The following is a 72,089-nucleotide window of genomic DNA, read 5'->3' as shown; positions in this document are numbered from 1 at the left end:
TGTGTTGGGTGTAGCTTGTGTGATGTGTTAAGTGTAGCCTGGGTGATGTGTTGGATGTAGCTTGTGTGATGTGTTGGGTGTAGCTTGTGTGATGTGTTGGGTGTAGCTTGTGTGATGTGTTAAGTGTAGCCTGGGTGATGTGTTGGATGTAGCTTGTGTGATGTGTTAAGTGTAGCCTGGGTGATGTGTTGGGTGTAGCTTGTGTGATGGATGTAGCTTGTGTGATGTGTTGGGTGTAGCTTGTGTGATGTGTTAAGTGTAGCCTGGGTGATGTGTTGGGTGTAGCTTGTGTGTTGGATGTAGCTTGTGTGATGTGTTGGGTGTAGCTTGTGTGATGTGTTGGGTGTAGCTTGTGTGATGTGTTAAGTGTAGCCTGGGTGATGTGTTGGGTGTAGCTTGTGTGATGGATGTAGCTTGTGTGATGTGTTGGGTGTAGCTTGTGTGATGTGTTGGGTGTAGCTTGTGTGATGTGTTGGATGTAGCTTGTGTGATGTGTTGGGTGTAGCTTGTGTGATGTGTTAAGTGTAGCCTGGGTGATGTGTTGGGTGTAGCTTGTGTGATGTGTTGGGTGTAGCTGTAATGTGTTGGGTGTAGCCTGTGTGATGTGTTGAGTGTAGCTTAGGTACTTATTTTAAATCTATGCAAGTCTATCAGTTGCACAAGGGTAATAATGCAGACAACCACCATGAGTTTAAAACCTGAGAAAGCGAGAAAAGGATGTTCTGCTGCCCTCACTTTCCTTGTAAGGTGACAGAGAGAGAGAGAGAGAGGGGGGGGGGTTATGGAAGGTGGGACAGGAAAAGAGATGGAGGGAAGAAGCACAGTTCTGAGTGTTTGTAAGGTCGCGTCCACACGTGTGCTCAAACAAGTGCTGACGACATGTAAGCAACACAGTAACGAACACCCTGCAGACATGCTAGGAGCAGCAGCGTCCAGATCATGTTGGCAACATCATGATCAAGTTTCGGCTGCCTGGTATGGACAAACTTATCCCATCACCTCTGCTGCCATTATTCGAAACTGCACTGAAACATGTTTGCATACATCTGTCCAAATACTGCTGCAAACATATACCCGAACATGTTGCCAGCTGTGTTGCCAACATGTTTGAGTACACGTGTGGACCGCGACCCAATAGAAATTCACTTTTGCCTCATTTCAAGGTTGCTGTTATTTTGCACACCTCATTTTACTGACAGGAGTTCCGGACACTAACTGAAAACATCAAGTGGACAGTCGGTTTATAACTGAATACCGTAATGGCTTGTTTTCAGCTGATGGAACTGGGCCACTCCTGTACCTCAAGTAGTAGTTGCATGAAATTCGGCGAGCTCTTGTTATGAAGTACGAATGCGTCTCCTTGGTTACTAGATAAATCAACCTTCTTGGCCATTCCTGTACCTTGAATACTTTTGTCCTGGTTGCATGAAATTCGATGAACTCTTATTAAAAAGTTTGAGTCTCCATGGTTACTAGACAAATCGATCTTCTTATCTGGCTATCAAGCGAGATCTAAGGGATTAGGATTCATGACTCATTCATCGAAAAAAAAAATAATGTTAATTGTAAAGGGATTCTAGGATGCTGACCATGTGAGTGTTAATGGTAAATTTTAACACTCCCACGGCTCGCTCAGCAAAAAATAAATAAATATATAAATAAATAAAATAAAAATAAAAATAAAAAGTCCGACGTTGAGTGCAATAGATTAGAAGCGCTGTCACGACCTCATATTTCCCCTCTGTATTACGGTTCAGCATCACCGCCCTCAGCCAGGCAGCCCTTGTGCGCTGGGTTAGACTAGGTTCGACAGTAAGCAGAGGGTCATTTTGCCTAGGAAACACATCTAGCATATTTACGAGAAAAACCTATTGTTAGTTTTGAAACGACGGGGCGAGCGTCGTTCCGGGTGGCGATCTATCTATCTATCTATTGCCAGACGCCTCCATCCCGTACGGGGTGACCACAATCAAATCGCCTCCACGTCGCCCTGTCCCGCGCAATTTCACTGCCCTGCTCCCAACTCACACCCCCCTCTCATATACCTCTCCACACCATCCCTCCATCTCATCCTCGGCCTCTCCCTCTCTCTCCCTCCCTCCACCTCACTCACATACACTCCTCGTCAGTCTCTCATTTTCCATCCTCTCCACATAGCCAAACCACCTCAGTGTGTTTCTCCTATTACATCCTATCACATCCACATCCACACCATAACGCTTCTTCACTTCCTCATTTGTCAGCATGTATCTCCATGTGACTCCACAGGGTGGCGATGCTGAACCATAATAATAATACAGAAGGGAAATATGCGGCCCTACCATCCCGGCCATATGAGATTTAAGAAAGGCTATATATAACCCTTCCACTTCGAAAAGTCTTTTCTAAGCATCTTATAGAGTGAATTAACATGTGAAAGCGATAAGCCTTTGTGTGTGTGTGTGTGTGCGTGTGTGTGTTCTTACCTAATTGTATCTTTACAGGAATGAGTCAAGCTCGTATTGTCCCGTGTCTTAGACCATATTTATCGTACATATCCTTAAATTTGTGAATTGTTTTGGCACACACTATTTCATTCGGTAGTGCATTCCATTGATCAATTGCTCTGTTTGGGAAACTGAATTTCCTTACGTCTTTATCACCTCTCTTCTTATGCAGTTTTTTGCAGTGTCCTCTTGCTGATGCTTCTCCATATGTTAAGTAATCATTTATGTCTATTTTCTCCTTTCCTGATATGCACTTATATAGCATTATCATGTCACCTCTTTTCCTTCTCTCGTGTAGTGTTGGTAGATTCAGTTTATTTAGTCTTTCTTCATAGCTTAGGTCCCTTAAGCTTGGTATCCATCTTGTAGCGGCCCTTTGAACTTTTTCAATCTTGTCTATATGCTTTTTGAGATGAGGACTCCAGACTACTGATGCATATTCCAGGGTTGTTCTGATGAATGATGTTATTATCCTTTTTAGCATGTCTTCATTTATGTATGTGAATGCTATTCTCATATTTGCAAGCAGTGTATACATGTTCCGTACCTTCTCGCTGATGTGGTCAGCCGGAGATAGTCTGTTATTGATAATCACACCTAGGTCTTTCTCTCTTTCTGATGTGTATAGGGTTTTATTTCCTAACTTATAATCCCAATCAGGTCTTTTTCCACTTTTACCAAACTTGATTACATGACACTTGTCCACATTGAATTCCATTTGCCATGTACTACTCCATTCATGAAGTTTAATTAATTCTTCTTGTAGCTCCCTACAAGAGTCTGTGCTAGTAATTCTCCTTTGTATTTTTGCATCATCTGCAAACATATTCAGATAGCTCTCATTTCCAGTGTTACTGTTTATATCATTTATGTACACTAAAAACATGATTGGTGCCAGCACTGAACCCTGTGGTACCACTAGTCACTTCTTTCCATGATGAGTAGTTTCCTCTTAGTACTGTCCTCATTTCTCTTTTTATGAGAAAGTCTTGCATCCAACAAAACAGTTTGCCTCGAATTCCTCCTTGATGGTACAGCTTCCATAAAAGTCTTTGGTGTGGTACTGTGTCAAAAGCTTTCTTGAAATCTAAATAGATACTGTCCACCCATCCTTCCCTTTCCTGTATTGTGTTTGTTACTCTGTCATAGTAGCTCAACAGATTAGTAACACATGATTTTCCTTTTCTGAAACCAAACTGTCTTTCTGTTATCATACTGTGTTTTTCTAGATGATTTACCCAAGCTTTTCTTATAAGTTTTTCTAATACCTTGCTTACAACACTAGTCAGTGATACTGGTCGGTAGTTGAGAGGATTTTGTCTATTTCCTTTCTTGAATAAGGGGACTATATTTGCTTTTTTCCAAATATCAGGTAGTTTCCCTTGACTCAAAGATTTCTTGAAAATTAAAAATAATGGTTTACTTAACTCATTTGCACATTCTCGTAACACCCAACATGAAATTTCATCAGGACCACTTGCTTTTCCTCTGTCTAATCTACTTAACTCCTCTTGTATTACTTTTTCTGCTATTTGTATATCTGGTAGTATGTGTGGACATGCGTGTTCCACATAGTCTCTCTCAAAATTTTTTTCTTCTGTAAAAACTAATTGGAAATTCTTATTTAGTGCTTCACAAATATCTTTCTCTTGTGTATAAGTGATTCCCTCGTCCGTGATGGATTGTATTATATCTTTTACTTTGGTTTTGCTTCTGATATAGCTGTAAAACAGCTTTGGTTGATCACTACTTTTATTTATTATATATGTGTGTGGGTGGGTGTGAATTCTTGCGGCGTCAATGCTTCCAGACGATTTTGTTCAACTCTTTGGAAGGCCCTCAAACAGTTAAAAGGTTAATGAAAGCTGCCCCTGACTCTTATTGTTGAAAAGACCTCCTCTTATTGGCAGAAAATCTTGTGGAGATAGCAAGAACTGCATATAATTATCATCGGAGTGAATCCCCATTACTCTCATGACGTTTTCCTTACATTATGCTTGCCCATTTCAGAGGATTTTTTGTTTTTAGGTTCTTTATTTACCATTCAGTACAAGCCCCAACACTCTGTGGAACATTGTCTCTGAACGCCAAGCAGGGAGGGGTGCATGAGAGCTGGGGGGGGGGGGAGAATCGGTATCTTAGGGCGTAGAAGGTATAGAAGTAACTATCATTACAAACACAAAAATGAACAAAGACATACAATGGCACATACATGGTACAAAGTTGTTACAGTAATTATCATTACATGTTTTGAGATGAGTAAAGTGGTACATAGATACACACATATGTACATACGTATGCAGAATCACATATGCTCACATACATATACGTGTACAGTATATTTATACATCTAGCCTATCTATCTATCTATTGCCAGACGCCATAATCCCGTAAGGGGTGGCCATTTGACTTTGAGTTATTTGTTTTACAGGGAGGGGCACTAACCCTTCACCAACCCACTTGTTGACACTTAGGGAGCACGTATGGTTTGGTTATATGGTTACCACCCAGCGTTGTAAATGGTTTCTTGGCTTACAGCAAACCATTTGACTTGTCACTCAATGTAAAGCCACCTATAAAGGAAAGTAAAGCTATAAGAAGAGACAGGAAAGATGAGAGAAATAGGAAGAGAGGAGGGCAGGCACAGAAAAAGAATGATAAAGCCTAAGGAAGAAGTAGGCAGCACTACATCAAGTGAGTGGGTGATGGTGGCCACCACCTACCACTAATATCTATACGCACATGTAGCCATCGACATACTGCATGTACAGGGCAAGGGCCTTGGTACAGGGTAGGTACACTTGGTAAAAAAAGTATCGGTGCATAGAGGGTTCGATGTCTTCCGAAAAACGTGCTGGCTGTGTGGGAGGGTTGGTAACTTGTTATGCCTGGCTGTAGCAGGTTCAGAATGTTTATTTATATTTTAGCGAGGGGATACCTCAGATGACGTTATATGACACTTCCCAACACCTCCCAACACGTCGGACACAAATATTTCAGAGACCTTCGTACCGTGATCCAAAATGTTTCTTCAGTGTTGTGCACCGATACTTTTTTACCAAGTGTACGCATGTATAAAGATATATGGGTATGTGTACAGGCGTTCATACATATACATATGTTACAGGCACATACAGTGGCGTACCCAGCACACACACCACAAAGCCAGCCAGGAGACAGGACGTGTGTGCTGGGCAATCCCCAGGTCCTGTTCTCCCCCCTTACTATTTTTCGACCAGCCGATACCCCACTGACCGGGCTAATGTATGGCCCGGTCTGCACTATATGTGCAGGAAATCTTTTAAACGAACGAACGAAAGGCGTACCCAGAAAGTTGAAAAGAGGGGGGGGGCCTTTTTTTTTATTTTATTTTTAAATTTTTTTTATCTTTTAACTGTGCAGCCCATGATTTTGGCGAGAGCAGCGAGACCGTACAGCTGGGGGGTTCGGGGGAGGACTTCAGCCCCCCCCCCTCCCCGGGAGAAAATTTTGCATTTTGGCCAATTTTATAATCATTTTCAGGTCATATGGAATGGGTATATGACATAAATATAGCATATTCTAAAGTCATGTTTAAGTACTCTGTGCCACTGAGTTATGATTCAGTCTCTCCAGTAACCATACTGTGTACTACTAAAATTCAAACGATCACATTTTTTTTTATTTTAAATAAAACTAAAATGCCCGCCGTGCCCGCCGCCGGACCTCCCACCTCACCACCCCCCACCCCACCACCGGGCCGCCACCGCACCACCACCCCAGGAGGACACAACGGTGGGGTTAGTGACCCCGATCAAGAGGGTCACCAGGACATCACGATCCTGGGCCCTTGTTCCCCGCAATTGCCCCAACCCCAGGTGACCAGGGAAAGGCAACTACATTGCGGGCGGAGCAATGGTCGTCAGAATAGGGGTGGGAACACCGTATTGACAGCTTTGTTACACCCTCTAGGGCAGGAGGCCCAAGGACAGGAGGCCCAAGGCTACGGCCTAACAAAGTGTACAAAGGGTAAGGCGACCCCAGGCTCCGGCCTTAGTACACCAGAGAGAGGGAGGGTTGCCCCAGTGCATCCGTCTCTTGCTGTTCTCCCCTTCAGGAGCAACACCGCGCCGACGGTCTATATACGTGGCGGGGAAGGAGCGGCCTAGTACGCCCTTCAGTTGTTCCTGATTGGACAGATCAGCTTCCGGCTACGGCCAGTGGCCAGAGTACGGACCAGGGTAAAGAGCCCCTGCTACCGTACGTGTAGCCCTTCCCTATTATGGGAGCAACACCACGCCGACGGTCTATATACGTGGCGGGGAAGGAGCGGCCTAGTACGCCCTTCAGTTGCTCTCAGTAAAACAGGTAGGCACTCGGCTCCGGCCGGGGCACGTACCAGGGTAGAGAAGCCCCTGAAAGTAGTTTCAGTTCGTACTGGAGAGAGTGTGGCCTCTGTGCCCCTCACTCCGGCTTGTCCCCTACTACGGGAGCAACACCGCGCCGACCAGGGTTGCCAGGTGCGTGCGTTTCGCGCCAGATTGGGCGACTTTGGAAGATGATTTGCGCTTAAATTTGAACGGCTGCGCGTTGCGCTTTTTGGGCGCTTTTTGAAATGACTGAGAGAGTATTGGGCGATTTTGTGTTATGGATACGATGTTCATCAAAATAAGAAAAAAAGTAAGAAGACACAACGTATGACTGATGTACTAATACTTGTATGACTCAGGACTCCTTGCCCTGCCTCTCCCCAAACGCATTGTGAAGCCCCAGCCAATTAGCATCTCTACCTGACCTGCCTCTCCATGACCCCAAGTGTGTGTGTGTGTGTGTGTGTGTGTGTGTGTGCGAGTTAGCCTTTTGTTTTAATCCTGAATCCTCAAGACTCAAGGCTACGCCTTTCTAGTGAGTGTAAATTTAGTCTTCTTAGTCTCTCTTCATATGAAAAGTTCTGAATATCAATGTATAATTTTTGTCATTCTTCACTGTGTATTTTCGAACGAATATAAGTCCATCCCTATACGTTGCTACTACAGCGCTAATGTCCATCACTTATGTGTTGTACAATTAGCACTAGAGTCATAATGACCACCCTGTTCCTCCCCTACATCTACCTCTTTGTCTGAACGCCTCACACCCTTTACCAAGCCTGTCCATCCAACCCTGATCCCATAATTACTGACGACGCAGAGCTCTCCCTCTGCCCCTCCATGCCTTCTGTATTATCCTTCTCTCTCTCTCTCTCTCTCTCTCTCTCTCTCTCTCTCTCTCTCTCTCTCTCTCTCTCTCTCTCTCTCTCTCTCTCTCTCTCTCTCTCTCATCCAGATTAAAGTCCACTGTCTCCACTCATCCTGTTATCCCCCTACCCCTCCCCGGAAAGCAATTACCACCTCCTTGTAAATGTTTCACAGGCGCAGCCGTCTGACCCTCTCTCACCTGACCCCACTCCTCTGGTCTGACTTTTCGACTACTACTACAACTACCAACACACACACACACACACACACACACACACACAATACGGGTTAATAATAGAGAAGAATGACAATAACTGGCTCTCACCACTCCCAAGACTGATGAAGGTGTGTTCTTACCTACCTAATTGTTCTTACCTAATTGTATCTTTACAGGAATGAGTCAAGCTCGTATTGTCCCGTGTCTTAGACCATATTTATCGTACATATCCTTAAATTTGTGAATTGTTTTGGCACACACTATTTCATTCGGTAGTGCATTCCATTGATCAATTGCTCTGTTTGGGAAACTGAATTTCCTTACGTCTTTATCACCTCTCTTCTTATGCAGTTTTTTGCAGTGTCCTCTTGCTGATGCTTCTCCATACGTTAAGTAATCATTTATGTCTATTTTCTCCTTTCCTGATATGCAATTATATAGCATAATCATGTCACCTCTTTTCCTTCTCTCCTGTAGTGTTGGTAGATTCAGTTTATTTAGTCTTTCTTCATAGCTTAGGTCCCTTAAGCTTGGTATCCATCTTGTAGCGGCCCTTTGAACTTTTTCAATCTTGTCTATATGCTTTTTGAGATGAGGACTCCAGACTACTGATGCATATTCCAGGGTTGGTCTAATGAATGATGTTATTATCCTTTTTAGCATGTCTTCATTTATGTATGTGAATGCTATTCTCATATTTGCAAGCAGTGTATACATGTTCCGTACCTTCTCGCTGATGTGGTCAGCCGGAGATAGTCTGTTATTGATAATCACACCTAGGTCTTTCTCTCTTTCTGCTGTGTATAGGGTTTTATTTCCTAACTTATAATCCCAATCAGGTCTTTTTCCACTTTTACCAAACTTGATTACATGACACTTGTCCACATTGAATTCCATTTGCCATGTACTACTCCATTCATGAAGTTTATTTAATTCTTCTTGTAGCTCCCTACAAGAGTCTGTGCTAGTAATTCTCCTTTGTATTTTTGCATCATCTGCAAACATATTCAGATAGCTCTCATTTCCAGTGTTAATGTTTATATCATTTATGTACACTAGAAACATGATTGGTGCCAGCACCGAACCCTGTGGTACTCCACTAGTCACTTCTTTCCATGATGAGTAGTTTCCTCTTAGTACTGTCCTCATTTCTCTTTTTATGAGAAAGTCTTGCATCCAACAAAACAGTTTGCCTCGAATTCCTCCTTGATGGTACAGCTTCCATAAAAGTCTTTGGTGTGGTACTGTGTCAAAAGCTTTCTTGAAATCTAAATAGATACTGTCCACCCATCCTTCCCTTTCCTGTATTGTGTTTGTTACTCTGTCATAGTAGCTCAACAGATTAGTAACACATGATTTTCCTTTTCTGAAACCAAACTGTCTTTCTGTTATCATACTGTGTTTTTCTAGATGATTTACCCAAGCTTTTCTTATAAGTTTTTCTAATACCTTGCTTACAACACTAGTCAGTGATACTGGTCGGTAGTTGAGAGGATTTTGTCTATTTCCTTTCTTGAATAAGGGGACTATATTTGCTTTTTTCCAAATATCAGGTAGTTTCCCTTGACTCAAAGATTTCTTGAAAATTAAAAATAATGGTTTACTTAACTCCTTTGCACATTCTTGTAACACCCAACATGAAATTTCATCAGGACCACTTGCTTTTCCTCTGTCTAATCTACTTAACTCCTCTTGTATTACTTTTTCTGCTATTTGTATATCTGGTAGTATGTGTGGACATGCGTGTTCCACATAGTCCCTCTCAAAATTTTTTTCTTCTGTAAAAACTAATTGGAAATTCTTATTTAGTGCTTCACAAATATCTTTCTCTTGTGTATAAGTGATTCCCTCGTCCGTGATGGATTGTATTATATCTTTTACTTTGGTTTTGCTTCTGATATAGCTGTAAAACAGCTTTGGTTGATCACTACTTTTATTTATTATATCCTCCTCAAACTGTTTTTGGGCTTCCCTCCTTATTCTTGTATAGTCGTTTCTTGCCTGTTTGTAATTATTATACGCCCTTTCACTATTGTGTCTTCTGTATCTATTCCACAACAAATCTCTTCTTTCTTTTGATTTTTTACATTCTGTATTGAACCATTTCTGTATTTTCTTATCTGCTTCTTTGTGCTGTGGGATGTAATTCTGGACTCCTATTTCATAAAATTCACAAAATTTTTTATATACAGCATTTAAATCTTGTCCTCTAAGCTCATTTTCCCAATCAACTTCTAAGAAATACTTCTTTAGGTCTTGATAATTTCCCTTTTTATAGTTTAGGCTCTTTTTGTAACTGTCAGTGCTGTTTACTATGTCATATGCTATCCTGAAGTGTGTGTGTGTGTGTGTGTGTGTGTGTGTGTGTGTGTGTGTGTGTCATTTGCTGTCTGCGCTTTTTGGGCGCGTTTTCGAGATGGATTGGGCGCCAACAGCACCCACCGACCTGGCAACACTGGCGCCGACGGTCTATATACGAGGCGGGGAAGGAGCGGCCTAGTACGCCCTTCAGTTGTTCCTCGTACGCCGGGCAAGTCCATGGCTACAGCCAGAGTATGTACCAGGGTAAGGCGACCCAAGGCTCCGGCCTCAGGACGTACTAGAGAGGACACGAGTGACGTGAGTCCTTCTCCAGCCTCTTTCCCTTGTGGAAGCCCTTCGTCACCACCCGGGAATATAACCCCGGAGGAGACGCTAGAGTGGTGGCAAGGCCCGATATCGGACTTACCGCCCACGCCCGGGAGTTCCTTGTTCCTGCCCGAGCCCCGAAGGAGACCCTGCCGCAGACCAGTCCTGACGGCGCCTCTCCCCCTTGGTGCCCGCAGTCCCAGGACACCCAGGCCAGACTCTCCAGCTCCTGACGAAGGCGATCCAGGCTCCCTCACTCCACGGAGCCAAAGACGACAGGCCCGACTACTCCGGCTGTTTGGTCCCAGTCCCGAGGGCCACCTATCAGGTCGAGGCCCCCAGACCAGAGGGCCTCCCTGCACCACACCGACGCGGCCCCAGCACGAGGGCCGCCTATCAGGTCGAGGCCCCAGACGGGAGAGCCTCCCTGCACCCCACCTACGAGTGTGACCCAGAGTGAACGTTACCCAGGAGATATAGGAAAATAGTGACTCTCCTCCCCTGTGTCAAGAACAAGTCAAAAAGAACAGTGAACAGGGACTAAGTGAAGAACAGTGTAGTTGATAGTAGCCCACAAGAACTCAGTGTTGGCAGGGCAGAGAATGAACTTTATTGTAATTATCCCAGTCCCCCCATATAAGACAACTTTCTGTGAACACCCGAGGTAAGCGTGCGCGGGCCCGTCAAAGGCCTGAGTATGGGTGTCGCCGTGACAAGGTGACGATGTCAAGTGTCGCTATCCGCATCCTACCTCATTTATAGTAATATTTCCCATACAGACTCCCAATCTTGTTTATTCCCTTTGTGAACCATTCTAAATATATCCTGCCTAAAAGTGACACATAAACAATACCATCGATAATTCAAGATCTCCCTGTATGAACATTGTAGTGTAACTCTATTTTGTGGTGCTGAATATTAACTCTGTGTCTCTGTTCCCCTGTATCAGATATCACTCTACGTGTATTGTTATGGTTAGAATTAAGGTAATAGATGTGTTAAGGTATACTGCCTGGTTTTTATGTCCTGTTCCTTTGTTGGTGCTTTACTTCCGGTCTAGAAAGAGGACCCCGCTTCAGTAGCTAGTGTTTTTACGACGAGAAGTCGCCATAAAAACACCAGCATAACAAAAACTTCAGCAGAATAGACAGGAATACTGGACAGTAGGACAAAATATACATTATATATATATATATATATATATATATATATATATATATATATATATATATATGCAATAAGTGGGGGGGGGGGCCATGGCCGCATGCCCCCCTCCCCTCGGTACGCCACTGGGCACATATATATGACATAATACACATATGCACCCTAAGCAGATACATATACATAGTCACATACACGGGTAGATGAATAGACGAAAACGTTTCTGTTCATTTTAGTGACTAATATGACATCGGGCTAGACCCAGACAATTTTATTCGGAGTCTCCCGATGGCAGGTAAAGTTAATGGGAAATAGCACAGCCCAATTTAAGTGTTCCCCAGGCTTATAAACAATTTCTGACAGCTAGATTGCACTGAGTTACGAAAACCAGTGACGAGAGCGTTATTTGCAATTTAGATTTCAATGCCGATTGAATACATATCCTGGATTTATCTGTCAACAGTTTACAATCGAGAACTGAACTGAAATATTAATTGTTGTAAAAGGTACAGATAACATTATGGATTTACTTTATCAGCTTGAGGCTCAGTGTAGGAATATTCATGTAATTACATCTTGGATATTAACATCTACCACTGAGTTCTAGAGTACATCTACTAAGAAGCAGTAATAGTGCCAGAGGAGTGTCATGTGTGAACGAATTACGAGCGAGATTAATATTCTGTCCTTAGAACTTGGCTTAACCAATCCCCTTGCTGCTTCCAGGAGTTGTGGGTGTTTAGCCAATCACCTTCCAGTGGTGGACTGTGAGGAGGGTTGCTCACTGTTTATTTACAGACGTCATATTTTCTTCCTTGACATTTAGCCTATAAGGTGTGTATGCTGCTTTTTTCACCCAGAAATTAAGTCCTGTAGCCCTGGTATTTCATATGTAAGCTGGAGTGTATAAGATTTGGTAGCTCCAGGCTTCGTAGGAAAGGTGAGGGAAAATTAACCAACTCTGAAAGGCTCTTAGGTTGGTCGTAAGACACCTGGTACTTTCACATATTTTATTGGCATAGATATCATTATCATCCATTCCTATATCTTCTCACGACCATTTTAAGATATATTCTGAAACGTGAGTAAAACGTATGGGCCAAGGATCGACCTGTAAAGGAGTTCCGAGCAGAATATTGAATGATTCTCAGTGGGGGGTTGGTAACTTGTAAGCTGCTCTGCTTATATATTCAGGACCATCATCCAGGCAGTGATGTTGGAAGTGATAGGACCTCACAGCTGCCGAATAGGACAGTAGGTAAAGGACAAGTGGAGTGAAAGTCATTATGTTGAGCACACTCTGGTTTGGACATACATTGAGGACGGCCTTTCTTTAGTACTGTATGTAAGTCTTTGTATTGTTTTGTCTATAACTCCATCAAGATGTGAGAATTTTTAACCCTTTCAGTTATTCTATTTACTGAATATTATTTAACTTTATTCATGCTTCCAAGAGCCAGCTTCTTTCAAGTTAGGACAAACCTCTGGTAGTGAAAGGGTTAATGAAGGTCATGTGTAACTCCTGCAGTTTCAAAAGTCTTTTCTAAAAATGCATAACATAAATTTATCTGTCAGTAGCAAGTATAAAATAAATATATGTTAGTGGATTTAAGAGGTTAACTCATTTCGGATGTGAAAAGACAAATCTTTTATTCTTGTAACCACCAATTATTTTTGTCATCTCAGGTTAGGCTTTGGAAGGACACAAGTCAAGAGTGAGAGCAGTGAAAATGAGTTATTTAAAAGGAGCCTGTGGAGTCACATGGAGAGGCAGGCTGACAAATGAGGATATAAAGGAGTGTTGTGGTGTGGATGTGGATGTGATAGGAAGCTTTAGGAGGAACACACTGAGGTGGGTTGGCCATGTAGAGAGGATGGAGGGTGAGAGACTGATGAGGAGAGTATATGTGAGTGAGGTGGAGGGGGGGAGGGGGAGGCCAAGAATGAGATGGAGGGATGGAGTGGAGAGATATATGAGAGAGGGGGGTGTGAGTTGGGAGCAGGGCAGTGAAAGGGAACAGGGCAATGTGGAGGCGATTTGTTTGTGGCCACCCCGTACGGGATTGAGGCGTCTGGCAATAGGTAGATAGGTTAGGCTTTCCACCCTCTAACCTAATGGTAAACTAGAAGAAAAGTCAAATAATCCATCCAAGGTGTGAAAAATTTAAACTGTTGTATTATTTCTTAAATGTGGCTTCTCATCATACAAGGGGTAAATGTTTCACCAAATTTTACTTACTTTGTCAGGTACCAGTATTCAGAATATTGATGGATGATTGACAACTTTATTCTAGCGACTTTTTTTTATTTTTTATTCTCTTCTTGCTACTTTGAGATTATTTCATGTAGTGTACTCACAAGTATTCACAGATGGTGTCTGGTAGTAGGCCTGTGGCACCAGTTCTTCAGTACTCAGACTGGGTTCTTGGTGGTGGTCAGGTTGGCTGTGTATTTTTGCCATAGAATTGACTCATTGCTCTTCATTCACCCAGGCTTGGTCCAGTTTCTTTTCAAACTTTGCCACTGATGTCAAATCAACCACGCTTTCATGGAGATTGTTTCAAGCCTTCATCACTCTGTCACAAAATTAATACAGTAATCCCTCGATTGTACGATGTAGTAGAGCCAAAGACATGTCCGGGTAATGGCTTCGTCTGGATAGTGGACTTCTCCCATGGCCCCCATGTGTACATAACTTTGAAAGCTAGTGTAAAAGGCCACTACAGTACATCATGCAACATTTGTTCGTTTTGTTTAACACTACTCTATGTGGTCAAGCATGCCAAAAAATACAGTGCGCACACAAAACATAATGGTAAAATGGAATAAAATCATGGTATAATATAGTAAGCTAGAATAAAATCAATGTCAGCATTCACAATTCAACCATCCCTCATCATCCTTACCCAGGATCTTCTGCTTCTAAAGAATCAGCACTACTCTCTTCCTTTTCCCTGGTGCAGGAGCCATTATAACATACCCTAGGAAGAGTCATTCAAGGACTAGCAAGGCCAGAAGCAGGTAGGGAACAACCACAAAAACCACCACATGTGCCACTATAACAACTATTTGCGTTGCCGCACAGGAACTTGGAGCGAGCAAAGGGGGGGTCTCTGGTGGATGTTGGGTAAATTAACCAGCCAGACGCATCAGTGCCACTGGGCTATTAGGAAATTTTTTTGCGCCACCATAATTTCTAAACAGACACAAGATTTTGTCTGGATAGTGGTAAAAAATATATGAATAATGGTTTGGAACAGCCAGATCACAGTATTCGGGTATTGGTTGTCCAGATAATTTAGAGATTATTGTACATATTTCTGTATGTTCAGTTACTCCTGTTTTGTAAATTTTCTTGCCATGCCCCCTTGGTGTTGCCTCTTCTTGGTTCACAGATACCGTATATACTCATACGCTTCAGTATTGTAGATTTCGCACAAAGTCTTAACCCTTTCCATGCCGGAGCCTTTGTCGGCTTTTTTAGCCCCCAGTGCCAAGAGTTTTGGAGGCTGTATGACCCCCACAGTGAGAAATTATCACAAATGGGAAAACTACCAGTACAGGTACTATGTACAGTAGCCTGTTTTAACAAACCCACTTAGGTGTTCAATACAAACTGTATCATTTTGTTTCGATTTGTTTTTTTAAAGGCTTCAACATGCATGCATGCATCAGCCTTGATCACCTAATGGGAGCTCTCCATACTGCTCGATCTGTGGCAGCTTCCCTGAGATCACACTCAATAACCTCATCCCAGGTCTTTTTCGGCCTACCTCTCGCAACCCTACCCCTAACGTTAACAGTACCGTTACTAGTATTTTGAATGAAAGTAATGCATATTGAGTATTGTAGCCGGAGTAATGAAGAGCTTGAATGTGCAGTATATAGGTTACTGGACATGGAATTCTTCAATTAATTTATTATGTACTGTACTGTGCAATCAGGGAGAAATATTGCCTCTTAATTCTGCTGCATCAGCTTTACACTAAGGCATGTCTGCATCACCGGCATATCATATCATAGAGAGAATCATGAATGTCCATAAAAATATACCAAGCTTCTTCCAGTTTCAGAATATTAGCCAGCAGAAGAAAGTGAGAAATGGAGGTGAAATATTAGGCAAACAACAGTACAGGTATTTTTCACATACTGTACACTGATATTGAAATTTATAAAAGCTTGCAGACAAGATGGATCTCACTGAGAGACCTTTTTATGAGAGAATGCAGTGAAGAAGGTGAAGATGGACCGTGTTCACCTGCACATCCTCAGTCTGCGGGATGAGGTAGTGGAGAACTGGTATTTCCTACGGGACTCGCTCCTCACCCTCTTCCCAAAGTGAGTTTTGAACATCATTTTTGGTGTTTTGCAAATAGGCCATAGCCATTCTGAATTTCGTAACCCATAGAAAGATAAATAATTTAAGCTGTATTGTTAAGTTGTTTTGTTTTATTACCTGTTACACAAGCTACGATACTTCATGATTATTGTCACTTGCTGTAACACTGGTGTAACATTTTTTTTTTTTTCTCTCTCTCTCTCTTCAGTATTGGAAGTTTACTTTTTCTCTGTTAAGCCTGGAGACAGTATAAGGAAAGAAGGACAGGCAGTTTACCATTCTGTCACACAGGTGCAGGGGGAGTAAGAGATTTTGTGTGACAGCCTGAAAAGAAAGAGGCTGTATCTTCATGGTACATGTAAACCTTATATTGAAACTCCATAAATTTTCAGTAATATCAGTTCAGAGTTACAGTACTATGATCAGTGCACTGAGATCAAGATTGTAATTATGCCTGATTTGCTTCAGTTCATAGGTGACCTTACATTAATCTAACATAAAACTCTTAAGTGAACTCATTTCACTTGAGTGAGTGAGAGAGGAAGAATGGCTTATGGCCACTTAGATGGAAGTTTTGGTGAAATGACTGCACAACCCTTAAATGAAGAAAAAAATTAATTCATACTGGGTACGAAAGCAATATTTTCACTCCTTAACACTGTTGTCCGGGTGAAGATGATGATGAATGTTGTTGTCGATACCTTCAGCAGAGTACCAAAGTCACAGGGAAATTGAGCACTTCATGTTTTTCTCTGTCATTTCCTTCAGACTCATATCCTTTACATCCAGTTAGGCATATTACTTTGGCAGTACTGCTCAAATATTGACTTGTGTGGCTGTATGAGAGGAAAACCTCTTCCACCTTTATCCCCAGCAAAAGTCTCTCCCTTCATCCTGTTATACTCTTTTTCTCCTTCATTCTTCTGTGTCAGTAGTACCACCTACAACCATAGCACAGTACTTCATACTTAGAGAGGTACTTGAAATTGATGGTTGGCTCAATTGAAATAACCAAGTGGTATTTCATAAAATGGGATAAGGAAAATAATACATGCTTTCATTCAGTACCGGTACATAATATAGGGTGGATCTGGGTAATCATGATCACTTACAGGCAGTTTTAGGAATTGTATTGTACAGCAGTACAGGGAGTTTCCAAACTCTGCCCTCTCTTATTAGGGTCACTCCAACACCTGCTGCCCTACCTTGTACTTCATTTATAACCCCATCTATGTACAGATTGAACAACCATGGGGACATGGTACATCTCTGTTTCAATCCAACATTCATATAGAAAAGTTCACTCTGTTCACTATCCGCATGCACAGCAGCCTTTGCCCCCTCATACATACCCTTCACAGCATTATACATCCCATCTACTCCAAATATTCATAATACATTCTACATTCCACGTCTATCCACCCAGTCATATGCGCTCTCCAAATTCATGAAGTTTTATGTTGCGTTCATGATTTAGGAGAAAGCATATGACAGGGTGGATAGACAAGAAGTGTGGAAAGTATTACGAATATTTGGAGTAAATGGAATTTGTTGAATGCCATGAAGAGTTTGTATGAAGGGACCAAGGCTGCAGTGCGTGTGGATAGTGAACTGAGTGAATTTTTCTATTTGAATGTTGGATTGAAACAGGGATGTGTCATGTCCCCATTCTTGTTCAATTTATATGGATTGGGTTACAAAAGAGGTACAAGGTAGGGCAGTGGATGTTGGGGTGACCCCAATGAAAGGACAGTGTTTGGAAACTCCCTGTACTGTTGTTTGCTGATGATACTGTGCTGTTAAGTGAAGACAGGAACTGCAAGGCTTAGTGAATGAGTATGGGATTGTGTTTAAGAAACAGAATCTAAAGGTGAATGTAGGGAAGAGTAAAGTTATGGTCTTCAAGAGAAATGAAGCCATGAATGTACAGTGAGGCCAGATGAGAAGGAAATGGAAAATGTGAGTGCATTTAAGTACTTGGGTAGTGTGATGAGTAAGGATGGAAGTTTAGAGGGTGAAGTGCTTGAAATGGTACAACAGGGAAGAAAAGTTGCTGGTTCTTTGAAAGCAGTGATAAGGAAGTGAGCATGGAAGTAAAAAAAAGTCACTGCATGACAGTATTGTGATACCAACCCTAACATATGGAAGTGAAGCTTGGACCTTGTTGGAAGGACACAAGTCAAAAGTGAGAGCAGTGGAAATTAGTTATTTGAGAGAAACGTGGGTGGTAATGTGGAGAGACAGACTGACAAATGAGGAAGTGAAAGAGTATTGTGTTGTGAGTGTGGATATGATAGAAAGCATTAGGAGAAATACACTGAGGTGGTTTAGCCATTTGGAGAGGATGGAGAGCAAGAGACTACTGAGGAGAGTGTATACAAGCAAGGTGGAGGGTGGGAGAGGGAAAGGGAGGCCAAGGATGAGATGGAGGGATGGATTGGAGTGGTATGTGATAGAGTGGGATGTGAGCTGGGAACAGTGCAGTGAAATGGCATTGCACAGGGTGACATGGAGGCGATTTTTTTGTGGCAACCCCTTACGGGATTGAGGTGTCTTGCAGTAAATACATAGATATATTTAGGAATTGGTACATCAGTTGTAACTTCATGTCCACACTGGGCATATATGTTACAGTACATGGAATGATCCCCATAGGATGGTGCAGTCAGTGTTGTGAGGCATGACACAGCAGAATATCATTCACTCGCTGGAGAGACTGATATTGGAACTGTACAATCCATCATGAAGAACTTGTTTACATTTTTCTGGACTCTTGCCCTGATAGTTCTTTCCATGTTATTGGGTGCTGTTATGCTTGTATAGTACCAGGTATCATGAGTGTACAGTGTTGTGTTGGGGTCTGCATCATTCACCAGTTAAGCCAAAGACTGTTCCCAACATCTTGGTGGCTCTTTCTGGAAACAAGAATAGTGGGCCTTTTCTGGGGCTATATGTGAATTTAAGGTACTGTACAGTGTACTGCAGATGTCAATGCTACATTCGTGATAGTAGGAGAGTGCAGAAACAAAATGTGCCAATAAAACTCTCCATTCATTGTTGATGAAGCAATTGCAGGACATGACAAGATGTCAAGTGTTTCAGTGCCTATGAAAGCAATAGGATAGTATAGATCTATTCATTACAAATTGCACACCAGTTTCTCAAATACGGTATTACAAATGTCTGTATGAATTATACAAGGCAGTTTTTTCACATATAGGCTTAGTGGTTATGTGTTATTAAAATTTTTGAGACTGAGAAACTTCAGTCTTTATTACTGTACTTTGGTGCTGTATGATGTTATAAACCTTTCAGAGTACAAGAATTACATGATAGAGTACTTCAGTTATAATTCATAAATACTGCACCATGTATTTTTGCTGTACAGTGGTTTGAATTGTCAGCTAAGCATCCAAGTGCAGTATTCCAAGGAAAGAATCATGATTTAATACAGTGTCACATCCTACACGGAAAACATAGCACTAACTTGCTGAATATCAGGTAGTGTATTTTTTAACATCATGTAGGAAGAATATTATTGTGTAACTATCTAGCATCCTGTATAAGGTATACTAAGGGCAGTGAGCATGGATATAAAAAGTAATTTCATGACAGTAGTGTGTGTATGGGAGTGAAGCTCAGATTCTGTTCGGACACGAGTGATGGGATCAGAAATGAATTGTTTGAGAGGAGCATGTGGCTACAAGGAGAGGCAGAGAGACAAATGAAGGAGTTGCAGAGTGTTATGGTGTTGATGCAGATATACTGGAAAGTCGTAGGAGAAGTACTTGAGATGGGTTGGCTATATTAGAGAATGAGAGATTGACTAGGAAAATGTGTGTGAATGAAGTTGAGAGGGAGAAGTGAAACGAAGGATGGGGTGGAGAGATGTGTGCATTAAAGTGATGTGAGTTGAAGAGAGGGTAGCATGTTGGTGGAAAGACAATAAGTTTGTGGCCACCTCCTCCGAGATTAAGGCTTCTGGCTACATCATACAAGTTCTTTGTCATTGAACACTAGATTGAAGATACAGTCAGTGCTTTTGATAAATCAGTGAAGTGTTCTAAAATATCACAACCTTCTCCTTTCAGTTGGGGCTGTAAGTTGAGGGAAACTGGAAAATCACCTTCATAGTTAGCCATGGAAATTTAACCCCTTGAATCTATTCATGCAGTCTTTAGTGTATTCTTGGTATCTCATAAACGGTGTAGGGGAGATTTTAACAAATTTGGAGTGGATAGATACAGTGTATATAAATAACATCATTACTGCAGATTCGTCCTGAGTTTAATAAAATCATCAGGAGAATTCTTTAAAATACATCCCTGGGTTGCAGGGGTTTCTGGTTATTGCTGTGAACTTGATAAAAGTTAACAGTGCCAAAAAAAAGGAATGACAGTACTGTAGTGTGTGCCAATCTCGGTGGCTTACAAAGGGAAGTGTTCCAAGTGTCAGCATTTTCCAGACACTTGATACTGTAAAGTGGAGAAACTGACAAATGAACTTTGTTGATAGCACTGGAACTTTAGTATTTTTCCATACACATGATGGGGGAAACATGTGTCATGATCTTGAGCCATTTCCCAACTCAGTCCTGTAACCCAGAGGTCTCCAGACAGGACATCATCCCATGTCTTTCTTGGTCTTGCTGTAGACATTATTCCCTCCATATTCATACCTGCAGCTCTTTTCAACTTTCAACATGTCCAGACCATCTTAAACTTACTGGTTTACATCACTTCCAGTGCTCCATTGGTCTGACAAACCGGAGTTAAGCAGCAGTACCCACGGCTTCTATTGCCACCAACTTTTTTGCTAAACAAGCAGAGTAGATAGCAAGGAAACTCCAATATATTTCCATACAACTGGTCCTGTAAGTTGGGGAAAACTAGCAAATGTGCTTTCTAGGCAGCAGTGGATCTTTAATAGGTGCTCATTTTGAAGGTCATTTGGAACTTAATAACAAGAAAACCTAGTAATAAAAATTAAAAAAGAAAAGCAAGAAAGAAAACATGACATAAAGTAAAACAGACAAGAAAGAAAGAAAACATGACTTACAGTATAAAGCAGCTAATCATGTATGACTTTTTCACACACAAAAATTGTCTGTGAACCTTTGGTTGATCTTTGTGCAGGTGGAGATTGGCAGGTCAAACCTTCGGTAGTTGTAAGGCTGATTTGTGGACTTAAATGCATTAGAAAAAAAAAAATGCCGGTCACTTTCAGGACTTACTGTCTGTCACTTTTTTCAGACGAAAAAATAAAGTTGGTGTAGCTTCAGGTGATCTAGGGCAGGACTCAGATGGACGAGTGTGGGTGGAAGTGGGCCCATCAAACCTTCGGCTGCGTGTGATGCACCTTCACCCTGCCAACCCTGCTATTGCTGATGCCCTGGCAACGAGGCTTGGAGCAGCACGGGACACTAACCAAGATGCTGATGGATTAATTACCCTGCCTGCTGAAGATGAGGTAGTATAACTCAGTCTTAACTCTTTCATTGGGATTACATGTTTGTCATTTTAAGCTTCTCATTCCAGTGACATATTTTTCATTGTATGCTTGCTGCCACTGAGTTAGGACTTCCAAGCAGTACTGTTGTAAATTACAGAGAACTTTAACCCTCTCTTGGTCAAACAACTTTAGTATTCTGTTAAACGTAATGTCAGAGTGTTATAAAACTGAGTTAGTCATAGGAGGCTGAGAAAGTGGATACTGTTGGAGCAAAGTATGCTATTGCAGCTAACACCAAACTATTGTATTTAGCTGAGAGTGTTAAATAAAGTAGCCATGTTAATTCATCAACAGTTTAATGAATACAACTTTAGGCAATACAGTATAACTTTAATGAGGATTTACTGCCTTTATAATGCAAATGGGATGTAATTTCCATGCTTCTCCACAGATATCATTAGCATCACTGGAGGACTACTGGTTCAATCACTGGCAGGGTCCTTATGTTGCTGCTGACTCAAACCAGAACACAGTTAACTTCAGAAGGTCCAGACGAAGCCTAAGGAAGTCCAAAAGAAAGTTTCGCTGTTCTGTTTGTAATAAAAAGGCAAGTTAATAGAAGATATATATATATATATATATTTTTTTTTTTTTTTTTTTTTTTTGAGTATTGTTAAAATTCTTTCTAGTGATGTATTTTATATTATATTATTGCTACCACCAGATGATATATATTAACCGTGAAGAAACTTTTTAAATTGAAGGAGTTAGATATAGCTTTCATTATTGCTTTCAGTGCTAAAGGTCTGTTTTAAATTAAATATGGTTGTCTGGTAACAGTGAGTATAATTGGATTAAAGGGTTTAAGGCAGTTGTATGTAAGATAAGGTATCTTAGTATCACATGTACAGTGTTTCTCATTTCAGCCAGAAATTGAGTAATAACAACTCTGATATGTGAAGTGAATATGAACACTAATTTGCTGTTGTTTGACAAATCACTGCACTGGGAATCATGATAGTATTAGTCATTAGTATCATTGTCAGCCTGACTATTTTTCTTTCTGAGGATGGGGTATAGAAAAAACATACTGTATATTGCTGACATCATCCATCACTTTTCTTCCACAAATATAATACTAAATGAACAGTGACACTCACCATTGGGTTTAAAAGAAGAGCATATACATTACTTGTAAGTAGGTATGATGTGGCAAGAGCAGTTAAGTTTGAATTTAATATGTTCACTACATTGACATTTATTTACAGTGGTAATTTATTTCATTCTGGCTGTTTTCATATAATCTAATTCAGCTTAGAAGAACCCACTGGTAGCAAAGGTGTGAATAAGTTTGTATAACCTCACCAGTTTGAAAAATATGTCCTAAAACTAAATAAAATCACCTGAAGGTAGCAGTTATAAAATTAACAATGCATGGTTGAAGTTACTTTTTTTACTGTACTCGACTCATTCCCAGAATCCTCTCCGGTCATGACCAGTGCATTCAAACATTGCTGTGTCCCTTACATTTTGCAGGTATCATGTAGATCATTTTCACTGAAGTCCATAATTATCACTAAACATAAATATCATCAGTACGAGTAGTAGCTATAAATGTTGTAACTCTTCAGTCATTGCACCATCTCAAGTTCTCAGAGGCAGGATTAAAAAATAACCTGATGATCAAGTCCCTCTTGTCTCTCAGATATGCAGGAAGGAATTATTCTGAACTCTCTTTCCATTTCTATTACAAGATTAAAAATAACCTATGGTAATGCTACTTCTGTATATACAGTTTGAAAGAACAGGACATGTAGAGATTCTGTGTGATTCTTGTCCTTCCTACAAAAACAAATGGATTTGCAGGAGAGAATAGAGCGTAATTATTTTTGAATATCCTGTTGTAGATTGTTGGGGCTGCAGGGCATCATGTGGAACCCCAGGACTCCCCATGCTGTGAGGGTGAGAATGTCTTGGCACACGTCCCCTCTGTGAAACTAGAGACCAGGAGTCCTAAGGTGGATGATGCTACAGCTGCTGGCAGCTCTGATGATGAAGGCATCAAGCCAGCCATCAGTGAAGAGGCCTTGTCCAGGTGAACTTACAGTTATCTTCTTAACATCCCTAGTCTCCTATGACAAACTCTCACCAGATTACAATATTCTGATGTCAGTTGGAAAAGAATTCTAGAATTGCCAACTATGAGTGAGTGAGTGATTGTGTTGTTATCATTATTGTTGTTGTTGTGGCCCCAAGCTCATCTGAACATGAACCTGGTAGAATGCAGGCTGAAGTTATCCTTCAATTCATCATCCTCTTTTGAGGAATTGGAAAGAAGTTGAGGGATGCTTTTGTAACTATTTCAGATGAGCCCCAAGCTCATCTGAACATGAACCTGGTAGAATGCAGGCTGAAGTTATCCTTCAAATCATCATCCTCTTTTGAGGAATTGGGAAGAAGCTGAGGGATGCTTTTGTAACTAGCACGTGACATCTCAAAGACTTTCAGTCGAGTTTGGCATAAATCTTTAATTTCCAAACTGCCCTCACGGTTTCTGTCCTTCTATCTGTGCCTTCATCTATAGCTTTCCTTTTGGTCGTTCTATAGCTGCTGTTGTAGACGGCCATCGTTCTTCTCCTAGGTCTATCAACAGTGGTGTTCCTCAGGGCTCTGTCCTATCACCAACTCTCTTCCTTTCATTCATCAATAATCTAAACTGTACATCTAATCCTATCCACTCGTACGCTGATGATTCCACCCTTCACCTTTCCATTCAGTTCCCACAACGTCCATCTCAGTAGTTACTTCAAGAAACAAGGGATGAGGCTATGGCATACCTAATGTCTGACTTGGCTCGTATCTCTGACTGGGGTAAAAATGATCTTATTGTTTTTAATGCATCATAAGACTCAGTTTTTACACCTATTAACCCATCATAGTCTTCCACTGGAGTACATGTACCCACTAATATTTAATAATATCCAGCTCAATCCTGCATCATCCTTGAACATGTTTGGGGTTTCATTCACACTGGACTTATCTTGGAAAGATGATATTGCATCTCTTGTAAAATCTGCTTCCAAGAGATTAGGTGTGCTAAGCCGACTCCGTGCCTTCTTTACCCCTGCACAGTTGTTGACTTTATACATGGGTTTTATTCGCCCCTGTTAAGAGTACAACTCTCATGTGTGGGGAGGCTTCCCACATACAGCTCATCTCAATAGGGTGGAGTCAAAGGCTATTTGTCTCATCAGCTCTCCTCCTCTTACTGGCTCCCTTCAACCTCTGTCTCTTCGCCGCACTGTTGCCTCTTTATCTCTTTTGTATCACTGCATCAATGGTCATTGCTCCTCTGAACTGTCTGCTTGCATCCCTCCACCTCTACAATGAGCACGTAGCACCTGTCTAGCAACAAACTCTCATCCCTTTTCTGTCCGCTATCTAATGTAAGAGTTAACCATTACTCCCAGTCCTTCATTTATGCAACAGGTCAGCTCTGGAACTGACTCCCTCTGTCTGTATTTCCTACTTCCTATGATCTCCAGTCTTTCAAATGCAGTGTGTCTAGGCATCTCAAAATGAATGGATCTTGAATTTGGCTCTCTTTTGTATTGTTTTTGTTTTCTCTTGGAAGGAACATTTTGTGGACTCAGCCTTTGGTGAGGTGGTTTGGCCATGTGGAGAGGATGGAGGGTGAGAGACTGATGAAGAGAGTGTATGTGAGTGAGGTGGAGGGGGGAAAAGGGAGGGGGAGGCCGAGGATGAGATGGAGAGATGGAGTGGAGAGGTATATGAGAGAGGGGGGTGTGAGTTGGGAGCAGGGCAGTGAAATGGCGGGAGACAGGGCGACGTGGAGGCGATTTGTTTGTGGCCACCCCAAATGGGATTGAGGCGTTTGGCAATAGATAGATAGCCTTTGGTTCCTTGTTCCTTGCATAATATATATATATATATATATATATAGGTACCACTGCATGAAATTGTCCCTCTCAAGTGTCAAGTGATGCAATACTGCTAGAAATGTAAGAGATGTATAGTATGTCATCTTTGAACCAGGGATAGCATCAGTGTGTGGCAGAGGACCGGCAGTTGGTACACCCAGTGACCTTCACGTATTCATGTATGTGTTGGTTGCAGCTGCAAGAACAAACAAGGTTGCCAATTATTATCTGGGATGACCAGGTAACTGTTGTGCATCAGTGTTGGAAAATGTAGCAAAACCACCACTTAACACTGACACTGTCCCAGATTTAAATATGAAATACTATCTGTCAAAGAAAAAAGCTTAACACAGTGTAGATAGAAAAACAGTGGTGGAATTTTAATGATGCATGAAATAGGCATGTAAGGTGAAACTTTATTCACATAGTAGTACTGTGACAGTGTTGTGAACAAAGGTGTGGGCTGAAATAGTGGGATAGATTTACAGTTCATGGTATTAATGTACTAATAATACTAGTACATTTTTTATCCTTATACTTGTTAGCATAATTCCCTAAGGGCCAGCAGTCCTGTGTGACACATTCATTCATGTCATCACATCAGCATGAGTACTCATTGTCATTACTGAATAATGCTAGGGCTGCCTCATTCAGGACTGCTATGATGGTATCAACAGGGATGTTTGTATGACAAGTTGTTGGATAATGTGGAAGATGAGTAAACTGTTTTTAATGATATTTTGATCATCAGACTCCTCCCTACCACAGCCTAGGATTAAACTCACTCTCAGACAGAAGGCCATGTCTTTAGTCACTTGGAATTGATTGTGATGATATACATAATGTTTGGACGTCATTCACTGAAAAGTGTATGCATCGTGGACAGTACTGTACAGTATAGCACAAACCCCCAAACCCCCTCAGCCAGGTGTTATTATTATTTTTATTTTTATTTATTTATTTTTATTTATTTATTTTTTTTTTTTGCTACCTACAGGTGATATTTTACAGTTTAAGATGGATTATTATAGTGCATTTACACTCATATGACAAAGATCCTCAACTCCTTTCAGTTCACTTAATGGCCAGGTGTAATCATTTTGAAAGGAAAACCTGACTACTCTCCAAGGAGACTCGTTCCTACCTCATAACATAGCATCATCGAATTTCACGTAACTATGACCTAGTTCCCTCAGGTGAAAGTAAACCGACTATACCGTAGTGATGAAGGAGTTAATGAAATGTGTATCAGATCTTTTAGCCTTGAAAAGTTTTTCCTAAGTTGGCTGAGATTGTTATGAGGTAGCAAGAGTAGAATAAAAATTGCATTATGGGAATGATGGGGTCAGATAGAACTGATTTAATCTGTACCAAAAAGACATAAAATCATTCCACCATCAGGGATCTCTCCAAAGCTGAATAAGATTGTTTAATGATGAGAATAGGATTTAAGTGACACCACGGTACTGAAAAGATTTGAAATTGTACAGTAGCCGCAACCCCTGGCTCATCTGGATGTGAACCCACTGAACTGCAGGTTGAAATTAGCTTTCTCCTGCCATCCTCTTTTGGGGGGGGATAGGGAGGGAACTCAGGGATATGTACAACCAAGCAGTGGAACCACCCTGTCAAATCAGTGCCACCACATGAAGGCATTCCTCTCCACCACAGAGAGAATGAATACAGTACCATACTGTTTCTGAGTCATTCATTATGAGGGGTTTCCTCTAGGCATGATGATTTTGTCTGATAGTAGTGGATTAAAGATTTAAAAAAAGGTCATAATTCTCTACTGAAAGGGTTAATAGAGGCATTCTCATTCACTACGAGGGCTTTCTTAGTAAAGCCATTAGGTAGTTTAGCAAGTATAGTAATTCCTTGCTATATATTATTTATTTTTATTTTTTATATATAGCTGTTCAGTCATTCATTTATTTAGTTATATATTTAGTGTTATGTCCACAGTAGGTCATAGGAAGAATTACCTAAATGTTTCCTCATGCCTCTAAAGTTGATTTGCCAGTTTTCTGCAATTTTTACAGGACCAGTTGCTTAGAAAAAGTTGTGAAGTTTTGCAACACATACATTTCTTATACTAAAAATAGCATGGGTAATGTAGGAACAGATGTCATGAGATTTTACTGAAGGAGTTAAGTTCCACTCATGTGACAGGAAGACAAAGAGAAATGTGTGTGAATCCCTGTACTGTGACAGTGTTTTATTTTATTTTATTCTTATTACCTCTGGATGATTATATTCAACTTAGGAAAGACTTTGCCTGGTGAAGAGTTTTATGAAGACTGTGTCAAACCTCTTCAGTTCAGTAAGACTTTCCCAAGCTGAATAAATTCATCAAGAGATACCATGATTATATTAAAAGGATGTCACTATATTGAAACATTTGATATTTAACCCTATAGGATCTTCTTGATTTCACTTTGCCTCAAATTGTTCAAATGGAAGGAACCATATGCACATTTTGGAAGTTGTGTTTATTTTCAAAATGCAATAGTGCTTGAAGAGGGTCTAAGTCAGGCTGAAACAGTCATATCCTCACAATAAACACAGCTTCAGTATGTGGGTGTTTTTTTATAGTCTTTGAAGTATTATTAACCTTCTGATTAATATTTGTGACAGGTACAGTGCAAGTGATGAGCAGTTGGCCAGAGCTTACCGTGTGATGGACAATGAACTACGCACCAGCTTCTCTTTGTTTGCAGAGGAAGCAGTGACACAGGATGTGATCGATGGGGTTAGCATGGACATAAACGATGGCAGTAGTTCTCCCGATGCCAGTATGAGATTAGCGCCTCCCATGTACAGTCCAAGGCAATCTAGATCGTGTCCCTGTAGCCCAAAACTGTCAAGTAGAAATAACAGTCCAAAATCCAACAACGGGAGCCCCAAACCACAATCTCGTTCTGGAAGCAGTAAGTTCTCACTCAGCAGCTCCTTAATGGCGATTCACAGGCAAGCCTCCAACTCCCTCAGGCCAGACTTTCTTCGTTTTGACTCGAGTAAGGGTGACTTTGGTGGGAATAGTTCCAAAAATGGTTCCCAGCAGAACAGTCTCAGAAATGAATTGAGACATTCAAAATCAAATGGAGAAGCACAGCAGAACAGTCTGAGTGAGTCTTACACAGACCCTGGTAACAATGGCTCCCTGAGAGGAGAATCAAGCAAAAATGAAACTGTAAAAAATATGCTTCATGAAAGCCATTCTCTCCCTACACTCAAGCTTTCTAAAATGTCTATGACTTACAGAGGAGGAATTATAGTGACCCAAGATAAGGACACTTCACTCATAGGGGAAGGTGCCTGTGCACTGCCATCAACCCCAGAGCATGAAGGGGACACATTACCTGAGGAAATTAGTAGTGAAATGAATAATCCTTCACTGCAGCTGCCAGATGTTGTGCCAAGACATAACCCTATCAGTTCCCCACTCTGTCAGATATCCGAGACTCAGACAGCCAGATGTTCAACCCCAACAACCCCCACAGAACACAGTGTTGGTTATCACTATGACCAAAAAGAGGGAATCATCAACCTTGGATTTGATGGCCATGAGGAAAGTTCAGATTTTACTGATTTTGATAATTCATCTGGGGCAAAAGCAGCGGATGAAACAGTAAATCCTGGAAACTGTGGTTCATCCCACTTGAAGAGGAGGGGATCAACAGACAGTGAGATAGACATAGGGAAGAACAATGTACAAATGGACATATCAGCCGTGCATGCCATATCCATTGGCCATGTTCCCCAAGGCCAGGATGTTGCACTGTCACTTGAGGTGCCTCAGGTGCTGCCGCAAGACCAGCTGGAACAAGGTGGGTATCATGTGTGTGTCGTATAATTTGATTTATTACATATGCTTTATAGTTGGTAAAACTGTCTGTGTATTGTATTAAATGATATACAGTTGGGTCTCCCATTGTGCGGGATCTCAGTATGCAAAACGCTTAATATGCAACTCAACTCAGGAAATAAATTTTTTAATATGCGAAATGTGATTATAAAATGCGAATCCGTCCTCTGAAAAACAGCATTTCCTCTCAAAATGGTAGTATCCGAAGCCACCACCAGATGGCTGATCGGTTTCCCAGCCTTTCCCTCCCTCATGCCGTTTCTCAGGTCAAGTCTCGATTCTCAGTCTGCATCTGTCCGCGCTGCATTCACATATTGTGGTGTTTTTAGCATTGCACAAGACCTGCTCTTGCACACCTGTTATGGCCCCAGTGCTTCATTACAGGAATAAGAGGATCACTTTGGAGATGAAAATGAAGGTCGTAGAGTTGATTAAGCAAGGTTAAGGGAACACATGGGACAAGAGCTTGGCTTAGGTGAATCGACAATGAGGAACATTCTCAAGAACAGGGAGCAGATTTTATGAACCATCAAGACTTATGGAGGCCAGCAAGTGGATGGGCACAATAAGGTTGCCAGTCTCACAGTTATACAAATGGAGTGCTACCCAGCACACAACATTCACAATTCTGTTATCTTTCTTTGAGCAAAAGTCTTTCTTAAAAGGATAGTCAGTAATGGGAAGTACTGTAAATGACAAAGATAAGGTGAGGTGTTGACTATATACATTTATATCCATTGATTCAGTGGTTTCTGATATGCAAAATTTCCAACATGCGGCACATTTTGTTGACCATATTCTCGCAGATGGGGAGACCCCACTGTAATGTACTGTATATATTATGGTACAAGATACTGTTCATTGTGGCAACCAGTGTTTTAAGTCTTGCTGTATACAATATACGTAATTTACACTAATAGCTTCAGTGCCATAGCCTGTATCAGACTTAATGCTCTGACAGCACTCAGAAACACCATTTATGGCACACAGCAAAACTATGAATAGCTATCAGTTATGAACAGATTATTTACATAATCTAAAATTATGCTAACCCAAGTTGCATTCCTGATACTGTACATCAGACACAAACATGAAAACACTCCAAAGGTCTATCTATCTATCTATAGCCCGACGCCCTAATCCCACAAAGGGTGGCCGCAACAAAACGCCTCCAAGTCGTTCTGTCACCCACCATTTGACTATCCTCCCCCCAACTCACTCCCCCCTCCCTCATATACCTCTCAACTCCATCCCTCCACCTCATCCTCAGTCTACCCCTCCCTCTCCCTCCCTCCATCTCACCTACATACACCCTCTTAGTCAGTCGTTCATTCTCCATTCTCTCCATATGCCCAAACCACCTCAGTGTATTTCTCCTAATCTTCTCAACCACATCCACATCCACCCCACAACATTCCTTCACTTCTTCATTCATCAACCTGTCCTTCCATGTCACTCCACATGCTCCTCTCAAGTAACTCATTTCCACTGCTCGCACTCTTGACATGTTCCCCTCTTGCAAGGTCCATTCCTTGCTTCCATATGTCAGGGTAGGGATCACAATACTATCATGCAGTGACTTCTTAACTTCCATACTCACCTCCCTATTTCTCATCACTGCTTTCAGTGAACCAACAACCTTCCTTCCCTGCTGTACCCTTTCACGCACTTCATCCCCCAAAGTTCCATCCTTACTCATCACACTACCCAAGTACTTGAATGCACTCACATTCTCCATATCTTCACCATTCAGCCTCACTGTACATTCTGTGACTTCATTCCTCTCAAACACCATAACTTTACTTTTGTTTACATTAACTTTCAGCTTCCTCCTCCTACACACTGTCCCAAATTCATTCACCAAACCCTGCAACTCCCATTCATCTTCACTCAACTATACTGTATCATCAGCAAACAACAACACCAGAATCTTCCAAATCTCACCCTCATTCATTAGAGCCACCCCCACATCCACTGCCCTACGTTGCACCTCCTTTACAACCCCATCCATGTATATATTAAACGGCCATGGAGGTGCTTTAAAAAAAAATAAAAAATAGGAACAGGATTAACTTAGGCAAAAAAGTAAGATTTATAAGCACTAGAATATGAATATGTATTACTCCCTCATAAAGGTGAATTGAATATTAAAGATACCATACAGTGTTCACATCTTCAGCAAAAAAAATCTGCCCTTTCATGCAACTATGCGGTACACTACAAAATGATGAATGGTTTCTAACAGTGCCTTGAAAACATGTCCTTCCTTTACCCTCTGCTATCTATCTATCTATCTATATACCTAGGCTGCTTCCCCCAAGGAAAGGGAGGTACCTGTGGGAAATATTTTTAGTTGAAAATGAAATTATGCATCAATTTACATGAGATTTTACTGGATAATAGCTATATTTGGCAAAACTAATCCCTGAGATTTATTTGTAAATGATTAATTTAATCACTGATATTTTTGAAATGATTTATGTTTACTCACTTAGGAGCAGTAGTCAGTAAAAGTTATTTTAAATAAATTAAGATTTTACTTAATATTTTTTTATTTTTTTTCATTTATCGTCCTGAAACTTTCTACACACTTAAGTAGGTATCATAGCTATTGTCCAGTAAAGTTTCATGTAGATTAATGCATAATTTCATTTTCAACCAAAACTCTGAACTGATGCCCCTTAACACAGATACATACTGTAATTGTTACTCTTATTCTGAATTTGTGGCCAGAGAGTAATTTTTTCACAGTACCCCAGAAGTGTAGTCAGATTTTTTTAATACTGTAATCCACTGCATCCACATCACACTTGTCAGGACTTTTTTTTTTCTCATAGATGCATCATATAAAAAGAAAGTTGTCTGTGGACTAAGTCTCTCTCAGCTTTAGAGTGTTAGCCACCAGAGGGCAGTGAGAGTGTAGAAATGGTAAACTTATATCGCTGAGTGTGCATCTCACATATTACACCATGCCAGAAAACAGTATGTCCATTACCAATACGATATGTCCATCACCCTTCTCCACACCAGTATCAATGCCAAATTCAAATAACAGCACAGGACACACTCCCCATGTTATACCACAGTGTACTTAGCCCCATGCAACTCAGTCACAGAACGTAGACAGTCCTTCATTGTAATACAGGATATCTACAAGATATCTTTTGGAACACCTGTTTGAAGTTTAAATGGCTGAATATTTACAACCTCTTGGGTTCTTGACTGTATGAGCTATGGGACATATATGGAGACAGTTGGCCAGCAGATTAGGTACCCCACTAATGAATATAAGGAAATTGGGTTTAATTGTAGAATATGAACAGCAAGTGCAATGATATGTGATCCATTTCACTGCACACTCTTTAATAGTTCTTCCTCATACTTGATTTCCTTTTTTTTTTAGCTTCTGAATCTTCTTGTACTCTCATAAAAAGCAGGGATAGGATAACAGTGATAAATTTGCAACATTAACTGGATTTACCACCAAAGAGGGTAGCTGGCTATAACATGTAGGTTTTGTAGGGGCTGTGATGACCCCACCATCCATCATATATGGTATAGGTTTCTTTGTAACATTGTAACTGAGTGCAAAGGATGAGAGGTGTGAATGCAGAGGGTAGAGTTGTGAGAGGCAGACCAAAAAAGACTTGGAACAAGGTCATACTGTGATCTCAGGGATAAGGAACTGAATATGGAGGTTGCTTGGGATCAAGCATCATGGAGAGCCACCATTAGGTGACCAAGGCTGACACATGCAAGTACATGAGAGCCTTTCTTAATGAATGATTGAACAATGCAGAAGGGAAGAAATTGGAAGTGGGAAGTCCATCTCTACTGATTCGTGTCCTGTATGAGAAAGACCCTTGATCCTGATATGCACATCTCATGATCCTGACTTCCCTTTTGTCACCCAAGCATTGGGCAATTTAGTACCTGTAATCAGAAATCAATGAATGAGAATGTATGAAAGTGGGACAGGTATCAGCAGCATAACCAGTACCCTTGAAACAAATAAAAGGAGGGGGAATAGCCATAGGTGACGAAGGCCAGTGCATACCAGTACTGTACTGTATTTTGGAGCCTCTGTGAATAAAATTATAACAGGATGAGGTGTTAACCTAAAGTATAGAGGTCAGGGAACTGTCAACAGCAAGTCCAGTACCCTGTATTTAAAGAGAAAAAAGGTTGTTGAGTGGTATACCTAAATTCCATACTTTTCACCTGTGCAGAAAACAAGAACAACAGTAATGGTGATAGTGCAAATGAGTCTGCAAGCCCCCGATTCCCTAGGGAGTCAGCCCCTCAAGACCCGTGCCCCACTCCATTCCCTGGTGCTGATGGCCCAGGTGACATTACCCCTGGCATGCTGCGTCGCCTGGTGGAGCGGGAGTTGGAAGAGGAGGAGGAGCCCCCCTATGATCACATGCAGGAAGCAAGGCAGCTGGTGTTCTGGTGGCAGCGACACACGTCACACGATGATTCAGAGTTCTGTCATAACACTGCTGAGTGTAAAGTTAAGGTACTAGTACTTTTCATAAATCTTGATATATCTTTTCGCTTTTAATTCCTTTGTGACCATATCAGGAGCATAGGGGTCTGGCAGTTGGTTGTTTTGTCCAGATATTTAAGGCTGAAGTGCCAGTTATCCTTCCCTGAGTAACATCTTGAGCAATAAACCTCAACTAACCCTCAAATGTAAATCTTTATGGGTCACATCTGTTTGGAGCACCATAATCCACTAGACCACCAGCAGTTATTATAAACTTTTTAACTGCCTTAGTTCTGAAGTGTACATGATAATATATTTTTTTATGTACAGAACTGTCTAAGTTTTCCTGTGATGTGAAGCACAACATTTTTTTTTTTTTTTTTTTTTTTTTTTTTTTTTTTTAGGGGCTTCAGTTCAGATTTTTGATTGAAAATGAAATTATGCATTAATCTACATGAAACTGTACTGGATAATGGCTATGATACCCACTTAAGTGTGTAGAAAGTTTCAGGACGATACATGAAAAAAATAAAAAAATATTCCGTAAAATCTTACTATAATTAACCCTAACTTTCACTGGCTACTACACATTAGTGAGTAAACATATAATCATTTTAAAAATATCAGTGATTAAATTAATCATTTACAAATAAAGCTCAGGGATTAGCTTTGCCAAATATAGCTATTATCCAGTAAAATTTCTGTAAATTGATGCTTTATTTCATTTTCAACCAAAAAAATGAACTGAATCCCCTTAATATAATTTACCTGCATTGTGGATTCCCCCACTCCATTCTTAGGTGGGAGGAAAAGTCAGGATGTATAATGATGATTAAGGGATGCCTCCAGGGCTGAATAGGTTAAGCATTAAAGTAAATTATGCCTTGGAACCCATACTCAGTATGATAGTACAGTACACGTGTTTTTATGTCCAGTATATTGTGTGTAGTTTATAAGATGTTTAATGATTTTGAATAGGGAAACATAACCTGGTCCCTGAAAAGAGAAATGCTTAAAATTACCCTGCTCTCCATCAGATATCTAGTTTTGGCTGGAAATGTACATACATGTCATTCTTAGTTTACTCCTCATCTTTCTGTCGACTAGAAGATTTGATATTTATTCTAGTGGTAAAATTCGAGGAAGCATATCTCCCATGTGCAGTAAATCTATTATGTCACTTTTTATTATTATTATTGTTATTGTGGTAGGTGGGGATGCTCACCATGCACTCACTCATTGTAGTGCTGCTCTCAGATGCCTGCCCTTTTCTCTTCTCCTTCCTTCTTTCCTTCCTTCCTCTTCAGTCTATCTTTTTTAATTCTTTCCTCTTCCTTCTGTCTATAGGTGACTTTACATTGAGTGACAAATCAAGTGGCTTTCTGTACACCAGAAAACCATTTACTTTGCTGGGTGGTAACCATATAACCAAATTATGGTGCCTGGTGTCTTTGTGGGTAATTACGGTGCTCCAGACAGATTGAGCCGGTGCAGGTTCATATCCAAGGGTTGGTTGGGGTTTATTGCTCACATAATGCCAGTCAGAGATGAGTATGGCTGGTCACTCTCATTTTACATGTCAGGACTAACTTGCCTAGCCCCGGGCTCCTATGCTTCTCATGGGGCAACACTGGATTAGATAATGAATGAATGAATGAAATAATTATTGTTATTGTTATTATTGTATGCGATAGACAGACCAAAGAAGATCTGGAACAAGGTCATCAAGAGTGACCTCAGGGTAAGGGACTGACTAGGGAGGCAGCCAGAGATCGAGCAGAATGGAAAGCCACCATTAGGTAACCAAGGCCAGTGCATGCAAGTGTGTTGGAACCCTTTAAATGATACAAATTGTTATTACTGTATAGTTGTTGTTGTTGTTGTTGTTATGGTATTATATTTTTAAAAGTAAGTTAATCCTTTGTGCCTGAGTATATCATCTTCCATTGTATTTTTTATAGTACCATACAGTTCCATTCAGCTTATGAGGGTAGTTTCATAATGGATGAGTGAATGAAGATTAATCTAACCTTCCTAACACAATACAAAAATTGTGGCTTAAGCAGAAGAAAAATATCTGGTGGCAACAGTAAAGCTTATGTACTCAGCCAGGAGGGCTTCCAGTTTTATTGTTCTTTGTAAAGAAAACTTGCCCTGTGTCAAAAGTGTACCTTCAGTCCAGTGATTAATTCTTGCATTCTTTCAGTCTTACCCTTTTTAATATAGCAGGTGTTTGTGAATGAAATGTATAATTTATAAGTTGTATCAAGTTCATTCTTAATGGTGTATTACTGAAAGTAGCAAGGATACACATTCAGTTAAAGTTCCTGGAGAATATTTTCAAACTTTTCATTCTTGTTTCAAAATGTAAAAATGGAAAATTTTCAGATACTTTTTGTGTAGCTGTACATATTATCTACGATTTCTTACAGCAAAAGCCACTGTTGCTGTTCCTGCATGGTATGGGTGGCAGCAGTGACAGTTGGAGGCAGCAGCTGTGGTATTTTGTCAGTTGTGGATATGAGGTATGAGGAATTGTGTTATTATCCAGTCTTGTGAATAGGAAAGTTTTAAGGTGCATTAACTGAAATTCTGTGGTTCATGTAACACTTTGGTGCAGCAGAGTTTTAAGTACACTTGACCCTTGATTTCTCATACCCCTATTTCCCGGTTTTCGTATTTCCCGGACACAGGCTGAGGCCGGACAATATTATCAAATGCCGGACAGATGCCCGTACAGGTCCGGGATTCTCACACAAGTCCAGCCATTATTCTCTCATATAAAACTATAAGCAGTCTGCTGCACAACACAGTATAATTTTAGCAAGGTTTTCACTCAATAGAGGCCATTCGTAACACACACAAGAAGATATTTTCATACATGAAATGCATCTTGGCCACCAACCTGCTTCTCCCCACCAGGTCGTAACTTGTGGCAATATCCCACGTGCTTGTTACCTTTCCCAATTGCCACAAAAATAGTTTATTGCATAACACAGTAAAATTTAAGGAAGGCTTGGGCACAATATAGTTCATAAGTAATAAAAAATATATATATTTTTTCTCTTATAGACTGAGTCAGTGAGATCCATTCCTACTCCCTTAGCTCACCCAACTCGGTGTGACTAAATACCGAATTGGCACTTTTCCCTGGAAAATATTTTAATTTTTTTCACCACAGTGGCTCATACACACCTAATTATCTGAAATCTGCCTTAAAAAAATGTACTTAATAGAACTTAATTTAAAAATTAGGTTCAGAGCTAAAATGTGCCAATGTTAGCAGATATTTCCTCTTCAGATCATCAGGTTTTTTTTTTTTTTTTTTTTTTTTTTTTTTTTTTTACAGAACAGAGGAAGGAAAGACAAATGAATAAAAATTAATAATCCATTCACCAGATTACTGGTGTCCTCTGTTCATAAAATATCTGTAACAGTTAGACTTGAACAACTGTAGGTTGAAGTTTGGAGGGAAACAACTCTGGGGAAGCGTGTTCCAAAGAGATGCAGTACAGGGAATGAAAGAATTCTGATAGGCAGAAGTTCTGCAGTATGACTGAGTGGCATTCCAGTCATGAGCACTGCCAGATGCCTGTGTAGCACGAGGGAAGGCATGGAGAGGTGGCACCACAGGCACAACTTTGTCTGAGCATTTGCCATAAAAATATCTGTAAAATAATGCAAGGGAAGCAACATTCCTTTTTACTTGTAGGGGAGGTGGTTTCTTTCTAATGGCAGGGTTGTTAAATAATTCTAACAGCTTTGTTCTGCATTTTGTCTAGTTGTTTTAATGCAACCTCTCCACATCCATTCCACAAGGATGAGCAATATTCACGCTGAGAGCGCACATGACATAAATTACAGCTAACTGCTCGTCAGTGAAGAAGTTACAGACTCTGTACATTAGTCCAAGTTTCTTTGAGGCGGTTTTAACAAGTGATCTAACATGAGAGATCCAGCTGAGGGCATTGGTGAGACACCGAGAATTTCAATCCTTTTGGAGATGGGAATATCAGTAGCACTGAAGGTAATATACAAATCTGGCAATATCTGTATATTAGTAAATTGTATATATGTAGTTTTACTAGCATTAAATGAGACAAGGTTGTTTTGTTCCCATTCACTGATTGTAGATAGGTCTTGATTTACGGAGATGGCTGTACTGAGTTAAGAGGTAGAGATATTAGACTTTGTAAATGGGTGTCTGAGTGTGAGTGGACTATGTAGTGTTGAGTCATCTGCATTTGAGTGGATGGGATTGTGGGTGACAGATAAGAGATCATTAATATGAACCAGGAATAGGGTTGGCACCGGAACTGATCCCTGTGGAATGCCGGCGTTAATTGAGTGGAAATTGGAATATACATCATCTACTTTTACTCTTATTTTCCTGTCACTGAGATATGAGGAAATCAAAGGAACAAAAGATGTTAGTCCATAGCAAGGGAGTTTGGACAGCAGGGAACGGTGCCCTACCCTATCGAAAGCTTTAGAAATATCAAGAGCTACTGCATGAGTTTCTCCATGTAGGTCAGTTGATTGATGGATGGTATGAGTTAGGAGATTGAGTATGTCAATGGTGGATCTTTCTTGGCAAAAACCATATTGTCTATCACCAATTAAGTTGTTGGATTCAAGATGTTTAAATGTGCTTATTAATTAAAGTTTCAAATACCTTACCAAGAGAAGATGTGACAGCTATTGGTCTGTAGTCAGAGGGGTCAGAGGAACTTCCATTCAGAATTGGGTGGATATTGGCTTCATTCCATGAATTTGGGAATGAAGAAGTACGTATGCATAGTCTTAATAATTTAACTAGAACAGAGGCAAGTTCAGGGGAACACTTTTTCAAAACAGCCTTGACAGACTTCTGTTTTTCATAAATATTTTTATACAAAAAAAATGTATCTGCTTTGTAAATCGATATTTATACAAGACAAAAGTCCGTCAAGGCAAGTTATAGGCTAGAGGCAAAACACTTCTGCTAACTTTAAGAAATTTTCTCTCTGAATTCTGATTTTCTATTAATAATTAAATTAAGCACAAATTTTTTACTGAATTTCAAATACTTGGGTGTGCAAACCTACATGATGATAAATATTAAAATATTTTCCAGTTAAAATTGCCGGTTCGGTCCAAGATCGAGATCACATTTGATTGCGTGTTTGTAACTCGGTCAACTGATGAGTGGTTGGCTCACCTTGTGGTGTTCCATTCCTTGTTCATTTTCCTCCTTTTCCTCGGCTTTCTGATCTTCTGTCATATCCTTCACATTCTCAGCAACAACTATCTAACCAACCATTCTTAGGGTTGTAGCCAGCAAAATACCACTATTGTGTCAGTTATTATTATTGTTACTGTGTCATTGTTAATATTTTATGTACTGTGTATTTTAGTTATGTTGGTATAGGTAGTCTACATTCCAGAATGCTCTGGAATATCAGAATAATTGCCAGACAGTATTGGAGAATTCAGACAAAGTATGGTAATGGTCCGGGGAATGGTATGTGGGACCGGACTTGTGAGATTCCCGGACTTCGGGGGTTCCCAGGCTGGTCTCCCTCCCTTTTAGTCCTGGAAATCGAGAGTCAGGTGTACAGTATTAACATCTTTAGTGTGGTGATGTTATGTTTAGTTAGTTGTTGCTGCTACCAGATGATTGTATTAAGCTTAAAAGAGCACCTTGGTAGTGAAGGGGTTGATAAGGGCTGTATCTAACCCTTGCAGTTCAGAAAGTCTCAACCAGGCTGAATAATATGATCAGGAGATAACATGAATGAATTTTAAAATGACACTAGATTGAAGGGATTAACCTTTCCATGGCCACTTTTATCTCTTGTAATACTCAACTTTTATAACCTGTTTGTACCCCAGTGTGTTGTTTAGAGTTTTGATTTGTTCATTATTGTAAAAAGATATCCTGTCCATGGCAAAATGTGATGATACTATGCAAGAACAGGGTATCATGAGTAATACTGCAACAAACTTATCCAACTTGGCATAACGTGATGCCAAATGCGGACGTGTGAAGTACTTTATGCACCCATGGTGGTGAACCCCTTCATACTGCATTTGGAAAGTAGCAAGCAGTGGATTCTACAACCACCACCACAACCATACCTTGTCCTAGTACAGTCGACATCAAGGTCATGTCACCTCTCTTGCCATAATGTGACTAGAAGCATCCAGAATGTGTCCAGCCTTTTTTTTTTTTTTTTTTTTTTTTTTTTTTTAATAATAGGAAATCAGGTCCTCAGTCCTAGGAAGCACACACTTGACCCTTCATGACTGCTGAGACCATACTGAAACGAAGTACAGTAGTAAGAGAGCTGGGTTGAATATTACTTTACATTACTACACTTTACTCCTGTTTCTCTCTCATATGTGCAGTACACAGTACATTATGTTAAAATGATAACATGTTGCTGTATATGGTTTTATTAAATCACGTAAGGTTATGTGAAACTATCAGATATACATCTTATCCATATTAACTGCAACTGCCATGTTTGTTGTCAGTGTGTTCTTAATGTGGTATTTGCTGTTTTGAGTGTTTGACATACTGCATGTGTGAAAAGTAGCTATTAAGAAAATTTTCCAGGAAAAAAATATGTACAGCTAGATAGGCCATTAAGTTGCAGCCCCAGGACTGGGCACATGAGTAGTGCATGAATGCCTAGTCTCTCTAACTGGCCATGTAGGTTCAACCATTTTTTTTACTTTCCATGTTTTCATGATCATAGCTTTCCCCATCCATGAGTGAAAAAAAAGGGTTATGATGGCGATGATTATAGAGTGGGAAGCAAACATCAATAGACCTGTTGGTCTTGTTAAGGCTGTTGGTTTTTGGGAAAGTTATACCTAACAAAACTGTGAGTTAAAGATAGGATAGAAAAGTAGGGTGATGATGATGATGATCTGAATGATTTGGCAATAGTCAAAATAATTTTTTTTCAATTGCATAAGGTAATGTAAAACTGCATGAAATACTACACATTCGTAATACGTACCTTGGTGTTTGGTACAGGTGGTGGCGCCTGACATGATGGGTCATGGGTTAAGCTCAGCACCCAAGGACCCAAGTCAGTACACATTCTCCCAGATGCTGGATCAGGTCACCCTTGTGTTTGACCTGTTTGTGCCACAGGGACGCAAGTGTGTTGTCATTGGTCACGGATATGGGTGAGTTATGACTTTTTTAAAAGATCCCTAACCCCATTCAGCTAAGGTAATGACAAAGGATTGTATTTTAAACAATGTAAGAGGCTTCATAGCACTTCATCTTCTCCCAGGGTAAAAAAAAGCTTAGGTATATAGATAGATAGATCTTAATATTCTCTCATATGCTAACTAATGCAAACTATGTCAACATTAAAATGACATGAATAACATAAAAGAGAATATTATGTGCCAAATGGTATATAAATCACTAAGGAATAGGTGCAATGAAGCCACATATACCACGTAGAACACAATGCCAAGTGGAGTTAGGCCAGAGACATTAATCCCTTATTTCTCTCATCTCAGTTGATGGCCAAGAGGAGTCAGACTGGGGAGTTTATGTGATTAGTAACTAAGGAGACTTATTGTTGTCTCCAGCTAAGACACTTCAAATTTCATGCGCCTAAGTGTGTGTGTGGTCCTGATTATGGGTGACTTCATCAACATTTGGTTTTGCCATCATGTAGGGAAGTTTACCTGAATGTGTTGCATTGCAGAACCTTTGACCCCATTAACCTCTTTTGTCTGGTGACATATTTTGTATGTATTAATGTTACCACCACACTGTTTTATTGAACCTGGGAGATGATTTTAGCTCTAGAGGAATTTAATGTACCTTAGCCTTCACTAGCCCCTTCACTAGAAGACATCCAGTAACTTAAATCGTTTGCATATGGCAAGAGTAAGTTGGAGGAGGGTGGCAGAGGACTCGGTGACATGGAGGCTATCCATTTTGTGGCAACCTCTTATATGATTAAGACATCTGGCGATAGATAGATTGATAGAAGAATAAAATAAAAAATATATCTCTGGCATATTGAGTGACTGTAATGAATAAAGGTTTTGGACTAGAAATGGAACACTGTACTGAATTACCATCCATCCAGCCATCATCCAATCCTACGTTGCCCCATGAGGAGTGTAGGATACTATCTATCTATCTATTGCCAGACGCCTCAGTCCCGTACGGGGTGGCCACAAACAAATCGCCTCCAAGTCGCCCTGTCCCCCGCCATTTCACTGCCCTGCTCCCAACTCACACCCCCCTCTCTCATATACCTCTCCACCCCATCCCTCCATCTCATCCTCGGCCTCCCCCTCCCTCTTTCCCCCTCCACCTCACTCACATACACTCTCTTCGTCAGTCTTTCACCCTCCATCCTCTCCACATGGCCAAACCACCTCAGTGTGTTCCTCATAACGCTTCCTATCACATCCACATCCACACCACAACGCTCCTTTATATCCTCATTCGTCAGCCTGTCTCTCCATGTGACTCCACAGGCTCCTCATAAATAACTCATTTCCACTGCTCTCACTCTTGACTTGTGTCCTTCCAACAACGTCCAAGCTTCACTTCCATACGTTAGAGTTGGTATCACATTACTGTCATGTAGTAACTTTTTCACTTCCATGCTCACTTCCCTGTTTCTTATCACTGCTTTCAAAGAACCAGCAACCTTTCTTCCCTGCTGTACCCTTTCAAGCACTTCACCCTCCAAACCTCCATCCTTACTCATCACACTACCCAAGTACTTAAACGTACTCACATTTTCCAATTCCTCACCATCCAACCTCACTGTACATTCACTGACTTCACCTCTCTCAAAAACCATCACTTTACTCTTCCCTACATTCACCTTTAGATTCCGTTTCTTACACACTCTCCCAAACTCATCCACCAAGCCTTGCAGCTCCCCTTTGTCTTCACTCAACAACACAGTATCATCTGCAAACAACAGTACAGGGAGTTTCCAAACACTATCCTCTCTCACCAGGGCCACTCCAACATCCACTACCCTACCTTGTACCTCTTTTATTACCCCATCCATGTACAGATTGAACGACCATGGAGACATGACACATCCCTGTTTCAACCCAACTTTCAAAGAGAAAAATTCACTTAGTTCACCATCCACACGCACTGCAGCCTTCGCACCATCGTACATACTCTTCACAGCATTCAACAACTTCCCATCTACTCCATATATTCTTAACACTTTCCACAATCCTTGTCTATCCACCCTGTCATATGCTTTCTCCAAATTCATGAAAGCTGCATACAACTTCTTTTCCTTCTCTAGAAACTTTTCCACTAAAGATCTAAGAATGAATATCTGATCTACACAACCTCTTCCCTTCCTAAAGCCTCCCTGTTCTTCTCCAACTAATTTCTCTGTTCTTTCTCTAATTCTGTCAATAAGTATCCTACCATACACTTTTCCTATTATACTAAGAAGACAAATGTCCCTATGATTACCACACACTTCTTTTTCCCCTTTTCCTTTGTACCAGGGAATAATTATACCTGACTTCCAATCCTCCGGGACGCTACCTTCCTCCCAGGCCAATCTGCATATCTTCCACATCCATTCTACTACTATCTCTCCCCCATGCTTCAGCATTTCACCACACACTCCATCAATTCCTGGGGCTTTCCCCAATTTAACTTTCTTCATTGCTTCCACAACTTCTATCCTACTGATTTCTTCCTGTCTTCTCACCTCCCTCCTTCTCCCAGCCATTCCCCAGCCACTTATACTCGCATTACTTCCATCCTCTATGTTCAACAATTCCTTAAAGTGTTCTCTCCATCTGCTCACTTTTTCTCCCTTCTCCACTAGTAATCTACCATTTTTATCTTTCACTCCCCTGCTAACTCACATTCACTTCCATCCTGTCTTACTCTTTTCACCTCTTTCCAGAACATTTTCTTACAGTCCCTCCACTTTACACTTACATTCCTTCCAAATTCCTCATCCACTCTCTTCTTACTCTCACTTACTAATCTTTTCACCTCTCTCTTTCTTTCAACATATAACTCTCTCTTCTGCCTCTCAACTTCTTCCACACCCCTATTTCTCATCCATTCATTGTATGCTTTCATCTTTTGTGCCACAGCCTGTCTCACCTCTTCAGTCCAGCACGCTGTTCCTTGCACCCCCCTTGCACTTCATTAAGAAGTACCTCTGAGCGAGGCATAACGTTTCTTGCTGCTTTACTGTTAAACTATATTTAACTTTCATTATTGTATCATAGATACCTATGATTTTTAAAAAAATTATTTTCCCTTGACTTTACCAGATGGAGCATCTTACTGATTGAGATTTTGTACTAACAGACTTTGTTGCCCATTTCAACACAGCTGATCATGGAGGCTTGTCAGCATAAGAAGTTCAGTAAATACCAATAAAAATTGTCTTAAATTGATGGTATATTTTAAATACACGATGACCAATTGCTTGAATAGTCAGACTGCAGATACTTGTGATTATTTATTGCTTTTGAATGATAACATCCAGTTAGTGTTTACGTGAAGTCAAGGATGTGTGCAGGCAAAATGCTGCTTAGTGTGAAGCATCTGTTATTGAGAGTCATGCTTCTGGTTCATGTGAAAGGCTTAAAGCATAAAGATTACACATTTAACACTTCACAGTTTATTTATAATACACTGTGAACAACAGTAAGTGAAAAATAGATGTAAATTCATCAGCAGCTAAATAATGTAACAACTTCATGTGAAACAATTATAAAGGAGGACTAACGGTATAAGAGCCTTGTGGTCTTGTGGTAGGGCTGTTAGGTAAGAATGCACTATAGCCTTTATACCACAGAGTCCCAGAGGTTACTAAAGGCTTTTCTGTTGTGTAAAGTACTACCGTGGGTGTAGGTTGGTCTCCTGCATGTAAATGTTGTGGACTACAGTAGTCTAGCCTCACACCATTAGGCACCAAATGGGGTAAGGTGGGGCTGGCAGTTACCATCTTACTAACTGTATATGAACACCTACAGATGCTCATTGGCAGCAGCATTGGCACGTGGCAGAGCATCATCAGTGCGTCTGGTGGTGCTGGCCAGCTGTGGGGGCCCAAGTCCTCTGGTAGCCAACCCTCCACACAAGTCTATACTACACTCTCCTCTCATATCGTGTCTGGCACCATTCCTTGATTGTGGATGTTGTAGGTGAGTCACTCCATACAAAGTCCATACCCTACTCTCCTCTGATATATATCATGCCATGCTTCGTTCTTTCATTGTGGGTGTTGCAGGTGATTCCTTAGCTATCAGTCTATACTAAGTTTTGATTGCTAAATGATAGAGCAGTGAAGTAAATTTTATATACTAGTGTGTGTATATATATATATATATATATATATATACAGTAACCCCTCCAATATCCTGATCAATAGAGCCATCGGTAGGTTCGGATATTGGTTTTGTCCGGATATTGGGCCCCAGCTTATGGACTTGTACTTACGGACCCTAACACAGAGAAACACCTATACAACTCCCTCCGGACATGCATAGCACCTATTTAACACCCAAATCACACCAATAAGGCACATAAATGACTGAAATAAATGCAATAGACACATAAAATGTGGGTTTAGAAGTATGTTCATACATTAATAAACATTCTGGTACTTATGGACTCTAACCGAACCTAACCTAACCGAACCTAACTGAACTCTGAAAAACACATTCCTACTGCACATGCATGAGGTAAGTTTAGTATGGAAAGAAGTACAGTATGACACTTTCTGGTAAGTATAGTATGGGAAAAAATACAGTATGAAACATTCTGGTAAATATAGTATGGGAAATAGTACAACATGAAACATTTTGGCTACTTACAGCAAGTCCCTGGCCACCTCGATGAATAACCGCCTCCTCTCGGACTCTGACAGTAAGAACGATTTCCTGAAGCACTTGCACTACACTCTTCCTGAAGTCTTGCACTGAACTTAGTCACTAACACACAGAAGTCCGTTCTTTTCACAGTGTTCACTTTAGTCCAAATAATGTTCCATTAAATTTAAGTGTTGCACATAAACTTTTCCCAAGTTTTTTTAAGTTTCCAAAGCCAAAACAAAGAAGGTTAGTTACGTTAAATTTCTTTTCTACTTAGTCTTTTCTCCCAACTTGAAAACCTTAACACAACACACCGTTTTTTTCACTGCACAACACTCAAAATTCCCGTGTGGTCTAGTGGAGAAGTTCTTGCTGTTTATTCACTGTCAGAGCCCGAGAGTATCACTGGCAGGCGTCCAAGGGGTGCATCGGTGGGTAGTGGTGATGGCGTACCGACTACAGAAGACTCTGAAGACAGCCGCAAACTCACGTCGAGCGGTGACTCTTGTCGCGGTGAGAGACAGGCGGGAAGTGGGGAGGATGCAGCGGCGCTCTATCGGACGTCGGAGGAATGACGAACCAAAACAATGCTCTCACGCGGCGCGCGCAGCAAGTTCAAATTACGGACGGCAAAAAATCGATTTTTTTTCCAATTTTTTTGGATTTTCGGACCATTTTGGGAATGTTTGATCCCAGGACGATAAGGTTCGGTTAGTGGGGATGTTCGGTTATTGGGCGTCCGGATATTAGAGTGATTACTGTGTATATATACAGTAATCCCTCCAATATCCGACGTAATAGAGCCAAAGGCATGTCCGGATAGTGATCCTGTCCAGATATTGGGCCCCAGCCTCCTGGACTTGTACTTATGGACCCTAACTCAGAAAAACACCTATACAACTCCCTCTGGACATGCATTGCACCTATTTGAGACCCAAATCACACCAATAAGGAACATAAAAAACTGAAATAAATGCAAAAGAACCATAAAATTAGGTTTTAGAGGTGAGTTTATACAATATTAAACATTCTGGGTACTTACAAGTCCCTGGCTTCTGGACTGGTTTGAACCACCAGTTTGCAGTCCACAGTTAAGCCTCTGAACTCTGAATTCTAATTTCTTAACACTGCACAACACTGTAAATTCCCGTGTGTTCTAGTGCCGAGGTATTGCAGTTTGTTCACTGTTTATGCACAAAAACAAGCACCTGTGGCTTGCACTGCTATAAGCATCTGCTCTCGATCGGAGTTTGGCGTGACTGTTGATGATGGCGGGGTAACAAGAGTTGCCAGATCGCAACGGCCACATTACCAATCTCCTCAACTTTCATTACCAAATTTAACTTTTCATTACCAAATTCATAAAGCTAGCATTTATTCTTCACTAATTATATATACAAGTGGAAATACATGTAATCACTGTCCTTATAATTAACACCATGTTGATTATTTTCACGCTATGTAGGGTAGCAGATTAATCAGAGAGAGCAAACAATCCACCATCTCCATCCTGTGTATCCTCATACATGTGAAAAATCCATTTGGTAATGCATTATTCTGATTCATTACCAAATGAATTTTTCATTACCAAATTGGCCCACACTTGGTAATGAAAAATACAAAATGGCAACCCTGACAGGGGAGGGGGGAGGGGGAGGAAGGAAGGGGTGAAGGGACCATGGTGTAACAGCTGTTTGGCGCCACGCAGCAATTTCAAATTACGGGAGGGAAAAAAGTCAGATTTTTTTCTAATTTTTTGTGGTTTTTGGCCCATTTTGGGAATACTGGATCCCGGGACGATTATGTCCGGTTGGTGGGGATGTTCGGATATTGGGCGTTCGGATATTAGAGGGATTACTTATATATATATATTATATATGTATATATAATATATATATACAGTATGTATATATAATTTTTGTAGGTTATTTATTACGTATTTGGTATGCAAGATTTTGTATGGCCAAGAAAGCAAAGGATGTTGGTGTTGTAATAAATCTAGTAACACCTCAAAGAAAAATGATGAACTGTCCATGCAGCAAAGAGTAATATGTTTCAGCATAAATAGTGTATAGTCTTTTCTGCAAAACTTGTGCAGCATAGTATTTATGATCAAGTTACAGAGGGGAAAAAATCATATCAATAGTTTTCATTGTTTTTTTAAGTACTGATTAGATTCTTCACCTTCAGCATAGGAGTGGACTGGTCTTAAGGAGGTGCCTAAGTCTATCATTTTCAACCTGCCTGTTAAAATACTATTGATTTCCTGTTATAGTGCAGAATTTTAGGTACCGTACTAATTTCTTTTTCTTTGTTTAATGCCAGCTCTTTTTTAGGACACTTTTAAGGTAAGTATGCAGAAAGATAACAGCTATGACTGGGTTTGATTTGCCGAGGAAGAAGTAGTCCAACTTTTTTTTTTTTTTTTTCCGATGGACCACAGGTATTTTTCTGCTTCATCTTGATGCTTCATGAGATCTTCAGTTATGTTTACTTCTGTAAGGTGTAAATGATATGCAGGAAGTTGAATGCATAATGGTGTGAGGAGTTTGGAATGAGTTGGCTGTGTGTTGTACAGTATTTTGTGGTATTGCAGGTGTAGAGAATGACCGTGGTCTGTTTTTTGTTTAGATGATTGCTCTTTTGTTTCAGTGTACTGACATTGTTACACTTATCATATGGGAAAAGTGCATGATCTCTCCCACACCATCTCTTCCATGATCATGTCCATCATATTGAAAGCTTGCATAATGTGTACAGGGTACTGGGTTTATGGTAGTGTGATCCAGTTCATTAGACAGGCATTTTAATAGCTCTCCTTTTGTAGTTTTTGTTTCTTTGTGTCAGTATCTTACCTCACCCCATCTTTTAGGTGGGGGTTAGGGTTGGAATGACATTGATGGTGATGATTAATCTGATTGTAATATATTTTTTCACCTAACTCTTTTGAAAATGCCCCTTAAGCCTGCAGTTGGTAACTAATAATACAGTGTAACCTCCATGACTTTTCTGTTTGAATTTCTCTGCCATATTGTACAGTCCATTACGCAGCATTGTTTGATTATTTGTACATTGTATATTTTCCGTCATGTTATGCGATTAAGAACATGCTGCGTTTTAGAATTGTCCATCCATCATCCAGTTATACTACATTCATATCTGTGAACATTGAAAGATGGATGTATGTATATTCAGAGATGAACAGAATTTAAAAAAAAAGGTTTATCATCCCTAACTTTATTTGCCCAGCATTACCATTTTTTAATAATAACTAAGGAGTGTTTGGGATACAGTAATTGAAGTCACACAGTGCTTATTAAAGTTGAATGGTCAGAAAATGGAGAACATGAGTGCCTTCAAGCATTTGAGTAATGTGATGGGTAAGGATGAGAGTTGAGAATGAAGTATAAGAAAGAGTTCAGCAGGGAAGGAGGGTTACAGGTACATGGAAGGCAGTGACAAGGAACGTGGAGGTTGGAATGGAAGTACGGATATCCATTGTTTAACGGTATACCTGTTAATTCTATTTTGCATCAATACTTATGATCTGTTGACACTCATATTTGGTTAACAGTGCTCATATTAACTTAAGCCATTACTGGTATTCCAAGAAACGAAAACATGATCACAAATAAATGTCAGCTGCAAAGTAAAAATAGGTGAATGATACATGTGCAAAATTATGGTGTTATTGGGAGTAAATGTGAGTGCTGATCGGCCTGGTATCAATCAGTCATTACCATCACACTAACAAATGTGTATGGCATGAAGCGTACTTTTTTTCATTGTTTGACGATTTATATTCATCTACAACGGCTTATAGTGACTATGTTCCTACAGAGGGCAGCCCCAGCAAGGTATCCCAGCAAGGTATCCCAGTTGACCCCATGTTACCTTATCTGTATGCAAGGGATACTTATTAAAAAGTTGTTGCATGATGGAATTGCAGTCCACACATTAATGTATGGAAATAAATCTTGGACTTTGCTTCAGGGACACAAGTCAAGAGTGAGAGGAGTAGAAATGAAGTATCTGAGAGGAGTGTGTGGAAATATTTGGAGGAACAGACAGGCAGACAAATGGAGAAGCTAGAAACATTGTGGTATTGTTGTAAATGTGCAAGAAAGTGTGAGGAGGAGTATCTTGAGATGGATTGGAAATGTGCATGAATTAGAGAGTGAAAGATTGACTAGGAGAGTGTATGTGAGTGAGGTGGAGGGTGAGATGGGGAGAGGTGAACTTAATGTGAGGCAGAGGAATGGGTGAAAAGGTTTATGAGTGAGAATGATGTGGGATGAAGGGAAGGTTGCCAGATGATGGAGGGTAGGGTGGCACTGAGATGTGGTGGCCACTCCCTCTAGGAGTAAAGTGTCCAACAACACAGTAAACAGACAGGATGGTATATTGATTATGTAATTCTCTTCTGAGGTGTAGGTTGGACAGCTTCCTATAAATATTGTATGGTGTATTGGACTGAAGTAGTTTAGCACTGAACCCCATGCACTGAAAAAGGATATGGGATTGGCCATAATTGTTGTCTATTATTGATAAGTGTTTGAATTATGTAGCAATGGAGGAGCACAGGCTGTGGATTTGACAACCATATTTTAACTTGACAGTTGACAGATTGACTGTCCAGTCGGTTTATATAAAGTGCATCTCTAAAGAGAAGTACCAAAATGAAATATTTGCAGATGATTAGGCCTATTAGGGGACCTGAAATGAGGTGTGAATGATTGTGAGACCCATTGCACTGTGCATGATGTTAGTAGTTCTCCCATTTTCATCTCCTCTCATCTCATCTCATCAGCCGTTTGAGTGTCCATTGCACGACCGGCCTATCCCGACCGATGTGGGGACGATACAGCCAATGTATCTCTACCAAGTGGCTTAGGCTGTCCAGTAGAGACTGTATGTAGGGTGAGAAGTGCTTGTAAGTGTAAATGTTGTGTTGGAGTGGCTTTTGATGTGTGTGTAGTCTGTGAACCAAGTGTAATCGGCCCACGCAAGCCGACTGGGTGCAAGCATACTTTATAGTATACGACACTGGTTCAACCACAGCACCCCTTGTGTCTGCCAATGCAGTACGTGGCATGAAGAACGCTCCCAAAGTTTATTATCCTGGCAGGGCGCAAACCCTCATTCTTCAGTGTACGAAAACGCACACTCTACCACTGTACCACAGAGGCTTCCTCCCATTTTCATACTTTCTCTTAATTGATTTTTGGGATCATACTTTACCTTGTCCTTAGGTGGGAAAAAAAGGTCAGCATGATGTTAATGGAAATAGCTTTGTAGTGAATCGTAAAGAAATTTATTTTTTATTTTATTTTTTTTCTTTATGTGTCCGACTCTGGGCATAGGCTTCACAGCCTGTTATCAAGGCCTAGCAGTCCTCCTACATTGAAGAATAGGTGTTAATTAATCAGCATCATAATAATGAAATAATGTTAAAGAACGAGAACTAAATTTAGTGAGTTCATTTTCAGTCGTGAGGTGCTGTACGTGCCGCGGGGTAAACACTTTGCGGCAGAAACTCTAACCGGCCATTCAGTGACACCAACACCACGCTATGTGCTGGAATATGTGGCTCAGGGTCAGACATGGCCGGAGGGGGACGTAGCATTCCATCGCCGCATTACTGTGCCAACATTGCTCCTGCATGGCATGAAGGATGACAGGGTCTCGCTGGTGGAAATGTGTGAGATGGAGAGGGTAAGAGTCTCATTGTTATTGTTGTTCTTTCAATGGATGGAGGGGTAAACTGAGGAAAATATGAGCTGAGATGTTATGTGCTGACTTTAGATCTAGAGGTAGGGTGTTACTAGAGAAGTGGTTTAGAACAGAGTAAAGTGATGGAGTGCTGTTAGGTGAGCTGTAGGAGAGGGCCTACAAAAGGTACCGGAGCCAACCCACCCCTAAATCACATCATCTTTACATTTCTGCCCGGAATCGTGCTAAGTCTGTTCTTCGCTCTACTAAAAATAATTTCATCCATACCAAATGCTCTCAACTCTCCAACTCGAATTCTTCCCGCTCCTTCTGGCATCTTGCCAAAAATCTTTCTAACAACTTTACCTCATCATCCTTCCCTCCTCTTTTCTACTCTGATGGTTCTGTAGCTATTTCTTCTACTGATAAAGCAGATCTCTTCGCACAGACTTTCTCCTCCAATTCTACCTTAGACGATTCCGGTGCTGTTCCTCCATCACTTCCCCCCTCTGACTTCCTCATGGCTGACATTAAAATTTCTTCAGTTGATGTATTTTCTGCCATCACTGGCCTCAGTACTAACAAGGCATATGGTCCTGATGGGGTCCCTCCTGTTGTTCTCAAGAACTGTGCTTCTGTGCTTACACCCTGCCTAGGTAAACTCTTTCGCCTTTGTCTGTCAACTTGTACCTTTCCTTCTTGCTGGAAGTTTGCTCTCATTCAGCCAGTCCCAAAGAAGGGTGACCACTCCCAACCCTCCAACTATCGTCCAATTGCTTTAACGTCCTGTATTTCAAAAGTTTTCGAGTCAATTCTTAATAGAAAAATTTTAAGGCATCTTTCCTATCACAACCTTCTTTCCGATCGTCAGTATGGGTTCCATCAGGGATGCTCCACTGGCAATCTTCTCACCTACCTTTCAGACTCCTGGTCATCCTCCTTTCGGGACTTTGGCGAAAGCTTTGCCATTGCACTTGACATCTCAAAGGCTTTCGATCGAGTCTGGCATAAATCTTTAATTTCCAAACTGCCTTCCTACGGTTTCTATCCTTCTATCTGTGCCTTCATCGCTAGCTTCCTTTCTGGTCGTTCTATAGCCGCTGTTGTAGACGGCCATCGTTCTTCTCCTAGATCTATCAACAGTGGTGTTCCTCAGGGCTCTGTCCTATCACCAACTCTCTTCCTTTTATTCATCAATGATCTTCTAAGCTGTACATCTAACCCTATCCACTCATACGCTGATAGACTCCACCCTTCACCTTTCCATTCGGTTCCCGCAACGCCCATCTCAACAGTTACTTCAACAAGCAAGGGATGAGGCTGTGGCACACCTAATGTCTGATTTGACTCGTATCTCTGACTGGGGTAAAAATAATATGGTTGTCTTTAATGCATCTAAAACTCAGTTCTTACACCTATCAACCCGACAAAATCTTCCACAGGTATACCCACTAATGTTTAATAATATTCAGCTTAATCCTGCATCATCCTTGAACATGCTTGGGGTTTCATTTACTCGGGACTTATCTTGGAGAGATCATATTGCATCTCTTGTAAAATCTGCTTCCAAGAGATTGGGTGTGCTAAGCCGACTCCGCTCTTTCTTTACCCCTGCACAATTGTTGACTCTATACAGGGGTTTTATCCGCCCCTGTGTGGAGTACAACTCTCATGTGTGGGGAGGCTCCCCACATACAGCTCTTCTCAATAGGGTGGAGTCAAAGGCTTTTCGTCTCATTAACTCTCCTCCTCTTACTGACTCCCTTCAACCTCTGTCTCTTCGCCGCACTGTTGCATCTTTATCTCTTTTCTATCGCTACTTTAATGATCACTGCTCCTCTGAACTGTCTGCTTGCATTCCTCCACCTCTACGACGGGCGCGTAGCACCCGTCTGGCAGCAAACTCTCATCCTTTTTCTGTCCAACTCTCTAATGCAAGAGTTAACCGTTACTCCCAGTCTTTCATTTATGCAACAGGTCAGCTCTGGAACTGTCTCCCTCTGTCTGTATTTCCTGCTGCCTATGATCTCCAGTCTTTCAAATGCAGTGTGTCCAGGCATCTCAAAATGATTGGATCTTGAATTTGGCTCTATATTGTATTTTGTTTTTCTCTTGGAGGGAACTGTTACTGCGGGCTCATGGCCTTTGGTTCCTTCTTCCTCGCATTAAAAAAAAAAAAAAAAAAAAAACTGCAGCAGAAACCTAACCAGTCTTGCTTTAAAGCCAACACTGTGCTACATCCTGAAGAATGTGGTTTAGGGTCAGATGTGACCAGAGGGGGATTTGGCATTCCATCATTTCATCACTGTGCCAACACTGTTGGTGCATGGCATGAAGGATGACAGAATGTAACAAGTGGAAATGTGTCAAATAGAGAGGGTAAGAGTATTGTTTTAAACCCCATATTATTTTATTCATGTACAGGACGACCTGTAGTAGTGAAGGGGTAAATGAAGGCTGCATCTCACCTAGTTCAAAGAAAAAATTCTCTCTAACTTTATAAAAACATCTGAAGTAGGCAGGGCTGGATGAAAAACTATCATAGCTTGAAGGATGATAGAGTATCATTGTTGAAGGTGTGAGGTCAGGATTAGTGTTGCCATTTGTTTCCCTCCCTCCAAAGCACCTACCCCCTTCTCATATATCTCTACTCCGTCCGTTCATCTCATCCTTTGACATCCCTCCTTCTTCTCTCCCCCACCACCTCACTCACACACAGCTTCATGTAAGTCTCTCATTCTCCCTTCTCTCCACATGGCCAGTAATGTGTCTGTGTACAAAAGTTTTCTGCAAGCAAGTGTTTCATAGCATGGTATTCTTATGGTACTATTCCATCATCCAATCCTACGTTGCCCCATGAGGAGCGTAGGAGCCCGGGGCTAGGCAGTTGGTCCTGACATTTAAGATGAGAGTGACCAACCTCACTCATCCCTGAGTGGCATTACGTGAGCAATAGACCCCAACCACCCCATGGATATAAACCTTCACTGGCTCAATCCGATTGGAGCACAATAATTACCCACTAAACCACTAGGCACCAAAATTTGGTTATATGGTTACCACCCAGCGTAGTAAATGGTTTCCTGGTGTACAGGAAACCATTTAGCTTGTCACTCAGTGTAGAGTCTCCCACAGGCAGAAGGACGAGGAAAGAATAATAATAATAATAATAATCTGGCCTTTTGTTTCTCAAAAGCGCCAGTTCTTCCTTTTGGGAATTCACTAGCGCTCGACACCCATACATTATTTTTACAATTACAAGAATTGTGACATTTCTTGTATATAATACGAGCTACATCATATATACATGAAAGTGGCAATAATTAAACCCTATAATCATCCGTCATAGTATCTCTCTCCAGGTCATAGCATTTTGAAAAAAGAAAGGCTTTCAGCTGTCTCTTAAAGGATTCAACAGTAGAGAGTTGTCTTATGGACAATGGCAATCTGTTATATAATCTAGGGGCTCTATATGCAAAAGAACGACCAGAGAAAGATGACTGGTAAATGGCTCCTGGCTCATCAAGACGCAAGGAATCATCTTCACTGCTTAACATCACACCCCGGCGTGTCGATGGGAGTTTTAACAATTCAGCAAGATACTTCGGTTCACCAAACTTAAGAACCTTGAATGTAATAAGACACTGTTTAAATTCAGTTCTAGCCTTTACTGGTAACCAATGCAACTCAGTCAGAAATGGGGTAGTTGAGGTTCTCGGGAGGAGACCAAAGATAAGCCGTGCCGCCCTGTTCAACACAGACTGAACTTTTGTTAGTATATTATTTGGAAGACCAACCCACAGTGAATTACAATAATCAACACGAGACAAGACCTCTACATGGACCAATGTTAAGAGGCACCGTCTATTCAGGAATTTTCTCACAGAGTACAGATTTCTGATATGCAAGTTACACCCTCTTACAACCTGATTAATATGTTCTTTGTAATTTAACTTAGAATTAAAATAAACACCCAGATTTCGAACAGAACTGACTGGATGCAGCTGTGACACGCCAATGTTCAAAGCCAGGGCATTGTCAGTGTCATCACCCCTTCTGTTTCCTCTGATGATGATGATCTCAGTTTTACCATCATTCAGCTTAAGTTTCCTCTTAGCCATCCAAATCTTAATATCAGACATTAAAGATTCAAACTTTGTCTTAGTATCATTGATATCTGACATCTTAACATAGAGCTGGGTGTCATCGGCATAAAAATGATATGACACATCATGAGCATCAAGTAGAGACGATAAACTACTTGTGTAGATAGTAAATAGAATTGGACCCAAAACTGATCCTTGAGTGACTCCAAATAGAAGAGGAGCAGAGTCAGAGCTAGCGTAATCAACAACCACTCTCTGAGATCTGTCCGACAGATACGACTTAAGGAGCAAAAGGGCACTATCACGAACGCCATAAAAATACAGATCATCCAACAATAGTTTATGATCTACTGTATCAAAAGCTGCAGACAGATCCAACAGAACTAGGAGAGAGGACATCCCACTACAAGTGTTTGCCACCAAGTCACTCTGAATCCTTGTTAGTGCAGTTTCAGTTGAATGGTAGAAATGAAAGACAGAAGAGATAGATACTACACCTATAAATTACAAATAATTTTGTCATCAGCTTACTTCCTTCCCTACTTAGGAACTTAATTGGTAATGAGAGGTGGTGTTAATCATAAGTTGAAATGCACTAATACTTCAGGTCAGCTAAGTACACTTCAAATCATTGGTGAACATTATGAAAACGGATAGCAACTGAAATACCATTATTGTACCAGATACATGAAGTAAATTACTGTCATACATTAATTTTAGATGCTTTAGAACTTTTTGACAGTTTTTTGTCAAGTTAATTGAAAGAAAGAAAACAATAAGTGCTTGTAAATATAGTTTGTATCTGAGAGTTGTAAATCAAAACTTTGTAAGTAAGGGAGCAACTGTATTGTTTCTCTGACATAATAAAGTAGTATAATGATATCAAAGAAAGCATAGATGGTGTTGACTAAGTAAGTGTGAGAGGTTGACTAACAGCCCTTGGTGGTGACATGTGGGAGACTGACAGACAATCAATCCATAATGACATACAGTATGGCACTGACTTAGGGGGTATCACACGTGTCCTGCATGTGGCATAACAGTAACATTGGATCACCAGCATCCATAATCATTTGGCTGTGCTGGGAAAACTTGCATTCTGGAATGTCGGCGGAGGTATGACAATGGTTACTGGGGCATGAGGGTTAACCTACAGGACTGTTTTCTTGTACATTATATCCATTATTTGTGGTAGGTGGGGGAGGAGGCCATAGCACAGGCCGAACAGGGTAGTACTCCCGAGGGGAATGGGAATGCTGGTGATAGGGAGAGCTGGAGCTCCTGTTTCACTAGCAATCTAACCATCCCCCTTTGCTGACCTTTTCAGTGTGACAGTAACATGGAGAGTAGACCAGCATACTCTCCCAAACATTTCCTCTATCTATGCACTACACCACATGCACTTTACATTTCATGCAACGTATCCCACTAGGTTACAGGGGTTGGCGCCAGCAAGGGCATGCAGCCAGAAAACTTTGCCCCCGCTACCTAGTGGCGGACTTCTGGGGGGAGGAGTGGCGGGGGTTCCGCCAGCATAGATCATGGGTCCAGGGCGAGATGGGGCTCGGGCCTGTGCTAGAGGGTACAGGGCATTGCGGTTCCCAGGCTGCCACTTCCGCCCAATAGAGAGGGGCCCGAACCTGGGAGTAGCACCCCAGGAGGCTGCCCTATCAGTGGGTGTACAATGGCAGGATAGTTGCAGTGCCAAGACGCGCTTGGAGGGTGTCCCTGCAGCTGTCCTGGCAGGGTGCCCCGAGGCCACTACCACAGCCACTGGTAAGCTGGTGGGCTAGGGGTCCCAGATCCATTGCCTGGACCTGGGATTGTGCAGTGAGTGGGACCTGTGCTGTGTCTGTCCCCATTTATTAATACTGAAGATGACAAAACAAAAAAGGTTTCAAAGCAAGCCTGAGGACAGTAAATCACCCATGGGGATGAGGGTGGGTTCATGGAATGTGGGAAGTTTGAGGGGAAGAGCAGGGGAAGTCATTGAGGCATTCAGTAGGAGGTGGGTGGATGTGGCGTGTTTGCAGGAAGTCCGGTACAGGGGTGGATCAGCCAGAAAGATTGTTGGGAAGGACTGTTGCTATAAGTTGTTTTGGCAGGGGGGGACAGACGGATATGGAGGTGTTGGTGTGATGGTTGCGGAGAAATGGGTGGAATATGTTATGAATGTTTTGAGAGTAAGCGATAGGATATTGGTAGTGAAAATTCTGTTGGGAAGAAAGATAGCTGTGATTATATCGGCATATGCTCCACAGGCAGGATTGGATGAATCAGAGAAAGATAGATTTTGGGATGATTTAATACGTGTAGTGGGTGGTATGCGGGATGATGAGATAGTGATTTTGGGAGAAGACTTAAATGGTCATATAGGTGAAGCAGCACAAGGTTATGAAGGAGTGCATGGGGGATGTGCATATGGTCTAAGGAATGCAGAAGGGGAAAGGATACTCGAGTTTGGGGAGGCAACGGACATGATTGTGTGCAACACATATTTTAGGAAAAGAGACGGTAGGTTAATTACGTATGAGTCTGGGGGAAATAGCAGTCAGATAGATTATTTTCTGGTTAGGAGGGCCGATAGGAGGTTAGTGAGGGATGTTAAAGTTATAGGAAGTGAGGAGTGTGTGCAGCAGCACAAACTATTGATTTGTGATATGGTGCTTAAAGAACAAGTGATGAAAAAGAGGACTTATGTACCTAGGAGGAAAATATGGAAGCTGAAAAACCAAGTAGTAAGGGATGCCTTCTATAGCAAGTTGAGGAGAGTGGTGGCTGAACAGGGAGCTGTAGACAGAGGTGTTAATGAACAGTACAGAGCCCTCAAGAACAATTTCTTGAGAGTTACTGATGTAACATGCAGCTGGACAAGAGGACCACCAAGACATAAAGTAACTTGGTGGTGGGATGAGGGTGTAGAAGCTGCAATTAAGGAGAAAAGAAGGCTTTTCCGGGAATGGAAGAAGGGTGGTAGCAAAGAGGAATATTTGGCTGCCAAGCGTAGGGCTAGGAGAGAGGTATACAGGGCAAAGTCTGAGTCACAGAGACAATTACTTGATAACCTAAATCATGGGGGAAGGAAAAAAATATTTAGGGTGGCAGGTCAGGTGAAGAGGGATAATCGGGATATCATAGGTGAGCAGTGTGTGAAGAATGATGAAGGAAGGGTAGTGGTGAACAGTGAGGATATTAAAGATGCATGGAGAGAGCATTATAACCGGTTGTTGAATGAGGAGTTTGACTGGGACAGGGAAGGTTTGGAGCCAGCAGATCCAGTGTCTGGCCCTTGGCCTTTGATTGATACTGCTACTGTGAGTGAGGCAGTAGGCAGGATGAGGGTGGGGAAGGCAGCTTGTGTGTCTGGGTTGACTGCCGAAATGTTGAAGGCCTCAGGCGATATAGGGGTGAGTTTAGTCACTGACCTGATAAATAGGATTATTTATGAGTGTGTTGTCCCAGATGATTGGCTGAAAAGTGTAATTGTAAATGTGTATAAAGGGAAGGGTGATGCCCTGGAAAGAGGAAATTATAGAGGTATAAAGCTTTTAGATCAGATAATGAAGGTAATGGAGAGAGTTTTAGAAGGTATGATTAGAGAAAGAGTGAATATTGATGAGATGCAGTTTGGGTTTATGCCAGGTAGGGGGACCACTGATGCCATATTCATTGTTCGACAGCTTCAGGAAAAATATATTGGTAGGAGAAGGGATCTTTATTTTGTTTTTGTTGATTTGGAAAAGGCCTTTGACAGAGTCCCTAGAGAGGTGGTGAAGTGGGCAATGAGAAAGCTTGGCTTGGAGGAGTGGCTGGTTAGGGTGGTTATGGCCATGTATGTGGGTGATGACACCCAGGTGAGAGTGAATGGAGATTTGAGTGATGAGTTTTCCGTGAATGTTGGTGTGCATCAGGGGTCAGTCCTGAGTCCCATGTTGTTTATCATGGTACATGAAGCCCTTTCACGTGACTTTAGAAACGGACTCCCGTGGGAGTTGTTGTATGCTGATGATTTGGTGTTGATTGCAGAGAATGAAAGGGAGGCGGAGGAAAGGTTTAGGAAGTGGAGAGATGGTATGGGGCAAAAGGGTTTAAGGGTAAATGCAGATAAAACAAAAGTGATGATATCTAGGGTTGGTGGCGGTACTGTCAAAGACGAGGGAGAGTGGCCATGTGCAGTTTGCCACAAGGGCGTGGGAAGTAATTCCATCTTGTGCGGTGTTTGATAAATGGGTGCATAAGAGATGTAGTGGTATCAGAGGTAGACTGCGAGATAATGCTGATTTTATGTGTACGGCGTGCCGGGGTGAGCAGGTGGAGATCGTCAGATGTGAAAGGATTGAACTTGCTGGTGAATCTCTTGAGTGTGTGGAAGAGTTTTGTTATTTGGGAGACATCTTGTGTGCTGGAGGTGGGGCTGGAGCTAGCTCTGTGGCTAGGTTGAGAAGTGGTTGGAAGAAGTTCAGGGAGCTCTTGCCTCTCCTGACATTGAGAGGGCTCTCCCTACGTGCTAAGGGGTCTTTGTATGCAGCATGTGTTAGGAGTGTAATGCTGTATGGCAGTGAGACCTGGGCAGTGAAGGAGGAAGACATTCACCGGCTCAGACGTACAGAAATGACAATGATTAGGTGGATGTGCAGTGCGTCCCTGCGTCCAAGGCCTGGAGGGGCTGGGTTTACAATGGAAGAGTTGAGAGGTAGAATGGGACTGGAGTGTATTGGTGTTGTGATGAGGAGAGGTAGATTGAGGTGGTTTGGACATGTGGAGAGGATGGGGGATGATAATTGGGTGAGGAAGGTGAGAAGTGTTAATATTGGGGGTGGGGTTATGAGGGGTAGACCGAGAAAGACCTGGGACGCGGTCATTAAGTGTGACCTTAGGGTTAAGGGACTGAACAGGGAGGCTGCAATGGATCGTGCAGCGTGGAGAGCCGCCATTAGGTGACCAAGGCCGACACATGCAAGCATGTTGGAGCCTTTAAAAACGAAACGAAACGAAATGAAACGTGGGGGCACTCACCATCCACTCACTCAGTGTAGCGCTGCTCTCGGGTGTCTGCCCTGTCCTCTCCTCCATCCTTCTTTCCTTCCATCTTCTTCTGTCTTTTTTTCCATCATTCTTTCCTTGTCTTTCTGCCTGCAGGTGACTTTACACTCCCTCTTCTTTCTTTCATTCCTTCATTCTTTCCTCTTCCTTCTGCCTGTGGGTGACTCTACACTGAGTGACAAGCCAAATGGTTTCCTGTACACCAGGAAACCATTTACTACGCTGGGTGGTAACCATATAACCAAATTTTGGCACCTTGTGGTTTAGTGGGTAATTATTGTGCTCCAGTCGGATTGAGCCGTTGAAGGTTTATATCCAAGGGGTCTCTATCTATCTATCTATTGCCAGATGCCTCAATCCCATTTGGGGTGGCCACAAACAAATCGCCTCCAAGTCGCCCTGTCCCCCGCCATTTCACTCCCCTGCTCCCAACTCACACCCCCCTCTCTCATATACCTCTCCACCCCATCTCTCCATCTCATCCTCGGCCTCCCCCTCCCTCTTTCCCCCTCCACCTCACTCACATACACTCTCTTCGTCAGTCTTTCACCCTCCATCCTCTCCACATGGCCAAACCACCTCAGTGTGTTCCTCATAACGCTTCCTATCACATCCACATCCACACCACAACGCTCCTTTATATCCTCATTCGTCAGCCTGTCTCTCCATGTGACTCCACAGGCTCCTCTTAAATAACTCATTTCCACTGCTCTCACTCTTGACTTGTGTCCTTCCAACAACGTCCAAGCTTCACTTCCGTACGTTAGAGTTGGTATCACAATACTGTCATGTAGTAACTTTTTCACTTTCATGCTCACTTCCCTGTTTCTTATCACTGCTTTCAAAGAACCAGCAACCTTTCTTCCCTGCTGTACCCTTTCAAGCACTTCACCCTCCAAACCTCCATCCTTACTCATCACACTACCCAAGTACTTAAACGTACTCACATTTTCCAATTCCTCACCATCCAACCTCGCTGTACATTCACTGACTTCACCTCTTTCAAAGACCATCACTTTACTCTTCCCTACGTTCACCTTTAGATTCCGTTTCCTACACACTCTCTCAAACTCATCCACCAAGCCTTGCAGCTCCCCTTCGTCTTCATTCAACAACACAGTATCATCTGCAAACAACAGTACAGGGAGTTTCCAAACACTATCCTCTCTCACCAGGGCCACTCCAGCATCCACTACCCTACCTTGTACCTCTTTTATTATCCCATCCATGTACAGATTGAACAACCATGGAGACATGACACATCCCTGTTTCAACCCAACTTTCAAAGAGAAAAATTCACTTAGTTCACCATCCACACGCACTGCAGCCTTCGCACCATCGTACATACTCTTCACAGCATTCAACAACTTCCCATCTACTCCATATATTCTTAACACTTTCCACTATCCTAGTCTATCCACCCTGTCATATGCTTTCTCCAAATCCATGAAAGCCGCATACAACTTCTTTGTGATTAGGGTTTATTGCTCATGTAATGCCACTCAGGGATGAGTGAGGTTGGTCACTCTCATCTTAAATGTCAGGACCAACTGCCTAGCCCCGGGCTCCTAAGCTCCTCATGGGGCAACGTAGGATTGGATGATGGATGGATGGATGGATTTATCCATTATTATGTACAGTAGCAGAGGTTAGTATGGAGAAACAAGTTCTTAACTGTATTGCATCATTTTCATAACCAGCATACCCATTTGTGTGCCCAGTTTACTGTAATAGTGTATTTACCAGTGCATTGATACAAGTATGCATAGTTATAGTTTATAGCATATCGCACTTATAACATTGTCCTGGACATCTTCTAGGGTTGAATTGTATTGTAGTCACAAATATCCAGAAAAATCTGATTTATGGAAGGCTCACTCCTGTGCACACATTAGACTGTTAAATTGATCCTTCCTCTGAATAGTCCAGCTTACTAATGTTTTACAATGTGAATCCTCAGACAATCCCACGTGCATTCCTTGAGCTGGTGGCAGGCGGTGGGCATGACCTGATGATGGACGCACCACAGGAGGTGTGCCACTCCATACATCGATTTATCAAGAGGTGGAAGCAACTTCTGTAAACTACCTCACTTCCTTGTGGCACAGAGAGAGAGAGAGAGAGAATGGTGCTATTATCAGATTCTTAATACCGGTGAAAGTTGTATCTTGTTTCCCTCCCGCTTTTTTTTTTCCATACTATGTGGTGTGTGATCAGGTTAATGTGAAGTATGTAGAAAAAAATGTGTATTAATTTTACTGTCTCTTAAACGACATGATTTTACACCTTTAACCTGTATCCAGTGTCCTAAGTTTTTAACAGGTAAACATGAGTACACAAAGACAAACATTACTAACAAAGAAAGCACCCAGCAAATGTTCATCCAGACTATGATAGCCAACCTGCAATTTAAAGTTAAAGGTTCCTGTTTCAGTTCTGGGTGTGAATACTTTGGGTAAAGAGATATGGAGCCACAAGTTTTATAAGAAAGTATGATAGTTGAAAGAGTGTGTGTGTGTGTGTACTTTATTTAGTAGGTAAGTATTTGCAGCTAAACAAGATAAATTATACTGTGTTAGCACCAGCAGCTACCTGGTATGTATTAACTTTTTCAGCCCAATGATGTACACTATTCTTAATTTCATTCTTGCTGCTACCAGGCAACCTTGTTAAGCATAGAAAAGACGTATAGGAGAAGAAGCTAATAAAAGCCATATGTAACCCCTCCATTAAAAAATGTCTGGTGTGAGATTAATATGACTGATTTGTGTAGCAAGAATAAAATGGAAAAAATATAATTTAATTTGAAGGAGTGAAAGATTTTCTCACATTAAGTCCTTAGTCCTCTCTCTCATATTTTTTTTCCATCAATTAAAAGTTTGTTGTTAGAGTATTTAATTCCATTAGTACAATGAAATCTTTATTGTATTTACTTTTACATAGCTAAAATGAAACTTTGTTAATTCTTCATGTGAGAAGTCTGGTGGAAGTAACCCACTCAGCCTGGGGATCCCATTATTATTTTATTCCTGCCATCTTATGATTTTATTCAGGTTAAGAGAGACTTGAACTGCTGGAGGTACAGCCCTAATCCCCTGAGTTCAAGTGGTCTTCCCAAATTGAATACATTTTTCTGGTGGCAGCAAAGAATAAGGACATTACCTGGATTTAAGGGGTTAATAGAACTAAAAAGCATCTAAGCATTTGTTCTGTTTTACAGTGATATGCGCCAGATGTGCTACCAAGTCTGAATCCACAGGTTTCATGTAATAAGCATGAAGACAGTTTCTTCCCTTGCTTTGCTGTGTCATGCTAATTCCATCCAATAGAGACTTAGAGTTTCTGAAGGCAGCTACTCTTGTAAATACTGTATTACATTTAGTTTACATTTACTGTACATTTAGAGACCATCAATCTTGCAAGCATATGTAGGTTCTTTCACTCGTTGGCAGCCATGCATACATCTGACTCTTGAACCATTTCTTTGCTCAGTTCCCTAGCCTAGAGGTCACCCTGCATGACCTCACCCCGCATCTTCCGTGGTCTGCTCACAAGCGCATTTCCCTCCGTATTCATGCATGTAATGTCTCATTAGTTGTTATTAGGAACAAAGCTGGACTGTCAGGTGGTACTCCATGTGAAGGTATTATAGATGGAAGCATTTTATTTATTACTAAGCAGGAACTTCTTAGTCTTCCATTAGTGCAATATTATATCTTTATTATTTATTAGCGTCCTTCAACTAGGAATAACATGTCATCTGCATAATAATTCAGTTTCAGTTTTGTACAGTTTGCTCAGTAGCGGATTGCTGTGATTATGGGTTAGCAGATGTTACATTAAGAAATCATGTTTAGTACTCTGTATACTGTAGATGAATGAATTTTGTAGAACTAATAGATGGACAGACAGGTGTAGAAGGTATGTGTAGAAATGTAAATTAGACAACTACATCCTCAGTTTCGTTTCGTTTCATTTTTAAAGGCTCCAACATGCTTGCAAGCGTCGGCCTTGGTCACCTAATGGCGGCTTTCCACGCTGCACGATCCATTGCAGCCTCCCTGTTCAGTCCCTGAACCCTGAGGTCACACGTAATGACTTCATCCCATGTCTTTCTCGGTCTACCCCTCATAACCCCACCCCCAATATTAACACTTCTCACCTTCCTCACCCAATTATCATCCCCCATCTCTCCACATGTCCAAACCACCTCAATCTACCTCTCCTCATCACAACACCAATACACTCCAGTCCCATCCTACCTCTCAGCTCTTCCATCGTCTGGATATTAAGTTGTGCTAAATACAGTAAGCCTCCTAGGTAATCAGCTTTGGCAAACCTATCCCTTTTCATATGGCTGTGCTGAAGAGTATTAAAAAGTACTGCATGATGATTGTAAGGTGCAGTAATAGAATTTGTACGTGGTGGTTTAACCTCAGATTCTTGTGCCACCAGTAATCTTAGATTAATCAGTCAGTCAACCAAACACCCCGACTTCCAACTCACTGTCATGCTTTTTCTTACAGCCTGGTACAGTACAGTCTCCCAGTTCTGAACATCTGATTTCCCAAAACTTCCACTTTCCAAAATAATTTTTCATGCATGAGAGGGTGTTGATACATCTACCCTCACACAATTTATATTTGAAAAAGTTTGTTTGTGGATAAGTATAACAGCAGATAATATACAGGTACTACATTGCATTTACTGTTCATGATACTGTAGGCTGTTTTATACATGCTTTTCTCCTAATGAGCAGTATGATTCTATTTTCCAGAACATTCCATTTTCTGTAAAGCCTTTGGTCCCAAGCATTTTGGATTTCAGAGTTTTTACTGTTTTGTACATCATGGTACCAAAGCATCACTACCCACATACATCTACAGGTGTTATGCAGCAGGTATTTAGTGTTTGCTGTACTTCTAACCTGCAAGTTTACTGGGTTAAGACACCCCAACAAGATGTGGCCCATTAGGGTTTTACTTGTGGTAAGTTTGTTGCTGACAATCCCACTAAGGGCCAAGCAACTGGCCACTCACCCTAAATGTCAGGATTAGGTGACCTAGCCCAGTCCCCCTGATGGGACTCCAAAAGATTGGATCATAGACGTAATATACTTACCCAGTCAGGTTTAAATGCAGTAATACTATACCAATTTTACTCTAACGACCTAACATATCCCACCTTCCCTCTGGATTGCCAAGTTTTAATGATAGATAACACTTGGAAAGTATGCCAGTCTAGAAGAACTGCCACAGAAAGGATGTAGGGCCACAGTATTGTCCCTTTTTTTTGCCACTGAGCCACATGAAATAAGCTGCAAAAGGACGAAAATCTGTACCAAGTTAATGTAAAAAGCACTATAGTGTATCACTTTTGCTGTTCATGCCAGGTTTTCAATATATAATCACCTGCTGGACATCCTGTTTTCAAATACATTGTTGAAGACGACGCACCAGCGGCAAGTAGCAAGAGGGAAGGGAGTAGAAATAATGTAAAAACAGGTTATGATAATGCAGTAACATCAGAAATAGGAGAGTAAGATGATACTGATAAGGACAGATTAAAGTCTGGTGCAGTTTTTCTTTAAAGATGGTAAGACGTCTTTTAAGTTTCCAGTAGTGTTGATATGCCTTCATTTTTTTTTTTTAATTACCATTTGTAATACTGTTGTAAATAATATCATTTATTGCAGGGTATTCATTATGCAATAACTCATATACTTCAAACCAGTGCTGTCATTCTTCTTAATTCTCAAGCTATAGTATGGAATTTTCACCTTCATAGTCTTAATTTATTTATTTTATGCAGCTTATATTTTTTGTATGATGTATTGTATTTCCGTCATACTAGCCCTGTTATGTGAGCATGCTTAATGGCATTTTATATCAGTGACTTAGAAATGTTCATAATTTTAACTGTTCAATGTATTTTAACCCCTGAATCCAATGACATACTGTATTATTATTATTATTATTATTATTATTATTATCATTATACCATATAATCAAATTATGGTGCCTGGTGGTTTAGTGGGTAATTAAGGTGCTCCAGTCGGATTGAGCCTGTGCAGGTTTCTATCCAAGGTGTGGTAGGGGTTTATTGCACATGTAATGCCACTCAGGGATGAGTGAAGTTGGTCACTCTCATCTTAAATGTCAGGACCAACTTGCCTAGCCCTGGGCACCTATGGCTCCTATGCCCCTCTTGGGGCAACACAGGATTAGATGATGATGATGGTACCTTCATTGTTGTTATTGTTATTATTTGGTCCCCCCAGATAATCTTGTGCTCCACACTATTGACCTCTTGTGGTGAAGGGGAAAATTAAGGCAATATTTAACAACTTCAGTTTGAAAAACCATCCCTAAGCCATAGGAATTAGTCTGAAGGTAGCAGAAAAATATAAAGGTTGGCACTGCACACCCTGGTATGTGAATCCTTACACTATCCTGAGGTCCCCTTCATCTTCAATGTATTTATTTATTTATTATTATTAGTGTTTTTAATCATTACAGTACAACCTCTCAAATCCAAACATCTTACTTCCAAAAACTTCCAATTTGCAAAATATATTTTTATGCAATAGGAGAGTGTTGGTATCATGTGTCCCCACTCAGTCAATGCATATATGAAGGCAGAGTTTATCGGTGGACAAGTAGGTTTTAACAACAAGTGATTGTTTTACTAGTACAAGGTACTTCGTTGCATTTACTGTTCATGATAATGTAAGCTATTTTTTACATGATTTTCTCATAGTTACCATTATTATTATTCTATTTTCCAAAATATTTGAGTTTCCATAAAGATTTTGGACTGAAGCATTCCAGATTTAAGAGTTTGTACTGCCTCAGTGTGACATCATGGGCTTCAGGGCATCTTTACTTTGTTATAAGCAAAGAAAAAGAAAACATGACTGTAGCACCATTGTAACTGTTAGGAAGAAAAAAAAATGCCAAGAAATTTCCCCCAAAAGCAAACTGGCAGATTACATTGAAAGTCACACTGAATATGATGCATTCATAATGTTAATGTTAAAATTCAAGAACAGTAACAAAAATGATAACGAGGATAATGGACCACTTGCCGTACATGTATTTTAAGAATTTTGTGTTGGAAAAGGATTCATGTTATACAAATGTCCCTCAGCTCTCTCTCCCTTGAAAAGAGGAAGAGGGACTGTAGTTGAAGAGTAACCTCAGACTTCAGTCCAGCAGGTTCACATCAGTCTGAAACTGAGGTCACAGAACAACAGTCTAGCTGTCTGGTATGAATCCTGACTAATCATATACTGTACATCAAAATATTGGTATTATTACAATGTAATTGAAGGAAATTTGATTATTGAATTTAGAAAATTGTATTGTCTTTGCATTGTAATATTTTTCAGTTTACTCTTGGACAGGTTTGAGATAATTTTAATGGTGTAATACAGTACAGTCAGTGACAAAAGTTTGCCATGTATTCCACTGTGCCTATACTTAGAGCATGTCTGTCATTTTCCTCCCTGCTGCATGATACCAAGGCTGGGAAACTTATCAAACCTCTTTCAGCTTAGGAGCATTAGTTAGGAGAGGGAAGTGAAAAGTACAGGTGGCAAACTTTTATCCCCAACTCAGCCAGCTCAATAGAGAACTGTGTTATAGTACTAAACTGGGTAAGTTTTCAGTTAAAAACTAATTCTTAAAACATAACTTTTATGTGTAGGGGCCAAATTATAAACATTCCATTCAAATAATTCCGTATATCATTTGTAGTTCATTCATTCTCTGTACATCCATTTGTGTTTTAGGTTGTAACAGCAGCCTTGAATATTCCCTCACCACTCAAGGTTAAGAAGGCAGCTGGGTTATGTGTTATAACATGATGGTCTAGTGGTTAGGATGGCCCAGTTGTACTGATGGGCTTTGCATAAGAGTAGGTTAGATTTTCAAGTTGTTACTGAAGATATATATATATATATATATATATATATATATATATATATATATATATATATATATATATATAATATATAATATATAATATATAATATATATATATATATATATATATATATACTCTGTATGTTTAGAAAGTAGACTATTGTAGCATAACTAGGGCCTCAAGAACATAGAGGATGATTTGAAATTAAATTTATTTATTACCTTGTTTTATTTTATTTATTTTACTGTAAGAACAGTTTTTGTATAGACTTTGCCATTGAGCTCACATTAGTGTGAAGCTGTGTAGCAAGTGGTGAGAGTAGCTTACTTAAGAGGAACAAGGTGTAGAAGCATCATGCAGGTTGATTATTATACATACAATTGTAGCACATAAGTGTACAATATTTTGATCTTGATATTTTTTCAGTTTAGTGTAGTTTAAGTCTGTAGCACGTTTTATGGAGTCACACAACATGATTCCACAATGAGTAATGGTTTTGGTGTGGTGCTCAACACAATGCCAAGTGTAGCATAGAAGTGTCAGGTAGTATTCTCATGGGACCAGGTATTGCTCAATGTCTATCACTCTTTAATGTAAGCACAATACTCAGTGTGTTTCTTAACTGGTGTTATGTTGTGCTATTTCATGTGTCATTATTGGCATCTATTTCCTTATTTATAGGTTTTAATTACGAGGAGTTCCACAAAATTCAGTTGCACCGAATGTGCCAAAACTGAAACAAAGAAAATGCAATGTAGAATGATGAATTTGGGACTCACAAAAAAGAAAAAAATCCATTGACTGACCTCTATTTCCTCAGTTTATCGAGTATGGCACGTTTGGCATTACTACACGGATAGCCTCATGTAATTTGTGATATAAGTGAACTAAATTCAAGACTAAGCTGTAAATATAGACTGTTCCTAGTACTTTTATGTGGCTTCATATTCTTCTAAGCTTAGGTAATTAATACTGTGCGTGGACTGTTGTAGCCTAACTAGTGGTTAGAACACCCCAGTTGGAGTGACAGACTTTTTTATGTTTGTTTCCCAAGAGGTGACTGGAAACTTTATCATGTACAGTAAACCATGTACAGTATATATATGATAGACTGTTTTGAGGAAATAATACATCGTTATTCGTTAAATCCAAAAATTAATAAAAGCCAGTGTTCATTAGTTATCTTTACTTACAAGCCTGGGTTTGTTATACCTGTCCTAGTTTGTTAGGCACATTACAGTATTGTATAACTATTTATATACCATATTATGAATCATCATCACTGTACTATGAATACATGTATAATGTAAATCACTAAAAATTTAATATTAATTACAATACAGTACAGTTAAGATGAAATTAACAACTTAAGTGGCAGAGCAGCAGTGGAAGTGTGTACAAAATGCCAGGCAGAGCTAGACTGACATTGTAAGTCATTAGGTTGGCTTCATTTGCTGTATACAGGGTGGTCCATAAATAACACTCCACTAGAAACTCACATGGCAGTATCTTATGGATTGCAGGGACAGTTCAGTTGGCTAGAGTGAGCATGGTTGTTGCATTTGGAATACGAAATGAATAAATGATGTAAGATAGATACTGACTGAGCTGTCCTCACGACACACAAGATATCGCATGATGGAGTGGAAGTGGAGCGTTATGTATGGGTCACTCTGTACCAAATCCTAATGAATATATGCAAAGATGGTTCAGTTGGTGGTTTGTAGAGTTAGTTAATGCCAAAATTTGGTAATTGGAGGTTCCTCATAAAGGTAATTTACTGTAATAGCACTAAGGGAAACAGGCATGTCATCTACCCTTAAATGTACTGGACTGCATCAGGGTCCTGTACCTCAAAGGGGGTCTTGTGGGATGGGCTGTTACCATTATTTTATAGTATGCCAAGTGTATAGATTAACTTGAGTAATAGAAACAACTTTACATCATATTACCACAATTCTCATACAGTTACTCACTCGTAGTATACTGACTCAATGAAAATACATTGTGCAAACTGTATAGTGTTAATTGTCTGTAGTGTAATTGGAGAGTAAAGCATCTGATCTTAATAAGAGTATGATGGAATGTGACTTTGTATATCTTACCTTGCTTAAAATGTCACTGGTTTAGATGTAACACTCATTTGCCAGTGAATTAGCTCTCAAGTGAATAAAATTGTCCGATGTTAGCTGGTATATAGTTTTTTTTTTTTTTTTTTTTTTTTTTTTTTACCCAAACCTGGCCTAAATTTTTGCCCATTATTTTTGGCTTAATTCACGAGACTCGGTGACAGAAACAAACAGTGCTATGGCTCTACTTCCTTTCTGTAACACTTCTTTGTGACTAGCTTCATATTCTAGTGTTAATCACTACTTACAGCTCAGCATTCAAGATGGAGAGTTGGCAGTTTTAGGCCAGGTTACAATACAAAGGATATAGAGTTGTTCTGACACTGAGAGGATTAATAATAGCAGTATTACCACTGTCAGACTCCCAGGGCTCACTCACAACTAAATACTTATCATCAGGTAGCTGGAATAGAATAGTAGAGTAGTTCCAGCCTCATGTCTGTTGATGAATGGGGGTGAGGAATAGTGATGATGAACAGTGGTGTATAAAACTTAACTGAAAGTGTGACTACTGTATCAGTCCTTTGTGATAGTGGGAATGGTGACAAGTTTTGCATGCTTACTTTGAGATGACAGTGATGGGCAAGAGAAAAAGAGGGTTTGTGATTTTCTTAACTGTATTCATGGTGGCCACAGGTTACCTGTTAAACCTCAGTGGACTGCACGAATCTGGCCACTTCATGTAGGCACTCCCAGAGATCGTTTGTTGAAGTCAAATTGAATATTTGTCCATACCGGTACTGTGATTGAGTTGTGTGTTGTGGTATGAGAGTCTGCATTAAAATGTATTGGCATTAGAGAAGGATGGTGGTCATACTGTAATCTGGCAAGGAATATTCTTGTCTTTTTAGGAATAACAGTTTCTGTGGGATGAAATTCTGGTAAAGGTCATGGAGAGTTTGGCTTTATTCATTTTTTATTACAGTATTATTATATTTGGGGGGGTTGAGTATAAGCTTAACAGTCCATTCCCTGGCCTAGCAGTCCTCCTACATGCACTTTCACACCACATCAGCACTAATACCCATTGTCCATATTGAGTATATGCTAGGACTGTTTCATTCAAAACTGATGTATCAGTATTTGTATGGGTGTTTTTCACACGTCAGTGGGTAGGTAAAAAACATACCATGTGAGATTGAGGTTAGTTAGAGTAACATAATATCACTTTGTTAAGCCATAATGTCAGTCTACATTTGTTCAGTCAAACATACCTTATACTGCTTTTACCAGTCCATTAAACAGCTATTATTCAACTAGGTCCAAATCTTAATTGTTATGGAACCACAGTTACTGATAACCTTATGGGTGAAGTATCAGGGAGACATTTTTGGCCATGAAGTCATCAGTATTCTTAGCTCCCTAACAGTTAAAGATTTGGACACATGCTCATATGGCATTTTTCTTTATAATTCCCTCATCTATCATTTCCCAAAGTTATGCCCCTTCCGTCTGAGATGTTTGAGCCTCCCACCGTGAGTCAACAAGGGGGCCATTCTGTCAGCACCATATAATTATTGCCGC

At 40.7% G+C, this 72,089-nt stretch overlaps 1 protein-coding gene across 1 annotated transcript; it reads left to right on the top strand.

The window, feature by feature from the left end:
- The first annotated feature begins 15,951 nt into the window (after positions 1-15,951).
- LOC145415315 (uncharacterized) lies at positions 15,952-62,593 on the top strand. The gene is made up of 11 exons (XM_080284592.1): positions 15,952-16,046; positions 21,300-21,516; positions 21,950-22,105; positions 23,406-23,593; positions 28,077-29,282; positions 33,565-33,826; positions 36,229-36,321; positions 40,824-40,978; positions 44,810-44,980; positions 51,139-51,364; positions 62,471-62,593. The coding sequence occupies exons 1-11, from the start codon at positions 15,952-15,954 to the stop codon at positions 62,591-62,593; spliced, it is 2,892 nt and encodes a 963-aa protein (XP_080140718.1).
- The last annotated feature ends 9,496 nt before the right edge of the window (positions 62,594-72,089 follow it).

Source organism: Coenobita brevimanus, chromosome 102 (assembly GCF_032717465.1).
Source record: "Coenobita brevimanus isolate Jiangsu-jjx chromosome 102, ASM3271746v2, whole genome shotgun sequence".
NCBI classification, from domain to species: domain Eukaryota; kingdom Metazoa; phylum Arthropoda; class Malacostraca; order Decapoda; family Coenobitidae; genus Coenobita; species Coenobita brevimanus.
Note: the sequence above shows the minus strand (reverse complement) of the source record. Positions and strands in the feature narration are given on the sequence as shown.

Coding starts and splice junctions, on each gene's coding strand:
- LOC145415315 (XM_080284592.1), top strand. CDS start 15,952: ATGGACCGTGTTCACCTGCACATCCTCAGTCTGCGGGATGAGGTAGTG. Junction 21,517..21,949: donor CCCTGCCTGCTGAAGATGAG/GTAGTATAACTC, acceptor GCTTCTCCACAG/ATATCATTAGCATCACTGGA. Junction 23,594..28,076: donor AGTGAAGAGGCCTTGTCCAG/GTGAACTTACAG, acceptor TATTTGTGACAG/GTACAGTGCAAGTGATGAGC.